At 37.0% G+C, this 72089-nt stretch overlaps 5 protein-coding genes and 1 pseudogene across 6 annotated transcripts; 4 read left to right on the plus strand and 2 right to left on the minus strand.

Annotated features, from left to right (window-relative positions):
* Positions 1-9565: 9565 nt before the first annotated feature.
* LOC142549954 (uncharacterized) lies at positions 9566-10295 on the minus strand. Its single transcript, XM_075659198.1, has 2 exons — positions 9957-10295; positions 9566-9637 (listed from the first exon to the last, which is right to left on the minus strand). Exons 1-2 carry the CDS (start codon positions 10293-10295, stop codon positions 9566-9568), a joined length of 411 nt encoding a protein of 136 aa, XP_075515313.1.
* Positions 10296-13801: 3506 nt separating this feature from the next.
* LOC142549955 (G-type lectin S-receptor-like serine/threonine-protein kinase At1g11300) lies at positions 13802-27764 on the plus strand (annotated as a pseudogene).
* On the minus strand, positions 27345-31539 carry LOC142548961 (protein CIA1-like). 2 transcript variants are annotated; one of them, XM_075657647.1, is made up of 10 exons: positions 31210-31539; positions 30826-30972; positions 30506-30724; positions 30310-30374; positions 29664-29720; positions 29466-29537; positions 29212-29274; positions 29003-29072; positions 28361-28444; positions 27345-28098 (listed from the first exon to the last, which is right to left on the minus strand). In XM_075657647.1, exons 1-10 carry the CDS (start codon positions 31402-31404, stop codon positions 28027-28029), a joined length of 1044 nt encoding a protein of 347 aa, XP_075513762.1. In that variant the 5' UTR covers positions 31405-31539; the 3' UTR covers positions 27345-28026. The 2 variants fall into 2 exon arrangements, with proteins under 2 accessions (XP_075513762.1, XP_075513760.1); XM_075657645.1 differs by having other exon boundaries at positions 29664-29729.
* Positions 31540-35707: 4168 nt separating this feature from the next.
* LOC142548963 (G-type lectin S-receptor-like serine/threonine-protein kinase B120) lies at positions 35708-39414 on the plus strand. Its single transcript, XM_075657649.1, has 7 exons — positions 35708-37217; positions 37316-37423; positions 37500-37714; positions 37949-38159; positions 38304-38541; positions 38628-38775; positions 39065-39414. The coding sequence occupies exons 1-7, from the start codon at positions 35903-35905 to the stop codon at positions 39377-39379; spliced, it is 2550 nt and encodes an 849-aa protein (XP_075513764.1). The 5' UTR covers positions 35708-35902; the 3' UTR covers positions 39380-39414.
* A 13755-nt stretch (positions 39415-53169) lies between these two features.
* LOC142548962 (NAD(P)H dehydrogenase (quinone) FQR1-like) lies at positions 53170-55349 on the plus strand. Its single transcript, XM_075657648.1, has 4 exons — positions 53170-53324; positions 53636-53729; positions 54123-54388; positions 54849-55349. Exons 1-4 carry the CDS (start codon positions 53302-53304, stop codon positions 55084-55086), a joined length of 621 nt encoding a protein of 206 aa, XP_075513763.1. The 5' UTR covers positions 53170-53301; the 3' UTR covers positions 55087-55349.
* A 3892-nt stretch (positions 55350-59241) lies between these two features.
* LOC142548033 (uncharacterized) lies at positions 59242-60666 on the plus strand. The gene is made up of 2 exons (XM_075656401.1): positions 59242-59347; positions 59658-60666. Exon 2 carries the CDS (start codon positions 59968-59970, stop codon positions 60664-60666), a length of 699 nt encoding a protein of 232 aa, XP_075512516.1. The 5' UTR covers positions 59242-59347; positions 59658-59967.
* Positions 60667-72089: the final 11423 nt, after the last annotated feature.

The following is a 72089-nucleotide window of genomic DNA, read 5'->3' on the forward strand; positions in this document are numbered from 1 at the left end:
AAAATAGTCATCCATTTTGATCTTGGAAGCACATACCAGATGAGACGAATCTGTTTAAGGAAATTGTACTTGTTACAGGTCTTGATTTGGTTTACTTATTCTTGTTGTTTTTACATACAAAATATTATACTTCCAATAGTATGCTTTTTTGTTTCGTGCTTAATCTCTACAAACATGAGACTGTTGTCATTCCTATGGTGTTTGTATTTTCACTTTTAGCAAATTTTCTTATAATTTTAAAACAAATCTAATGTACTCATTACATTATTTCTTTCAAATATAGCTTCTGAATCGAACGTGCAAAGGGAAACTTATCATGTTGTCCTTCATGTCACTATTCTTGTTACGCCTCAAGTCGTTTTTTTTTTTTGCCCCATGTGTTGTTGCAATTGATGTTCTAGCCAGTCACGGAGAATAATCAGAGAAGTTCACTGGTGTGGATTTTCAAAATGTGGTAGTAGAAAATGCTATTTTACTTGACGACACTGAACCGGGCCAGATTCCTATATGAGGATGCTCCTAAACTCAAATAGGGTATGAGAGATGTTGAATCTGTCAGTGCTCTAGAGGCATGGAATCATTCTGATTTCCTATGCCAAAATCATGTATTGAATGGATTGGCCGATTCGCTCTAAAATTTGTTTTGTGAAAGGAAAAAAGCTAAAGAGATATGGGAATCCCTTGACATAAAGTACAAAACTGAGGATGTCGGAGTAAAGAAGTTTCTTGTAGGCCGTTTTCTGGATTTTAAAATGGTGGATTCTAAGATGGTTAGTTCAAGAAATGCAAGTGATTTTTCACAAGATTCACGTTGAGGGGGTGATTTTGAGCGAATCTTTCCAAGTGGCTACTATTATTGAGAAGCTACCACCAACTTGGAAGGATTTCAAAAACTGTTTAAAACACAAGCATAAGGAGATGAATGTTGAAGAACTCATTGTTCGACTTCGCATTGAGAAAGAAAACAAAAGTTCTGAAAGACGATTGTTTTCTCCAGTTGTTGTCAAGGCAAATATTCTCGAGCATGGCCAAAGCTCAAAAAAGAGAAACTTTTCTCCATCTAACAAAAATACGAACATTTGATCCAAAGGAAGCATTTCAAAGAATAAGTTCTCTGAAAAATGCTATAACTGCGATGGCACATGTCACAAGGCCCCTAAGTGTAAAAAGTCGAATAAAAACATAGAGGTGAATGTGGTTGATAACATATCTCAGGAGTGGTTGATTGAAACCGGTTCCACTGTAATCTCTAAAGTTAATCTGGTGGGTTCAAGCCCAAGGGAGCGGCGGATCGACACTAGTGTCACTCTCTACGTTTGCTCTAACAAGAAGATGTTTGCAAATCTTGAGGAATTTGAGAATGAGGAAAATCTATTAGCGGAAAATTATTCTACTTCTGAAATCAAGGGTCAAAGAAAAGTTGTTCTAAAGATGACATATATATATAAGAGCTGACTCTGAACAATGTGTTGTATGTGCTAGACATATGTAAGAATTTGACGTCTGGGTCGCTTCTTAATAAGCATGGTTTCCGCATTGCCTTTGAGTCATATAAGATTGTTTTGTTTAAAAGTTAAATGTTTGTTAACAAAGGTATGCTAGTAATGGTATATTCAAACTCAATGTAATGGTTATTAAGCATGTGATTAATAAAAACAATTTTGCTTACTTGCTTGAGTCTTCTTGTTTGTAGCATGGGAAATTCATAGACTAATTAACATGAAAATCATTATGCATTCCCAATTGATAAACAACATAAATGCGAAACTTGTGTTGATGCAAAACTAACAACATCATCTTTTCGAACAATTGAAAGAAATAATGAACTACTTGATTTAATTCGCAGTAATACATTAAATTTAAAATGAGTGCAAACAATTTGTTAGAAATAAATACTTCATCACTTTTGTTGATGATATCACAAAATTTTATTATGTGTATCTTTTTTTAAAAGTAAAGATGAAGCAATTGAAAATTTTGTCCACTACAGGAGTGAATTTGAAAACTAACTTAGCAAGAAAATTAAGGTAAGTGATCGTGGAGATGGATATAAATCATCATTTGCCGAGTTTTGTGCTCAACATGGCATCAAACACAAAAGAACCGCACCTTATTCTCTTAAGAAAAATGGCATTGCGGAAAAAAAGAATCGCACATTAAAAGAAATGATGAATGCGTTGTTATTAAGTTTTGGTTTACCACATACCGTGTTTGGGGAAGTCGTTCTTACAGCAAATTACCTTATAAATAAGGTACCCTGAAAGAAGCTAGATAAAAGTCCATATGAGTTATGAAAAGGAAGAACTCCTTTCTACCAATACTTGCGAGTGGGGGTATCTTGCCAAGATTGCAGTACCCACTTCAAAGAAAGTAAAGATATGACTAAAAACTTGATAGTGTTGGGTGTCTCATACATGAATCTCAAATAATTGATATTCACAAGAATATGACGATGGAATAAAGAAATGCTTCGTTTTTTGAACACGTGTTTCTATGCAAATCTAAGGAAAAACCAAGTTCATCCAAAAGATTAAATAAGACAATTGAAAAAGAACAAGAGATTAACCATGATATTGAACTTAGATGTAGTAAGAGAGTTAGGACAGATAAATCCTTTGGTCCAGATTTCATCACTTTCATGATGAAAAGTGAACTTCAAAATTTCAAAGAAACAGTGAATTCATCCGAGGGGGCTCTTTGGAAATACGCTACCATTTCCGAAATAGAATCCATTTTACAAAAACATATAAGGGAATCAGTGGATCTTCTTTTAAGAAACAAACCACTAGGGTATAAATGAATTTTCAAACGAAAAATAAAATCAGATGGAATCATAGATAAGTATAAAGCGAGATTGGTAATAAAAGGTTATCATCAATGTGAAGTGCTTGATTACTTTGACACTTATTTTTCTGTAACGAGAATAACCTCTATTTGTGTGATACTAGCGATTGCCGCATTGCGGAATCTTGAAGTACACCAAATGGATGTAAATACAACTTTTCTAAATGGAGACTCAAAAGAGGAAATTTACATGGGACAACCCGATAGATTTTATACTACTGGACAAGAAAATAAGGTTTGTAAACTGTTGAAAAAATCTCTATATGGCCTAAAACAAATACCAAAGCAATGACGCGAAAAATTTGATAAAGCTGTGATTAGGGATGTAAATGAACCAAACCGTTCGTGAGCTATTCGAAGCTCGATTCGATAAAAGCTCGTTTGAGCTCGTTTAATGAGGTTCGTTAAGATAAACGAACCAAGTTCAAGCTCTACAATATTCGGCTCGTTAGCTCGTGAACATGTTCGTTAGTAAATTTATAAGTAATATCTTAGATGAAAAGTAATAATTTTGATATTTAATTTGTTGATTTAACACATCAATTATGAAGTATATAGAAAAATCTATTAAATTTATTTATTATAATAAATTGACAAATTTTAATAAGAATATTATATTTTTTTCTAAATGTATAATTTATCTTTTAATGAATTTAATGAATATTTAAATGTACAATTCATATTTATTGAGCTCGTTTGGGTTCGATAAAAGCTTGAATAAGCTCGTGAGCCATGAATATATTTGTTAAATAAAGCTCGAGCTCGGCTCGATTATAAACAAGCCAAGCTCAAACATTCAAGAGTTCGACTCGACTCAACTCGATTACATCCCTAGCTGTGATAGAAAGTTGATTTAAATTCAATGAATGCGACAAATGTGTATGCGTAAAGAACACTGAAAAATGGTTGTCATTTTATGTCTTTACGTAGATTACATACTTATCATTAGTATAAATGATAAGATGATTAAATCCACCAAGAAGTTGTTTAAATCAAGATTCGACACGAGTGCCAATACTTGGGCTCTCAAAATACCCTGTGTATTTATATGTTCTGGATACTTTTGATTCTTTCTATTGCCTTATTTCATATCCATGATAGGCTGGCAGGTTTATGGATTGGTCGGTATGTTCCTGACTTAGAGTTGACTGCTCCTTCTATAGAGATTTGGAGCTATGACTTGCTATCTGATATGGTTGGTTTATTTGGTAGCTAACTTTGAGTTCAGGGGTATGCCCCGCTTAGTTGTTTTGGTATTTCTAGGGTATGTCCCGTATAGTTGTATTGATTGCTCTGAGATATGCCCAGTGCCTATGTAATTGTTGCCCTGGGACTTAGCCCTGCTTTCGTCTGATATTGCTAGTTTTTTGGACATGATTAGAGTGCTTCTTATATGTATATTCATCTTATAGTCACTCTAACGGGTGTTGTCACTAGCTTGTAGTTTGTTGAGGGTTAGTTTACTATATATTGGGATATCCAGTGTATTTGTTCCAAACCTTATTTGCCATTTAATGGGAATTATTTCATTAAAATAAACTCTATTTTACTAAATTCAACGCATAATTAGTTTCCGAACTCAAATTTTCCTATTTTTTTTATTGTCTAGCTTTTAGATCAGCTGTAGAAGAACCCAAGAAAGTTCATGAGCACAAAGCTATTGCTGCAGCTATAGTAGTTCCAGTGTTGATCATGGTTCTCTTATGTGCATAATTTATGTTCAATGTTGTACGGGGTTTCAATCGTTAAGTCATTTACTCGATGACACTATAATCAATCAATAACTAGTTGCGAAGCAATAACATTTTCGATTAGCAATCATGCAGTATAAGATGATCAATAAGTCGGAAAATGTATATTATGATGCATATATAGATGAACAAAACGATAAATGATCAACTTTACTGTAAATTTCACGTCAAATACCCACTGTTATACTTATAAGAGTAACCTCACATTTCCGACTTATTATGGCTTTCTTTAAGTACTCCAAATATCTTGAAAATTTCCTATAATTATATTTTTTAAATGTAACATTCATAGTTTTTTATTTTAACTATCAATATTGAAAATAGTTGTCTACTTTATTAAACCTCTCATTAATCTGATCCATTAGTTTCAGAGATTAAACGCCTACGTGATTAGAACTTAAGCCCAGAAATTTAATTATACGAACCTTTAATTTTCGCAAAAGCAATTAGATAATGTATCGAAACCAAAAGAAAAATTAAATTACTTCCAAATATAAAAATTCTTCAATTTATTCTATTAATTGAAAAATAAGAAAAACACTAGCTTGCATTGCATGCGAGACTAATTAATGAGCCAGCGACCACGTATATGCCCACAGCCTACGTCGCAAGAAGCCAATAATCCTTGGGTTGACTCATATTGCCGCGCTGGCTTCAAACTTCAATCACAGAGAAGAAAAGTTTGCAAAGAATTAAACATTTGAAAAAGACAAGTTGTCCACCATCATGAGATGATTATGGTGATCACTTGAGTAATAGCAGAAAATGTTGAAGTTTCATGGGTTTCAGGCTTCAAGTACTGATCTTCTTGTTGATATTTTCTTGTTTTTTGTCGAAATTTACTTCTGTCACGCCCCGAACTGAGACGTGCCATCGGCGTTGTTTAACAATTTAAAATCGTGTAACAACAAGCCACGTAGTACATCAAATAGCCAAAAGCCAGTCTATTACATAAATCAATAATCGTCTTTACAATGCGATTAAAACGAAATGTGGAAGCGTAAAATACAATAATCTAACTAAAAGATATAATAACAAGACTGGTCTTGAATCGGATCATCATTCCCAAAAGTATTCTTGTTCTTTATCTTCGATTTGTTCCTCGTTCTTATCTGGGGTGGGAATGTAAGAGGTGAGTACTTGGAAATACTCAGTAAATGGGGGCCGATCGGGCATAACGAATATCAAGGTGATAATTATACGAATATATTATAATAATTTCAATGGAATCATAATTTCAATAGTAAGCATGTTGAGTCGAATATAAACAAAGTACAAATATAACACTGAAAATTATCTCATTTTCATGGTTTACTGATCGGTCCCCTATATGTTACTCCTCTAAGGGGCGAGGCCAAAAGAACGGTTATTATATCCCACCGCATCAGGGCCTAAAACAAAATATATCATGTGGAACCCGTAAATCAGACTACGTAGAAGCCATGCATAATTCTAGTATTTAAATTAAAATGATTTTTATTGCATGAGTATTTAAATTCTTTTCTTTAAATTTATTTATTTTACGCAGTAGTTTAATTGTTACCTGTTCAGTTAAATAAGTGAGGCCGGACTGAAGACGGAGTATGGAGATAAGTTAATAAAGACTTATTTAAGAAGTGGTAATTTAGCATGTTAGTAAATATAATTTAAAAAGTTGGCATGCATGCAAATTATTAAATTTTTTTGGTATTTTATTAAATTATTTTAAAGCATAAAATGCATGTTTATTCAATCAATTTATGTTTAATTATTTTTATGCATTTTATGCATAATTCATGCATGGTAGAATTTAATTCATGAAATTTTAAAAGTTCACGCATTAGGATTTCTAGGTGCATTTCACGTTTGAACGAGGATCGAAGACCGAGGAATTTTTAGGAAAATTATTTTTATTTCACGAATTATTTTTATAAATTAAGTTAAAGCATTTTAAGTGTATTATTGAAAAATGGGAATTTTTGGATGTTTCTACCCGCAGATTTTATTTTATTTTTTTCAGTGCGCAAATTTTATCGAATCAGGGGACTTTTTAATGGTTCGGCTATTATTTTCAAAACCTTTTCAACACGATATATTTTTCGGGAGTGGGTTTGGATTTATGGGCCCACTTTTGGACTTATTGGCTTAAATCTTTTTTTAAAACTTTTAATTAATAATTGAGAGCCCATTAACCATTTGTTTATTATTTATTAAGCTCCTAAATCACTAATTAACCTAAACCTAAGAGCACACTAGCCGACACCTCCCTCAGCTGCACTTTTCCTCTCGGTTTTTCAGAAAAAACTCCATCAAGCAAGCCTCGGCGTTCCACTTGTTCTTGCAAGAAAACTTCATACGGGTTCCTCTCATCATCCTTGTTCTCCAATCATCCCTAAGGCACGCTGTATCTCTTACTTTCTCATCATTCACGTCCTATATACATCGAAAATTCATGTTTATGCATGTTCATCACTCGATCTATTCCGTAACTACGTTTCGGTTAAGTTTTCATGGACTTGTCTATTAGCATGCATGATACTCACGTTTTTTTTCTGAATTTGGTGCAAGGGGCTGTGATTCTTTAGTGTCTAGAGGCCGCTGGTGGTGACAAGTTGCTGTCATGAGGTTTAGTAAATGTGCTGGACGTACACGAGTGAAGAACCGAGAGTTTGGGGCTTGGGTGGTTCGAGTGATCGGGAGGGGGTGTAATGGTTTCGATCGGTTCCTACATTTAATCTGTACAGCAGCCTTTTTGCTTGGTTTTAGCTTGGTTTAGAAGGGTCATTAGGGTCCTAATGGTGAGTCTTAAAGGTAGGACAAATGGTTGTAGAGGAGTGGACCGAGATGTTGGAGAGGAGTTGTAGTGGTGTAGGACATGTGTTTGGTTTTGAAATAATGGGGGAGGCCGAGAGTTGTTGTAGTGGGGTAGGTGTTGGACGATAATTTGAGGACTTAAATAAGGTAGCAAATGGCCTAGGATGAGTGGTTTATTATGGTGCAAAAGTTGGAGAAGAATCGAGTGTGTTTCGGGTCGATTCGGGTTAAAACCGGGACCCCGGTTCAAGTTTTAAAATAATTCGATTAAGTTATGAATTGGGCTCGAGTTTACGTCTAGAAATGTTTTTAATAATGTTTTGGAATATTTTAAGGAGTTTGGTAAGCTTCGGGTAAATTTTAGAGGTCCAGGGTTGAAACGATAATTTTTGGATTTCCAGGGGCAAAATGATCATTTTGCACCCGGGGTGAGATTTTAGTTCTAGCAGCGCCCTGAGCACAAATCATGATATTTTTAAATGTTCATGCATCACGTTTACGATTTTTACGCTATTATAATAATTATGGTGCATGCTTAATTTAAAGGAATTAAGTGAGAAAGTGAAGAGCACTCCATCTCCGTCGCGCCGCGTCGTTGTTTCTTTTGTTTTCTGTCAAAACAAACCAAGGCATGTTTATATCTTCTTTCACTCTTCAATCAGGCCATATAGGTATTTTTAAATATCGCAAGTACATGATTTTAATGCAAGAAGATCGAAATTTTTCATATTTAATTATGTTGGTTAATTATATTACGTGCAAAATATTCATTTTTGAGATTTATGTGATATTGCTTGTGGTCACTTTACTATCATGATTAAATCCGATCGCCAGTTACCGGTCCGGTCGTCAGTTACCGGTTATGGGAGCATTATTAAATCCGGTCGCCAGTTATCGGTCCGGTCGCAAGTTACCGGTCAGTTCAGTTGTTTCACCCAGTATACTTAGGCAGTAGTCTGATCAGACGTACGTTATTAAATCCGGTTGCCAGTTACCGGTCAGGTCGCCAGTTACCGGTCAGTTCAGTTCAGGGGCCACTTGCGTAGACCATAATCTCAACAGAAAATTTATGACATGCTATTTTATTACAGGGCTCCAAGGAGCAAACATTTTCGCTATGATTTTCAGTTCAGTTATGCACGTATTATAATTGCTCATGACAAGTTATTTTTACATTATGCCTCATGACATGATATTTTTATCCCATGCAAATTTTACTATATTATTTACTCGTTATTTACGATATATGCATGCTGAGTCTTTAGGCTCACTAGACTTGATTGTTGTAGGTACTGTTGATGTCGGGATCGAGGGCGGGGACCAGTGAGCCAGCTCGAGTTGGCAGTAGTGGGACCCGAGGACCTCATTTTTTTCAGCATTTACTATTTTATGATCAAACATTTTTCAAGTTGCTGGATTATTTTAAATTATTATTTTTACAAACAAACATTTACTTCCGCTGCCATTTCGAACATAAAACTTTATTTATCAATTTATTTTATGAACGAGGTATTTTAATTATTTTAAAAAGAAAAATTTTAATTTTTCCGCAAATTTTCAAGTACGGATTTTTAGGCCTCTACATATCAAATATCGGAATTTCCTTGCCATTTCTAATTCGAATCATTACAGTGCATTTCAAATATTTCAAACATGCTTACAAATATTATAACTAATATCTAACAACAAATTGTTCAAGAGTGTTCATAATAAATAGGAACGAATATATCATGCCGATCGAATTTCAAGAAATATACATAACATATTTTTAAGAAAATGTGGACATACTTACAAAGAACAAGCATGTCGATATATATATCAAGTAGTACACTTATGAAATACAAGTGTACATAAGAGTATAGCAAAAACCCACTTACTTGAAAGATTGTTCCAAAATCTTGGAATGAACAAATTGTAGTTTGACACCGACCAGTCACTTTGCAAAAATATTTGCGCCTAATTGAACCGTTGGATCAATCTGAATTTTGGATATGTTGCTCAAAACTCGTGTAGGTGTATTCTGAACGGTAGAGATCGGATTTGGACGTGCAAAACAATGAGCAAAACCTTCTGAAATTTTGCAGAATATTTAGTACTCGAAAATTGCAACTTTTAGAGAGAACTTTTGATGTTGTTTTAGTGTGGTTTCCTTTAGCTCTTGGGAGGTATTTATAGGTTCATGGAGGGGAGGTGAAGAGGCTAACATTCAATGCCATTACCACCATGTTCATGGAGAGGAGGTGAAGAAGCTACCATTCAATCCCATTAACACCATGTTTATGGCATCCTTATGGCTTTAAACACCATTAAAATGTTGTTATGTCCCTTCAAATTCCTCTTTGAATTCTTGAATGATTTTTAATTCATGCCTTTGTGTAGCTAATTATTGGGTCCTCACATCCTTCCCTCCTTATGAGGAGTTTCGTCCTCGAAACTTGGCTATACCCGATCCTCAAAGAGATAAGGATATTGTTCTCGCATCTTTTCTTCCAACTCCCAAGTAGCTTCTTTTTCGGTGTGATTGGACCATTGTACTTTGACATATGGAATAGTTCGTCGCCTCAGTACTTGATCTTTGTTATCCACAATTCGGATCGGAACTTCCTCGTATTTTAGTTCCTCGTTTAGGTTGCCCTCAACCAGAAGTGGACCAGCCTCAAGAATATGACTTGGATCGGAAATATATTTCCTTAGCTGCGAAACGTGGAAAACATTGTGGATTCTTGACATATCAGGTAAAAGTGTTATTCTATAAGCAAGTGTTCTCACTTTCTCTAGGATTTCAAAAGGTCCGACGTATCTAGGATTCAATTTTCCAGTTTTATTGAACCACATCACACCCTTCATGGGTGACACTTTCACATAGGCTTTTTCGCCCACTTCAAATTCCACTGGTCTTCTTTTCATGTCAGCCCAGCTTTACTGTCGATCCTGTGCAGTTTTCAGTCTCTCTTTGATCATAGCAACTTTATCCACTGTTTCTTGGATCAGTTCGGGTCTAACCATGGCTTTTTCCCTACTTCATCCCAATATAGTGGCGATCGACACTTTTATCTATACAGAGCTTTGTATGGTGTCATTCCAATACTGCTGTGATAACTATTATTGTAAGAGAACTCGATTAAGATAAATGTTCGCTCCAATTACCACTGAAGTCTAGAGCACATGCTCTCAGCATATCCTCAAGAGTTTGTATTGTTCTTTTGGTTTGGCCATCTGTTTGCGGGTGATAGGCCGTGCTGAGGGTGACTTTGGTTCCCATGGCTTCTTGGAAACTTTTTCGAATCGGGACACAAACCTTGGATCCCTATCAGATAGTAGACTTGCTGAAGCTCCGTGTAATCTTACTATGTTGTCCATGTACAAGGTGGCTAATTTATCTAGGTTGTAGTTCATTCGCACCAGTAAAAGTCTGCCGATTTAGCCAGACGATCAATGATAACCCAGATCTCATCATGGTTTTGTCTTGACTTTGGTAATCCTACCACAAAGTTCATGGAAATGTGCTCCCACTTCCATGTTGGGATCTCTAGCGGTTGTAGGAGTCCTCCAGGTCGTTGATGTTCGCCTTTGACCTGTTGACAAATTTGGCATTTAGCGACAAAGTCAGCTATGTCCTTCTTCATTCCATTCCACCAATAATTCTGTTTCAAGTCTCGATACATTTTGGTGCTCCCAGGGTGAATTGAGACTTTAACTTGTGTGCCTCAGACATTACTTCTCGTCTTATCTCATCGAGGTCTGATACACACAAAAGTCCTTTCATCCACAGGACGCCTTTCTCATCAGTTTGGAATTCTTGAGATTTTCATTCTTGAAGTTGCTCCTTAATTTTTGCTATGGAAGGATCTCGATTTTTCTTCAACTTGACGGTTTCTTGAAGGCATGGTTGAGCTGAAAGAGCCGATAAATTTACTTTTCCTACGTCTCTTCGGCTCAAGGCATCTGCTACCTTGTTGGCTTTACCCTGAACGGTAGTTGATTGTTAGGTCATAATCCTTCAAGAGTTCAATCAACCTTCTCTGCCTCCTGTTTAATTCCTTTTGAGTGAATAAGTATTTGAGGCTTTGATGAACGGTGAATATCTCGCATTTAGCACCATGTAGATAATGTCTCCATATTTTTAGTGCAAATACGATAGCTGCTAACTCAAGATCATGAGTTGGGTAATTTTGCTCATAAGGTTTTAATTGCCTTGATGCGTAGGCAATTACCTGACCTTTTTTCATAAGCACATACCCTAATCCTCCCTTTGATGCATCACTATATATTGTGAAGTTCTTGCCATCTTCGGGAAGTATTAGCACTGGTGTAGATGCGAGTTTTCTTTTAAGAATCTGAAAACTCTTCTCGTATTCTTCGCTCCAAATGAATATAGAGTTTTTCTGTGTGAGTTTGGTGAGGGGTATGGCTATTGAAGAAAATCATTCAACGAATTTCCTATAATATCCAGCTAAACCCAAAAAGCTTCGAATCTAAGTTACTGATTTTGGTCGAGGTCAGTCCACAATTGCCTCTACTTTCTTGAGGTCCACTGAGACACCTATTCCAGAGATTATGTGTCCCAAGAAGACGACACTAGTTAGTCAAAATTCATATTTTTTAAGTTCTTTTTCGAAGATGTTTATCATGATCCTCCTTACTTGGTGAGTACACCAGCATGTCGTCTATGAATACGACCACGAACCTATCGAGTTATGGTTTAAAAACTCTATTCATGAGGTCCATGAATGCTGCTGGAGCATTGGTCAGTCCAAACGGCATTACCGTAAACTCGTAATGGTCGTATCTTGTCCTGTAGGCTATTTTAGGAATATCTTCTGCTTTGACCTTCAGTTGATGGTATCCTGACCTTAGATCAAGTTTTGAAAAGACCTTGGCTCCTTTCAATTGGTCGAAAAGGTCATTTATTCTCGGGAGAATGTATTTATTCTTATTTTTAATCTTGTTCAACTTTCTATAGTCGATACATAATCTTATACTCTCGTCCTTCTTTTTCATAAATAGTACAGGGGCTCCCCACGGAGATGCACTGGGTCGGATCTGTTTTTATCCAACAACTCTTGGAGTTGATCCTTTAGTTCCTTTAACTATGCTGGGACCATTTTGTATGGTGCTTTTTATATTGGTGTAGCCCCATGGATCAAGTTGATCTCAAACTTCACTTCATGGTCAGGAATCGTGCCAAGCAATTCTTCAGGGAAGACGTCCGGAAATTCCTGAATAATTGGAATATCCTCTATCTTCAGAGTAACTTCGTCATTTACCTCGTTGATCATTGCTAGTTAGGCTTCTTCGCCATACTCCATGGCTTTCTAGGTCTGAGAAGTAGAAAAGAAGGATTTTTGTTCCTTATCCTTACCATGAAATACGATTTATTCTTGGATTGAGGTTTAGCATTCTTACCCCAACAATCTATCATTACATGATTCTTGTCCAACCAATCAATTCCCATAGTACATTGAATATATGCGTATCCATACTTATTTTATTCTATCTTAAAATTATCATGATTACTATCTCAAAACTTAAAACCAATATAGAATCTTAGAACATAACTCCTTATCAGCCTATTGACTTAAGTCCCAATAATTATAACCTAGTTAAAATTTCTTTCAACCTTGTACGAAAAAAACTAGTTCCTCAAATAATTCTTCTTTTACTAAATATTTCCTTAATCAAGACTATATGAGCCTAGCATGCTTTAACACAAACAAATTTCGTTGGATGTCTTTCTCCTCAAATCTAATCCCTATATATATATATATATATATATTGTACTATAAGGAGAGTCAAAACTTATTATGCATGTTACACTTTCCTCGATGTCCGTCAATATCTCATAACTCTCTTTATTTACCTAAGGTAATGACCTTGATTTCTTAACTTAAGTTATTGTTTCTTACCTTCATTAAATATTCCAAAATCCTGCATATTTAAATTTATCGCTTAGTATCCCAAATTTAATGTACATACCGTTAATTTTTTACACAAAAATTAACTTCTACATCTGAATATCAAAGCTTATATAATGCTTATCTCATATTTTCAAAATAATTTATTATCCCCGAGTCAAATATTTCATCTTAAGTCAGAAGCTTATCTTCGATAGGTAAATTCTCAAAAATGTAAGTCAACTTATATCAGATAGGTGTATTCTCCAAAATATGAGTCAACTTATATCTGATAGGTACATTCCCAGTATAATTCAACTTATCTTTGTACATTCCCAAAAAATGTTATTCTTTCTTTTCGTATCATATAAACATAATACCAGTCTAGCCTATCTTATCATCTCTCCATCATCACTGCTCTTTTTCCACTACATCCATAGGTACTTCTTTTTCTTCTTTCACGTTTTCCACGACAAGGTGCATATGGTTATTTTGTTCTTGCAGTCTATCCATAGCGCCATGAAGCTTGGCGATATAATGTTCTTGTTTACTAGCAAGGTTTTCTTGTTGATGACGAGAGCGGTTAGCAAGATCCTTCTCAGTTTCTATCCTTACTATCAACTTTCGGTTAGGGGAAACTAGTCATACCACGTGAGATATGTTACGTAAGGATAGGACGAGCTGGCTCTCTACTCAATTAAGATGATGGGTGAGACATTGTACATCAATTTGAAGTAGGTTCCTAATCTCCAAGAGTTTTTGTTTCTCTTGTTTTCCTCTAGCGAGTTAAGACTTTAGGGTTTCAATTTCTCATGCTTGGTTTTCAATGGTAAGTTGACGCATGCGAAGGGTGGCTTGAGCACGAGTACAAGGGGTGGCCATTTCCAATACATATCGAATGAAAAAGAGATCAAAATTTCATTATCAAATAAGCAAGGTATTTGGATCGAAGCTTTTCCAAAAGTGGAAAGAAAGGTAATTTCGCATAGATTGAAAGCAGTTGACGAGATTCGCCAAATTTTGTCTATCAAACTCCCAGCCGGATTATGAACCTGGTTGCTCTGATACCACTTAAATGTCACGCCCCGAACCGAGACGTGCCATCGGCGTTGTTTAACAATTTAAAATCGTGTAACAACAAGCCGCGTAGTACATCAAATAGCCAAAAGCCAGTCTATTACATAATTCAATAATCGTCTTTACAATGCGATTAAAACGAAATGCGGAAGCGTAAAATACAATAATCTAACTAAAAGATATAATAACAAGACTGGTCTTGAATCGGATCACCATCCCCAAAAGTATTCTTGTTTTTTATCTTCGATTTGTTCCTCGTTCTTATATGGGGTGGGAATGTAAGGGGTGAGTACTTGGGAAATACTCAGTAAATGAGGCCGATCGGGCATAACGAATATCAAGATGATAATTATACGAATATATTATAATAATTTCAATGGAATCATAACTTCAATAGTAAGCATGTTGAGTCGAATATAAACAAAGTACAAATATAGCACTGAAAATCATCTCATTTTCATGGTTTACTGATCAGTCCCCTATATGTTACTCCTCTAAGGGGCGAGGCCAAAAGAACGGTTATTATATCCCACCGCATCATGGCCTTAAACAAAACATATCAAATATCGAAATTTCCCTGCCATATCTAATTCGAATCATTACAGTGCATTTCAAATATTTCAAACATGCTTTCAAATATTATAACTAATATCTAACAACAAATTGTTCAAGAGTGATCATAATAAATAGGAACGAATATATCATGCCGATCGAATTTCAAGAAATATACATAACATATTTTTAAGAAAATGTGGACATACTTACAAAGAACAAGCATGTCGATATATATATCAAGTAGTACACTTATGAAATACAAGTGTACATAAGAGTATAGCAAAAACCCACTTACTTGAAAGATTGTTCCAAAATCTTGGAATGAACAAATTGTAGTTTGACACCGACCAGTCACTTTGCAAAAATGTTTGCGCCTAATTGAACCGTTGGATCAATCTGAATTTTGGATATTTTGCTCAAAACACGTGTAGGTGTATTCTGAACGGTAGAGATCGGATTTGGACGAGCAAAACAATGAGCAAAACCTTCTGAAATTGTGCAGAATATTTGGTACTCGAAAATTGCAACTTTTGGAGAGAACTTTTGATGTTTTTTTGGTGTGGTTTCCTTTAGCTCTTGGGAGGTATTTATAGGTTCATGGAGGGGAGGTGAAGAGGCTAACATTCAATGCCATTACCACCATGTTCATGGAGAGGAGGTGAAGAGGCTACCATTCAATCCCATTAACACCATGTTTATGGCATCCTTATGGCTTTAAACGTCAATAAAATGTTTTTATGTCCCTTCAAATTCCTCTTTGAATTCTTGAATGATTTTTAATTCATGCCTTTGTGTAGCTAATTATTGGGTCCTCGCAACTTCTGCAATTGATACCATAAGTGCCAACCAATCCATTCGAGACCCTGGAGCTTTGGTTTCAAATGGGCAGAAATTCAAATTGGGTTTCTTCACACCAGTTAATAGTACTTACAGATACGTGGGTATAATGTACAATATTCCAGTGATAATTGTGATATGGGTGGCTAATAGAGAGAATCCTCTTAATGATGCAAATGGAACATTGCTTATTACCAAGGATGGGAATCTAGTGATTTTGGATGGGCAAAAGCAGATTCTATGGTCATCAAATGTTTCGGATTCGACAAGGAATTCCACTGCCCAGCTCTTGGATACAGGGAATCTGGTGTTGCAAGATAACTCGAATGTTAAAATTATTTGGGAAAGTTTCATGGATGCTTTGGATTCTTTTGTTGAGCATATGATACTGTTTACTGATTTAACTACAAATAAGAAAAACGTTCTGACTTCATGGAGAAGCCCTTCTGATCCAGCGCCTGGAAGATTCACCTCTACAATTGAACCTCTGGAGATTCCGCAATCTTTCGTGTGGCAAGATGGCTTTCCTTATTGGCGAAGCGGTCCCTGGGACGGTCAAGTTTTCATCGGATCACCCATGATGAAATATTTTAATCCAGGTGGCTTCCAACTTGTAAATGATAACCCTGGAACTGCATATATGACATTCACATCTTTAAATTTATCGTTTTTGCATATGGAATTGAATGCATTCAGGTATTTATTGGGGAAGATGTGGGATGATAAAATAGGAGATTGGGCATTAACAGGGTCCTCAATTTCTTCCCAGTGTGATGTCTATGCAAAGTGTGGGCCTTTTGGAAGTTGTAATGCTCAGGAGAGACCGATTTGCTCATTACCAGGGTTCGAACCGAAAATTTACAGGGAATGGAGAGGGGTAAATTGGACTAGTGGCTGCTCGAGAAGGGCTCAACTCGAGTGTGGGAAGAACTATTCTGTGGGGGAAACGGGAAAAGAAGATGGTTTTTTTAGGCTGGCAACGGTGAAAGTGCCAGATCATTTGAGTTGGCTTCCTGGTTTAGAACCAGAATGCCGGAGCCAATGCTTGAAAAATTGTTCTTGTTTAGTTTATGCATATGATGCTGGCATTGGGCGTATGCTCTGGACCGAAAGTTTAATCGACATGCAGAGGCTTTCTAGTGGTGGCACAGACTTGTATATTCAACTAGCAAATTCAGAACTAGGTATGAATTCTCCTCTTGCAAGAAGAAGACTTTATTTTCATCTCCATTGATTCAGCTTCTTGCCCGGGAATATTAAGTTCTAAGCATATTTAGTTTGGAAAGTCAATTTTCTCTATACTTTTCACTGTCTAACTTTTAGACTAGCATAGATGAACTCAAGAAAGTTCGTTCCCTTTATCTCTCTTAAACTTTTGCAGGTAACATTAAGAAGAAATACCACAAAGCAATTATTGCAGCTGCAGTAATTCTAGTTTTGATAATTGTTCCTTTATGTACATACTTTCTGTGGAAGTATAGAGGTATTTACTTAAATAATTTAAAAATCAGATCAACTACAAACATCGAGTTATTGATTAGATATCATTTAATAAAAAGTCACTTGGATTTTTTTTTTGATGCACATACGTAGCAGGAAGGAAGCAAAGTGCAATCCGAGGTGCGGAGAAGGATCCACCCAGCCCCTGGTATACAGAAGAAACCTGCCTCAAACATAATGTTTTTGGAGCTAAGCTGGAGGAGTTGCCTCTATTTGAATACGAGGCACTCTCAAATGCGACATACGGCTTTGACATACGTAATAAGATAGGACAGGGAGGCTTTGGTCCAGTCTACAAAGTATATAAACTTTGAAGTTTTATAATGTTGATCAAGTAATTAAACAATTGGTTGGTATACAGGGGCTGCTAGCAAATGGACAAGAAATAGCAGTTAAAAGGCTTGCGAGATCCTCCAATCAAGGGGTGGAGGAGTTGATGAATGAGGTTGAGGTGAACTCTAAGCTTCAGCACCGGAATCTTGTTAGAGTGCTTGGTTGCTGTGTAATGCCCTGAAGTAAATATTATAAGTTGTTGATTTAGTAAGGTGATATTACTAAATAATTAGTGAGTTTTAAAGAGAGAAATATGATATATTTTGATCATATGACGTCCAGATGATTTGAAATTTGGATATAACGTAGAGAACTCAAAGATATAGAAGTTTCATGTTTTGAGTTTTGAAAAATTTGATCGTTTGACTGGTCCAAAGGGATATACTGGTGTTAAAATGTTAAATATATTATATTATTTTATTAATATAATATAATATAATATAAAAAAAATGGATAAAGATGCACTTACGTGAGAAGTTGCAATTATCAGAAAGTTTCAACGAGAACAGAGAAAGAGAGAAGAAAGAAATAATACAGTTTTGAATTTTCTTTTCAATCGTGCTACTTATCGGTTTATCCAATCGACGAACCGACTTCAATTTTGGGATCGTTGACATGAGGTCTTCGATTTGAGGTATAAATTTTATAGTTTTGGTGATATTTGAAATTCGTCGATTTCTGGAATAAATCCGATAAATTGTGAAATCATACAGAAATATAAGATTGTTGAGTAGTGTATGATTTTAACGAAGTAGAGAATATTATTGTGTTGTTGTTTTGAATTATTCCTAATTTATTATAATTAGGGATTTTAATCGTTGAATTGAGATTGGAGAGTTGTTTGTTAGTTGTTATTAAATCTGATTGTATATTCGGAGTCTACGAAGTATAGGCTACACGTTGATATAAAGTTTTCGCAATTTGACGGATGTTGTAAAATAGCCTATTATTTGATGTTAAATTAATTAGAGTGTATTTGATCGTAGTATTGTGAGTTAAATACACTAGAATATTAAATTGTTGAACAATAAGAATTTATAATCGAGTTTTATAATTTTATTGAATTCATTGTTGTTGAATTATTTAGATACATCACAAGCCTCGGGATCAAAGAAATAGCCAGATTATTTATATACTCGATTATCATGTACGTGTTGACGTACGAGCATATGTTGTTATTGTTTAGTATTGATGAATACTATTGTGTTGAACGATGGTAAATCACTGGATATGGGTGATTTGATATTATATTTGTTGTTGTTTATTATTGTTGATGTTGTTGGCTGTCGTTGTTGGGAGACGTCACGTTGATGTTGTTCGTTCAACGATATTGCTGTCGCCGGAGTTGGGGTGCGACGTATCGTTGATGTTATTCGTTCGAAGATATTGCTGTCGCCGGTATTGGGGTGCGACGTATCGTCGATGTTGTTGTTTGTTCGACGATATTGCTGTCGCCTGAGTTGGGGTGCGACGTATCGTCGATGTTATCGTTGCAGTGTGATATTGTTGAGGTTATTGATGGTTGATTGTCCAGAAACGGCAAAATGGGTATTTCTGTTATCATTTCAGTTATATCTTATGTTGTTAATATAATTGTTGTGTATTACGATGATGATTGTTGTGTATGCTCACCCTTTGGGGGCTGTTTCTGTTGGACAGGTTACAGGACTATGCTGTGAGACATGATAGAGGTGAAGGACTAGGTGTGTCTAGTTAAACAGTCCTGTAGTTAATAGTAAATAGAGACAGTATGGTTCATTGTCTTATTTGAGTTGTATGTGTGTATTTATTATACTGTTTCTGCTACACTGACGTAGATAGTGTGGTGATTGCACTATTTTGTCGTATATGCATTATATTATTACGTCGTCGAAAAGAAAATTTTTATGCATATGACGTCACATGTTGTATGATTACATGGCGAGGTTTGGGGCGCCACATGCTGTGTGGAGTGTGAAGAAAATATGCTTGTTTATGAATACATGCCAAATAGAAGTTTGGATGCGTATCTCTTTGGTGAGTATTTGATGCGTAGTTTTTATTTGGTGCTACATTACCACTTACTTGAATATTCCTCACTTGTGCTATCATCGATGGATTTTGTTAAGATTCTTGCTCTCTTGTTTAGTGTTTCATAAAATCTTGGACTGCATTCAAATTTACAGACTCACATAAACAAGGGTTTCTTGATTGGCGACAACGTGTGATCATAATCAAGGGAATCTGCCGAGGTCTTCTATATCTTCATAGAGACTCGAGGTTAAGAATCATTCACAGAGATCTAAAACCTAGTAACATCTTACTAGATGAAGAGTTGAACTCGAAAATATCTGACTTCGGAATGGCGAGAATTTTTTGTGGAAAAGAAGATCAAGCCAATACAAGGGTTGTTGGAACATAGTGAGCATTTACATTTATTGCTTCATTCCAACAATATTTCTTATGTGATTGATTTTATCACTTGTGGTGAATTCATATTATGCAGTGGCTATATGGCACCTGAATATGCATTACATGGAAGATTCTCAAAAAAATCAGATGTCTTTAGCTTTGGAGTTTTGTTGCTAGAGATTGTAAGTGGGAGAAGAAATGCTAGCTTCCAATTTGACGAGCAAACCCCCAGTCTTATAGGATAGGTAAGTTTTTTTTGAAAATTCCAGAATTTCACTGAGTAAAAAAAATTAAATGTGACATTAGTAAAACAAGTGTATGTTTTTTTCTAGAGAAATTACTGCATATTTTAGTTTTAACAAAACTAGAAAATTTTAGTTAAAACAACACAAAATAAACTTTTATACTCTTTAGTTAGAACATCCCAGTTAAAGTACTTTTCCAGCTAATGTATTTCGGTAGCTTTGGGAGTAAATAATTACCTTTTAATTTCAATATCTTGCTATGTAATCAAGCAAGCAATCTTTGAATTCAAAGCCACCTAAATTTGAATTCAAAGAACACCATTTTTGAATTATAAACATATGTGTTGATTAGTCAAAAATTATGAGGTAAGCCATGATGTTTTAATTTTGTTTTCTTCCCTAAACTTCACCTATAAATACCCATCCATTCTTCATTTCAAAAACACACCAAAATACAAAATCCTCTCATCTACAATCATAAGTGTAGAAGTGAGACAAAGGATTTAGTGTGAGATTTCTTAAGGAGTGTTTATCCTTGGAAGGAATAGGATTAGTGGAGAGAAAGTGAGTGTTAAAATCAGAGTGTTCTGAGTGAAATACTTTGTATTCTCAATTCTCTTGTCTTCTTTGTCATTAATAAAGAAGTGATCTCCTTGAGAGTTTTAGAGTGGACGTAGCCCAATCTTGGGGTGAACCACTATAAATATTGGTGTTCATCTTATTCATTGTTGATATCACTTATGATGTTCCGCTGCGATGTTACCTCGTTTATTTCCCTGATATCCCAACAACTGGTATCAGAGCTAGATTCTCAAATACTATAGGAAGTCCTCGTATGCTCTGTGGTTGCAGCTTAGTCTGAACTTCCACATCAGAAAAGGCTTTCTAGACAGTATTAGGGAAGTGGTTCTTTTGTGTTCAGGCTTTGACGATTAATTCGTTGGTAGCAGTCACAAAATATGGAGGTACGCACAAGCAAGATGATTAGTCTTAATGGCTCTAATTATCAACTTTGGAAAAGTAAGATGAAAGATCTTTTATTCGTTACCAAGATGCACCTACCGGTGTTCAACGAGTCTAAACCAGATGATAAATCAGATGCCGAATGGAACTTCGAGCACGAGCAAGTCTGTGGGTACATCTGACAATTTGTCGATGACAACGTGTACAATCATATTTGTAACGAGACACATGCTCGTACACTTTGGACGAAGTTGGAGACACTATATGCCTCCAAAAGTGTCAACAACAAATTATTCTATTTGAGCAAGCTTGTCCAGGTTCGATACAAAGAAGGAACTCTGGTCGCAGATCATCTGAACGAGATTCAAGGATTCGTGGAGCAGTTATCAAGTATGAGCATAAAACTTGATGACGAGGTCATATCTCTGATTGTGTTAGCTTCATTGCCAGAGTCTTGGGAGACTCTAAAAGTATCACTCACGAACACAGCACCAGGAGGAGTCGTGAGTATGGACTCCATCAAGAGTGGCATCTTGAATGAAGAGATGAGGCGGAGATCTCAAGGTTCCTCTACCTCACAGTCAGATGTTTTGGCTGCTGAGTCAAGGGGTAGAAGCAAGATCAAGAAAAACACAAATCAGAAGCCAAGAAGAAGCAAGTCCTCGGGGAGATGTGCCAACGTAAAGTGTTATCGCTGTGGAGAAAACGGACATATTAAAAAATACTGCCGAAAACCGAAAGACAAACATGAAACCGATAATGAGCAAACAAACTTCATTGATGAATTTAATGTTGTTCACGAGCTAGAGCAGGAGTCCATAAATTTGGCAACTCAAGTAACTAGTTGGGTGATCGATAGTGGAGCAACAGTCCACGTGACATCTCGAAGAGAATGCTTTACATCCTACACAAAAGGGGACTTTGGTGTGGTGAGGATGGGGAATAACGACTTATCCAGAGTCGTGGGAAAAGGAGATGTGAGCTTGACTACCGTGGATGGCTCTACACTGATCCTGAAAGACGTCAGGCATGTGCCAGAGATGCGCCTGAGTCTGATATCGGTCGAAAGACTCGATGAAGAAGGTTTCTGTACAACCTTCCGAAATGGGGTATGTAAGATTTCAAGATGATCACTTGTGGTGGCAACGGGATTAAAGATGTCAAAGCTATATGTAGTTCAGGAAAATCATTCTGAAGGAGTGAACTACGCAGGGGAAGAAAACTCAACAGAGTTGTGGCACCGACGTCTTGGTCACATAAGTGAAAAGAATCTTACATGCCTTGTGAGCAAGCAAGTTCTGCCCGGTATAAAGCAGGTTCATATGAAACAATGCACAAACTGCTTAGCCTAGAAAACAAAACAGAATATCATTCAAAAGTTCACCTCCTAGCAGAGCCGATAAAATTCTAGATCTGGTGCACTCAAATCTATGTGGTCTGATGCCATTGTCGCTCGGAGGAGCGAGGTACTGGGTAACTTTTATCGATGATCATTCTCGGAAAATTTGGGTGTGGACACTCAAAACCAAGGACCAAGTTGCGGAAACGTTCAACAATTTTCTAAACTTGGTTGAACGGCAAACATGCATTAAACTCAAATGTATTCGAACAGATAATGGAGGAGAATACATTGGAACCTTTGATAATATATGCAAAAAGAACGGAATCAGACATCAAACAACACCACCAAAGACACCACAACTCAATGGATTAGCTGAGATGATGAATAGAACTTTGGCAGAAAGAGTCAGAAGCATGCTCTCACATGCAAAGTTGACTAAAGAATTTTGGGGTGAGGCCGTGGTTGCTGCTGCATATATATTGAATCGCTCACCTTGTGTTCCTCTCAATTATGATGTCCCGGAGCAGGTGTGGCAAGGCAAAGAAGTTTCCTATAATCATTTTCGGGTATTTGGCTGTGTTGCTTATGTTCATATACCAAAGGATGAAAGACAGAAGTTGGATGTCAAAACAAGAAAGTGCATATTTATAGGCTATGGCGAGGATCAACTTGGTTACAAGTTTTATAATACAGATCTCAAAAAGCCTATAAGAAGTCGTGATGTCATATTTCAGGAGAATGAATTCTTGGAGACTGCGGAAAAGGAGAATTCTGAATCTGAACATGATCTGGAGTGGTGGCCTTCGACGGTAAATCCACAACCGGTTGAAGATGAAGAATTGCAGAACGATCATGAGGATGATGATATCCGTGTTCACAGTGAACCACCAGCAGAAAGTTCTCGTGGTACAATGACCACACGTTCTGGAAGAGAAGTGCGACCCTCAACCAGATATTCTACCAATGAATATATCATGCTAACTGACGGGGGAGAACCAGAGAGCTTCGAGGAAGCTATTACCGGTGAACACAAGGATAAGTGGATGGAGGCTATGCAAGAAGAAATGCAATCATTGCATGATAATGAGACGTTTGAGCTGGTGAAGTTGTCGAAAGGCAAGAAAGCTTTGAAGAATAAGTGGGTGTTCAGATTGAAGCACGAAGAACACAGTAGTCAACCAAGATTCAAAGCTAGGATTGTCGTCAAAGGTTTCGGACAGAAACATGGGGTCGACTTTGATGAAATATTTTCACCTGTGGTGAAGATGACATCCATCCGGATTGTGCTAGGGTTAGCAGCAGAGCTCGATCTGGAGGTGGAACAAATGGATGTCAAGACCGCATTCCTTCATGGGGATTTGGAGGAAGAAATCTACATGGAGCAACCAGAGGGGTTTGCAGAGAAGGGGAAAGAGGATCTCATGTGCAGATTAAAGAAGAGTTTGTACGGTCTCAAACAAGCACCAAGACAGTGGTACAAAAGTTTGAATCAGTGATAACTCAACAGGGATTCAAGAAAACCACTGCAGACCATTGTGTGTTTGTCAAAGATACCTTTGATGATGATTTGATGGTGCTTCTGCTCTATGTAGATGACATGTTGATTGTTGGCAAAGATGCTTCTAAAATCAAAGGCCTAAAGAAGCAACTAAGCAAGACTTTTTCTATTAAAGACTTGGGGCCAGCAAAAAGAATTATTGGCATGGAAATTCATCGAGACAGGTATGCCAAGAAGACCTGGTTGTCGCAGGAAAAGTATATTGAAAAGGTACTTCGGAGATTCAACATGGACCAGGCCAAAGCAGTTGGATGTCTTCTTGCCAACCACTTCAAGTTGAACTCAAAACAGAGTCCTATTACAGAGGATGAGGAAGAAGAAATGAAAGGTGTTCCATATGCTTCAGCTGTTGGAAGTCTGATATATGCCATGGTATGTACTCGGCCGGATTTAGCCCATTCAGTAGGTGTAGTGAGTAGATTCCTTTCAAAACCGGGAAAGAAACATTGAGCTGCAGTAAAATGGATATTCAGATATCTACGGGGAACCTCTAAACATAGATTGAGTTTTGGAGGATCTAGACTTGAGCTTGTAGGCTACACAGATGCAGATATGGCATGTCACGCCCCGAGATCGGGGTTAGTTGACACCGGCAACCACACAATTTAAAACAACAAGCCTCGTAGTACAGTATAAACCAAAAACCAGTTTATTACTCATCATCAATCAAAAGATTGTCTTTACAACATAGATTCTTAAAATGATAAAAATAATATGCGGAAACTTTTACTACTTACTAAGCCAAAACTAAAATAAACTTCTTGAATCATCTTATTATCATCCCCAAAACTGGTCTTGTTCATCTTCCTCGATTTTCTTTTCTGATTTATCTGGGGAGAGTAGAGTAAGGGGTGAGTGATATGGTCGTCACTCAGCAAGTGGGGGCCGTTCGAGCACAATATAACAACATGCATAATTTCAAAAATCACATGACTTGCACTTACATAGCATCATTCATATCACATGCATAACATTTACCAGCACTGAGATTCATCCACTTTCTATGGTTTACTGATATCAGTCCCTAATTTTTACTCCTCTAAGGGGGCGAGGCCGTATAGCGGTTATGTCCCCCACCGCGTAAGGGTACGTCATGGTTGGGATTCCCACCCATATACAGTCGAATCCTCACAGTGCCCAAAACTGTATGACAACCAACACAAGAACGGAGTAGAAGAAGAACGTACTCGACCGTATTTTCAAAAAACGAAATAAATATGCATAAACGAAAGTTTAATCTTTAAAACAAGCCCACTTACCTTAGACTAAAAGAAAACGTGAAGAACTCTGAAACTATAGAAGAATCATGCAACCAACCCCTCGAAAACGCAGCAGCACATCTACCGAAAAATTAGCCGTCTTGAAAAATTCACTGCGCCTTATTTCACCGTTGGATCGGACTCAAAATTTTACAGTACGTTCACAAGTACGTTAAATATATTATGAACGGTGAAGATCGGGTTTGGAAGTCGTTTAGACCTGTTCATACAGAAAAACCGTAGGTATGCTGAATTCCCGCCTAAAATCTGAGCAGTTTTATTTCAAAGGCTATAAACGAAAACCTAACCGTTGGATTTTGCTGGAACTTGGATATGTTATGCGAAACATACCAAAGCATATTCTGAATGGTGGAGATCAGATTCCAAGCACCCGAGTGAGAGAAACGAATTTCTGAACTTGAACAGAATTTTGATGACTCGTGCAGAATTTTAGGAGCAAAATTTCGAAAATTTGGGGAGGAACTCGAAAAATTCATGTAAATTCTGAATGAAAGGGTCCTCTTATTTATAAGGGTGATGTAAAAATCCTACCATAATTCGATTGATATTTCTTCCATATTTCGAGATAATTATTCCATAATTATCGAGATACTCATTCCTTAAATATTAGGATGTTACCTTGTTGAGAAAATCTACCTTGTGTGTAATATTTCCTTCCAAATTGATTGATATCCAGCCTTATTTCGAAATTAATACACGATTTGTACTGAATATTGAATTTCATGTATTTATTTACTTGGATATTCCATGTATTATTTTTATTTTCGAATTTATTATAACTCGAAAATAAAGCCTTATACATGTCTATATTTAATTAATTGCATGTCCAAAAATTTGGGTTCTCACATGGCAGGAGATGTTGACTCCCGAAAATCTACATCAGGGGGAGCTGTGTCATGGCAGTCAAAGTTGCAAAAGTGTGTAGCATTATCAACCACTGAAGCGGAGTTCATTGCAGCAACTGAAGCATGCAAGGAAATGTTATGGATGAAAGGGTTTTTGGATGAATTAAGTTTTGTGCAAGATCAATACAAATTGTTCTGTGACAGTCAGAGTGCAATTCATCTTGGAAAGAATCCTTCAATGCATTCAAGATCAAAGCATATTGATGTTCGCTATCATTGGATACGGGATGTATTGGATAAGAAATTGTTAAAGCTTGAAAAGATTCACACTGATGAAAATGGATCTGATATGATGACCAAGACATTGCCGAAATGGAAGTTGGAATACTATAGAGCTGTTGCAGGTTTGATCGAATTCACAAAATGGGCTTGAGGGGGAAAATTGCTATGTAATCAAGCAAGCAATCTTTGAATTCAAAGCCACCTAAATTTGAACTCAAAGAACACCATTTTTGAATTATACACATGTGTTGATTAGTCAAAAATTATGAGGTAAGCCATGATGTTTTAATTTTGTTTTCTTCCCTAAACTTCACCTATAAATACCCATCCATTCTTCATTTCAAAAACACACCAAAACACAAAATCCTCTCATCTACAATCATAAGTGTAGAAGTGAGACAAAGGATTTAGTGTGAGATTTCTTAAGGAGTGTTTATCCTTGGAAGGAATGGGATTAGTGGAGAGAAAATGAGTATTAAAATCAGAGTGTTCGGAGTGAAATACTTTGTATTCTCAATTCTCTTGTGTTCTTTGTCATTAATAAAGAAGTGATCTCCTTGAGAGTTTTAGAGTGGACGTAGCCCAATCTTGGGGTGAACCACTTTAAATATTGGTGTTCATCTTATTCATTGTTGATATCACTTATGATGTTCCGATGCGATGTTACCTCGTTTATTTCCCTGATATCCCAACATATCTCTATTTTATATGATAAAGGTTACCCATTAATTATCATATGGAGGAGTATTTCAGGATAGACGTATATATGTAAACGCAATTTAAATTGAGTTTTTACCTTGAATATTTGCAGGCATGGAAATTGTGGAACGAAGGAAAGATTTTTAAGTTGATGGATCTTCTTTTAGTGCATGATTCGCCAATGGAAAAAAAGATTGTGAGATATGCAAATGTATGTCTGTTGTGTGTTGAAGAGATTGATAAAGATAGGCCAAATATTTCTACAGTACTATCTATGCTTAGTAATGAGATTGCAGAGCTTCCTCCTCCAAGGCAACCTGCATTTACTTTGAATCAAAGCACTCCAGAAAATGAAAAGAGTTCACCCAAGTGTTCTTCAAACGATATCACCTTGACTATAATTGGAGGCCGGTAAGAATTGGAACTCCTCAAGCACTATACATCGTAAAGTCCGATTAATTATTGTGGATAATCTTTGTTTCCTATATTGATGCACATCATTATCATGGTGTCTCTAGCATTTCGTGTCTGCCTCTACGAGACCTTGCTTTTAATACTTTTGAGCAAAAAGTTTGCATGCCAAAGAAAAACAAAAAGCAAATGACAAACTATTTGCTCAAAAACCATGTTAAAAAGCTTTGTATCAAATTCAGAAAGCCAGGTATGTGTACTCTCCGTCAGACTTGGAAAAACTTGACTAGGAAGAGTAATACTTCTCAGAAGCTACCATTGATACAACTAATGAGAATCATCAACAATATTTCTACAATAGGTGAACAGAATTCACGGTAGCTTAGTGGGATCATCAAGCCATAGAGCAACGATGCCAGTTAAAACTCAAATTAGGGGGGCCAATTCCCATATCTTGATTGTTCCATCGTCACTCGCAGAGGCAAGACGCATGTTATCCTATATTTGTGGCAGCAAAGTGAGGTTTAAGATAGTTGAGATTGAGAAATATCAAAATGCATGATAATTAAGGTTCATTACATCATATTCAGCATGGAAGATCTATATTTCGTATCCAATGATTCAGAGACATCTTATCAACACATACAATTAGGTAGGCATCGATTTTCATGTTTTTGAAACAACTGATTTATCTCGGCCTAATAACTCCAGTATGAAAATCTTCATTTAAGGAATATAGTTAATAGTATGACTCGTTAACCTTGGAACTCCAGTGAACTGAGTTTATATCCTTATCATGAGCATGGTCCTTCTTCAGTAGCAATTTATACGCAGGTTCATCAAACTGTATAATATCCAGAAAAAAATAAGGATTGTAAAAAAATGAAAGAGGTATAAACATTACCATGTCCGACTAATGTAACCATCTAGAGACAAATATAAATGTTTGATGTTAATGCCAATGACAAATCATATCTAGGACGTACAGCATTTCAATTAGATAGCTGTGAGTTAACCTAAGAGTAGCGGACATGATGATTTTTTAAACCTATCACACTCCAACAAGGCAAGCCTACATGAAAGTTTCATCAAGTGGATATGGTTACATAATATAAGAGAGTAAAGATATAGTAATTCACAGAGGATCTGCCCTTCTAGTTACAACTTTGCTGGAGCCAGACGGTTTAGACAGGCTTTGTGCCATTTTGAGGTTTTGTATGATACAAGTTTTCGTTTAACAGATCTTCTTGCTTGATGCATAACATGTTTCGAGGCCTTTCATCGCATAGAAACTCAGTTACTAGAAATGAGGACACAATTTCCATTCATGGTAGCAAGGAAGTTAAAATGGAAATACAGAGGATTAATCAAACGCATAATTGCTGTATTTATCCAAATATACCGATCTATCTTCATTCTCAATAAAGAAACATATAGCACCGTCAGCTGCCCCAGTGCAAATTATTTCCTCCCTGGAACATTCACCTCTCAAAATGAGATCAGGCCATTCTAATACATTGGAATAAATGAAATGACAAAATTGGCTAAAAAATATAGGAAAGTTATAAGGCCTAAAAAGAAGAAAGATAAATTTAAACAAAATATTGCTACCTTGACCAATGGGCAGAAAAAATTGTTTGGTCATGATAACCGGTTAGAGTACATAAATGTTTCCTGACAAAATGTGAAAAAAAATATGAAACCAAGATGTATATAAACTGACTAAAATTTTAATAAACAGAACAACAGACTACACAATTTGGATGCCAAAAAGGAAACAGATGATCCGTGAGAGCAAAATGAAAGGCCATCTGAAGCAGTTGTGCAGGTGAAGGATCAAATGCATATGGAGAAGCATTGCTAACCCAGGGACATTTCTTTCTCCGTGCCGCATCATCTCGATGTCAACACTCCATATATTAATGGTTAAATCGTCGCTGCAAAATCAATATTACTGCATTACTTCTAGTATAACAACTATGTTCGTACAGGAATTACTTACAAGACGCAACCAACATGCTGGACATGTAAGCATAGAAACGAAGAAAAAAATCCATGCATACCTGCAGGCGGCGATTTTGTTTCCCCTGCGATTAAAAGCCAAGGCCCGGATTGTATGTCTGCTCCCACTTAAAGATAAAAACAGTTGTACAAGATTTTAAATATTTCACAAATTTAATCGGTAATAATTAATGTTCAAGTAAATAATTAAGACTACTTACAAACTTTATAACCCAGCAAAGTGCAGTAGATAGATGAAAGCATTAAGAGAAGAAGCAAATAAATTACAAATCAAAATCTCTGGATATTGCAATCAGTTAACCTGAAAAATTGTGTACGTAATCAAGCATTATAGGATTTAAAATCAATGCCTTAATACAAGTGATTAACAATCATCAAGCATTTAAAAATCTTCAGAATAAAGTATACCAATTAGCATGGATTTCTGAGATCCAATTTATGTCTTTCCAGCGATGGTTTCGGTTGCTAACAGCAATAGCACCACCGGACCTTTTGTGTCAAGTAATACCGCACAGATTAAGATTTTTCTAAGTTAAAGCTAGTTTTTGATAGATTGTGCATTATGCCCATTAATATCCCACAAGAAGTTCTTTTGTGCAAGCCAGGATAATGAATCACAGTTACTTTGCTGTGAATATTAATCTGTAATGAGTTTGTTTAAACATAGAGAGCAGATTCTGAAACTACCTGTTACTTTCACCTAGAGTTTGCACACAATCCCAATTAACCATATCCACATCCGGAACCCAAATCTACAGCAGTTAGATATGTCTCATCAGCATTAATGTTTATAATGTGGACTGAACAGAAAGATCAAGCAAACAAAGATTTTCAGATATTCGAATATTTTACAATTTGATAGCTCTATTTTTACCACATACACCTTGATAGTATTGTCAAAGCCGCATGAAAACAGAATATCCTTCAATGGATGCCACTGGATCATTTTAACGCATCCTGCACTATCTGCCACCATTGATGCATTTTCCTTCCTAAATACTGATTCTACCTTCCATATCCATATCAGTTTCCAGGGGACACAGGTAGCAAGCAACACGCCAGATGCATTCAGGGAGACACTAACTGGTACTTTGTCGGAACGCTGGATGTAAGTACACAAATAGCATAGATTAAAGATCCTAGAGAACAAAGAAATCATTGTCAACACACAGCCCCACGATAGGATGTTTCATTTGATCAGACCTTAAAACCATTTATGGTTCTGAATCTTCCTTTGAAACTCTTCCAAATGTATGTCGTGCCATCAATACTTGATGTTGCCAGTAGACTGCCAGATGCCACCCAGGCACAATATATCACAGTTGAATTATGCAGCTGCAGCAATACTTCCTGAATAAACAGAATCATTAACACCAGAAACTCTACTTCATTCACCTTATATTTTTCATCCATATAAAAAATAGACAATTTTCCAGCTCCTAACCAAAGTTACCAATTAACTGCATCTACCACTAAAATAAAGTACTTTGTTTTTCAAACCCGAAAACACGTCTGTGTCACTGAAGTTCATCATATGATAGAAGAGATAAATGAGAACTTATTGCGTTCAAACTCCTTAAAATGAACCTTGCACTGAAAAAAGCCAGTAGTGGTGTTCTGTTCCCAAATGAGTACTTTTTTGTCGGCTCCACATGAAGCTATCATGGCGGGGACACCGTCGACTCCTGTGGCTGGATTCCATGCAACACACCAAATCCTATCAGTATGGCCTCGAAGCGTTTCAATTTCTTTCAGCTCGAAAGTCCTATCCGCGAAATTCATCTTAAGAGGAGTGGAACTTGGAAATGAATTCGGCGAGATTTGATCAAGAAGAATTCAACACCATAAAATGGAGATTCAGAGGGCGAATCGGAGAAGAAGCTGAAAATTGAGTAACCGCCTCAAGCTGTACTGTGCTTCTAACTGAGTAACTACTAACTGCTTCCAACTGTATTTCGTTTATTTGACAATTTAAAGGGCTTTTTTAAATTAAAAACTTGTGTGAGACGGTCTCACGGATCGTATTTTACGAATCTCTTATTTGGGTCATTCATGAAAAAGTATTACTTTTTATGCTAAGAGTATTATTTTTTATTGTGAATATCGGTAAGGTTGACCAGTCTCATGATAAAGATTCGTGAAGCCGTCTCACAAGAGACCTACTTTTTTTTAATTGATTATTGTTATTAATTTGAAGGGGAAATTATAAATTGTTTGATTTTAATTCATAACTTGGATTTTTTAAAAAAAAATTGGTCGTTTATATCATAGTTATGACGTGGTAACAAGCAAATTAACAATTTCCGACGTCATATCAACGGTGTCTGGCACCACATCATCAGTGGATTCACGAAACATGCATTTTCCATTATATTTACAAAGATATTATTTTTAGTTTTTATTTCTTTCGATCACTCTTAATAAATATTAACGACTTTTTGCACAAGTTGGTGTTGGTACATATATGTGATTCTTTTGTGTGTTATTTTTAATTTAATATTTTCTTATAATAATTTTTTACATTAGATATTATATAATCATTTAAAAATTCAAAAGTTTTTGATAAAGATTAAAGAAATATTTTAGTAGTTTTGAAATTTTTGGAAAGTAAATATGATAGTGTGATAAGATAATACATAAATTCACAAAAATAAATTTTTATATAATATTTTTATAAATGAAAATAGAGTACTTTATAATTTTAAAAGAGTATTGTTGTTAGTTTAAAAAATTCATCATGATCCAAAAGTTTGTTATCTTAAGTGCATCAAAATTAATGATATAATATAATATAATATACAATTTTATATAGATTAAAAAATTAATGTAATACGGTCTTATGGGCTTATAACCGTAATACGGGCTGATCTGATCTATAATTATCATGAATAATAAATTTTTTGACATAAAAAATACTTTTTTTATGAATTGAGTTGGATCAGCTATCGGTCTCACAAAATTGTATCGTATAACTATCTAATATGAGATTTTGTGTTAATTTTAGTGAGAATTGTATTTTTAGACCAACTATTGAATTAATAGTATTTCCAACAAATATTTTAAAATTATAACATCAAAACAAAACAAAAATTATTATCATTAGTAATTATAAATTAGGTTTATCGTTGTTATTTACAACTAAAATGATGTGAATGTTGAAAGAAGTGGATTTAATTGAATAAACTAATTATAAAAATGAATAGGATAAAGAAATTAATTAAATTCGATATACAACATGACATTAATCAAAATTAAAATTGAATGAAGAATGAGTTGAAGTAAAGTCTGTAGCGTGAGAATAAATCGTGAAATGAATTAAGAAGTAATATTTTTATAGAAGTAATTCAAATAAAATATTCGTCTAACAAAATTGACTCATGAGATCGTCTTACATGAATTTTCGTGTAATATTTAATGTGTTTTTAGATGCGAGGTGTGTATTGTTTCCTGGTGTATTAAAAGTTTTGAAAATTAATTAAATCATGTTTTTAAAGATAAAAAAAACTTCTTTATTCGTAAAGTTATTATTAGCGTATGTTTATTGTGAGAAAATTTCATGAATTTTTTAATTAGACGAGTCAATCAATTCATATTTAAATTGAAAAATAATATTTTTAGTATAAAAAAGTAATATTTTTTTATGAATCATATGGAGTCTCAAAAAATTCATCCGTGAGACTGTCTCATATAAATTTTTTTTATATTATTAATTAGCTAATTTAAATCCTTTTAGTGACGTGAGCAATAATTTGGTTGGCGTATTTGGAAAATTTCATGCCTCAAGTCCTAGTCAAAAACTTGAAATATATACCATAAATGATGTATCATACATAAATCTTTTATGAGTAAGTTTTTTGTGAGACGTTCTCACGAATCTTTATTTGTGAGACGGGTCAACCCTACCGAGATTCACAATAAAAAGTAATATATTTTAATGGATGGCCAAATAAGATATATGTCTCACAAAATACGACCTGTGAGACCGTCTCACACAAGTTTTTGTCATCTTTTATTTATGTACTCCCATGCTAAATGGGTTTGTCTATTTTTTTGACATCGGTGAGAAACTTACAACGAACTAAATTATAATGAGTCATATGCTAGTTACAAAAAAAGATCTATGGTATTTATATACGATTTAAAATTGTTGGTTCAAAAAAGTTTAATTTAATTTAAATATAATTTTTATATGTACAATTCGTAAATATAACAATTTAAGCTCGGGATAATTTAAAATATAACAATAATTTATTTAAAACCCCAATTTAAGGTGTAACAATTTTGCACTAGTATTTGAGCGCACACACAACATGAAATTTACTTTTATAATATGATAAATCATTTCAAATATAATTTCAAAAATAACGACTTTTATAATATGATAAATCATTTAAATCATTTATATATATACATAAATTTAGCTTTGTGCCACATCAAATTCGGTAAGCAAAAAGATATCTAGCTTAATATGATACTAGTTACTCTGTACATGGATGCGTGTGTGTACAGTCTTTTTTATCATTATCGATTGACTATAGTGAAATTTGACAAATTATGGAGGGACTAAATTAATATTTGAATTATTGAAATAAAAAAATAAAAATAAAAGTGTGTTGAAATTTAAAAAAAAAATAAAAAAAAAAAAAACAAAAGTGAATATTATTATCATATAAGGATAAAGTTGAAAAAAAAAACTGATGTCCTTCTTAGGTGGTTAACATCATGTCTTCAACTTTAATAAAATAGATACTATAGATAATCTATTGCGAATCTCGCATGTAACTAACCCGAATAATCCAAAAGTTGAGTTCGACTTCAAATTAAAGTTGCAAACCATGGTTTAAAATTTGTAATGTACGATTCAAACCCAAGTTGAAATATATTATTGCTCTTCTACCAGTATCACTGGCCTTTTTCAGCATTAAAACCAATTTTTTCCAAGTGGCTTCTTCATATCAAGTTCTTGAACTTAAATTGTTGCACTGCAATACTAACTCATATTTGGTTGCCGATGTAATTATATCGGGAAATTTGGTTTAACCCGAACCCATTTCCAAAAGATCATGTTTACAAATCCGACCGGTTGCACCATCCGAGCCTGGAGTCGTCGACAATGTCATGCTCGAATGCATATATACAGCACTGTCAAAATGTGTCGATGGAGCGAATTGGCCGCAACTCGTCACTCGCACTATAAACACAAAACCGCCGGGTCGGGTTCGACGGTCCAAATAAAGTTTATATGATGAATATTAATCACAAACATTGACGAAAGCATAGGGTACAAGTGTATACATGCCAATCATATTTGCCAAATCTGACCAAACACAATGCTCCACTAGTCCAATACAATCAGCGGGAAACCAACAAATATTAACACGTGAGCACAAGAGAAAACGGTCGGTCAAGGAGCCAAGTTTTACTGTTTTTTTTTTTCGAAAGTAAAACAAATAAATTACTGTTGAATCTATGGTACATCCCAATATCTATTCTCGATTTTTGTTTTGTATAAGATAGTATCGACTGCTTCACTTGAAAATAAAAAATGCGAGGTCTATCAATATTTTTCATCTTACAGTGAGATGATCGAATGATATACATCAAGAATAAATCTTTTTAGCATGGACTCGCCTAAGTTTTACAGTGTCTAAATTGATAATTTCCTTGTCAACGTTTATATTTTACGTAGAACTTGAGCAAATACCTCATCATCTTTAAAATATATGAAATATTTTAAAAGATTAAAAATAAAAATTATTTTAGATAATTCATAATTGATACTCTTATTTTTTTTAATGTTTTTTAGTAATATTTTTTCAATTTAATTTAGATTTAAAACATTAAATTAAAATATATGAATTTTTATATTATATTCGATACACAACATCAAAATTAATAGTTTAATCGAAAATAACGTGTTTAATATTATATCTTTTCCATTGTGAAACCACCAAAATCCTTTTGTTCTAAAGAAATAAAAAAAACAACAATCATGCCAAACTCTGTCTTAATTCGAGTCTGCGCCAATAAAATAAAATAATATAATATGCTGTCTCTTTTTGGTGTGGAGTGTTTGACAGTCGATCAAGAATCTTCAACAGAAGAGCACTGGTAACATATAAGATTCAACTTTCAATATTCTCCTTGTTTGGCATTGAATACATATAAAAAAATTCAACTGGGGCGGCCAAAAAGAACCTTCTTCTTGTACCAGCAGTCGGTTTGAACTGATTACATAATCTTTTGCATTCTTGAATGTGTTTGAAAACCGGATTCTGAGATGGGCTCTGAGTTCAGAAACAAAGCAGATTTGCTTCTCTTGTGTTTCTTGATTACCTTGTTTTTCTTGTCTGAGTTATGTTCTGCCGCTGACAGAATTGCGAGAGGTGATTCTATAAAAGATGGAGATACCATGGTTTCTGCTGGGGAAAAATTTGCTTTGGGATTTTTTAGTCCTGACCAAGATTCGGGGATGCGATATGTTGGAATATGGTACTACAAAGTTACAAAAGAAACAGTAATTTGGGTGGCAAACAGAGAGAGACCAATTTCCGGGAAAGATGGAGTTTTGACCATCGGGGATGATGGAAATTTGATAATTTCAAATGGAAATGGTGACATGATTTGGTCGAGCAATATTGAAACAGTCGCTTCAAGTAATTCAACCGCGGTTATAATGGATACAGGAAATCTTGTTTTAGAACAAAATAATGCTTCGAATCAGGTGGTTCTGTGGCAGAGTTTTGATCATCCAACAGACACATATTTACCCCAAATGCGACTTTACATGAACGTAAATGGCGGAGAGAAACGTCTGTTCAGTTCTTGGAAAAGTTCTTCTGATCCAGCTCCTGGAAACTATTCCATGGGTGTTGATCCTCGTGGGTCGCCTCAGATCGTGATATGGGAAGGGGCGGAGCGAAAATGGAGAAGTGGGCATTGGAATAGAATTATCTTCACAGGGATTCCAGAAATGAGGGCTGCTGTATTCTTTGGTTTTCAGCTCTCTATTGAAGGTGGAGGCAACATGTACTTCACATACACGCAGTCGAATAGCGCGGATTTGATCAAGTTTGCGTTGAACTGGGAAGGAATCGAGATCACAGAAAAATGGGATCAAGGGCTTCAAGAATGGAGTCTCTTACAGTCACATCCGGGGACTGACTGCGATAGTTACAATCGTTGTGGAGCTTATGGAATTTGTGATGCACCTAATGGTGTTCAAAGATGCACTTGTGTGGAAGCATTTGAGCCTTCGGATAAAGATCAGTGGAATCGAGGAAATTGGTCCGGCGGTTGCATCCGTAGTACAAAGTTACAGTGTGAGGAGAATATCAATACAACATCTAGTGAAGGAGCGAAAAGTGACAGTTTTGTTCTGGCCAAGAATGCAAAATTGCCGGATTTCGTGGACTACGTGGGATCAGAAGACTCGACAGGCTGCAAAAACAAGTGCTTGGAGAATTGTTCGTGTACGGCTTATGCTTTCGTTAGCGGGATCAACTGCATGATATGGTATCGAGATTTGGTTGATGTTGAACTATTTGCTGCGGATGGAAACGATTTATTCGTCCGTGTTGCTCATTTGGAATCAGGTACAGTTAAACATTTGTTTCACGTCACATGTGCTCGAATTCTTTCGAATTTTTCATGCTTCTCATCCTAGACTGTTATCTTTTATTAATATTTGTAGGTGGCGAGAATCAGATAACGAAGATTGTGGTGATACCCATTGCTGTGGGAATTGTCATTCTAAGTGTCTTGATTTGGCTGCTCTGGAGATACAAAAACCGATCCCGAGGTAGTTTTGGTACTAAATCCAATAATTTTGTGTGTACGGTATAGGAGAACAAATCTGACCTGAAATTTCATAGCAGATACTTTCCCTAGTTCGAACGATGGAAGGCCGAAAATCAGCCGGAGTGGCGAATTTTCCACCGATTTGTCAGGACCATGTGACCTCGGCGTTGAAGGGCCGCAAGGAAATGGAGCTGAACTAGCAATATACAGCTTCAACGATGTGGCAACAGCAACAGACAACTTTTCTGATGAGAACAAGCTTGGAGAAGGAGGGTTCGGACATGTTTACTATGTAAGAGATTCTTACTATGGTTTGGTGTCACAAGGAGAGAACCACATACTCTGAAATTTTGTCCGAGTCAGTGTAATTTGATAAGACAAAAGTATATGTTTCAGGAATAATGACTCATTGAGTTTACATAAATTTTCATTTGAAGGGATCAACTCGAGCATGTCTCTCGACGAGAGACTAGTTAATTCGTGACATATATGCAATCATGTTTTGATCATTTAACTTTGTTTGTAGGGTACACTACCAGAGGGCCAAAAAATTGCTGTAAAAAGGCTTTCAAGAAAATCTGGCCAAGGGATAGAGGAGTTTAAAAATGAAATAACGGTGATTGCAAAATTGCAACACAGAAATCTTGTCAGACTTTTGGGCTGCTGCATTGAAAGAGAAGAAAAGATGCTAATTTACGAGTACATGCCGAACAAAAGCCTCGATCTATACATTTTTGGTTAGTTTCCGAGATTGTTCGTTTGCTGTTCTTTCGCACTTTGACTTGTTCTATTGAAGATTTGAAACATTCTTGAGATTGCAATAGAAGAAGAATTGTTTCCATGCCAGATACTGGGTTTCTATGTAATCAAACTTTTTGCAGATGCTGCGAGGAGAGCCCGACTCGACTGGAATCAACGGTTCACCATAATTGAAGGGATAGCAAGAGGGCTTCTCTATCTGCATAGAGATTCGAGGCTCAGAATTATACATAGGGACCTGAAAGCTAGCAACATTTTGTTGGATGAAGAGATGAACCCAAAAATTTCGGATTTTGGCATGGCCAGGATATTTGGGGGGAATCAAAACGAAGAAAACACAAACAGAGTTGTAGGCACATAGTAAGTAACAGACATAATTCTTGCACACTTGACAAAAAAAATCATTTCGAATTTGAGATATATGACTTGAAAAATTTTCCTGACAGTGGTTACATGGCGCCCGAATATGCAATGGAAGGATTGTTTTCACTGAAGTCAGATGTCTATAGCTTCGGGATTTTGCTGTTAGAGATTGTCACCGGCAGAAGAAATAACAGCTTCCGCCCGTCTGAGTACCCAAGCATCATCGGAAATGTATGTTCTATGCGCTATAATTCATGTCCATGAACAACCTTTTGAAATCTACACTTGATGCATTATATGTATTTAGAAATCACTTTCAAAAAACTTGAAATAATGGGAGGTGGGCTAATATTTATATCTAAATCAAAAACTGGAAAAAATATATCCAAGTTTAATATCCCAACTCCAGTACCATGTTAGAAACCACTCGTACTAAGAAGTTCGACTTCATGGGAAGCACTAACAACAACAACAACAACAACGTGTATTTAACCACGTATGTTTGAAATGTTTTCTACAGGCATGGCAGCTTTGGGATAGAGGTGTCACAATCGAGTTACTCGATCCATCCATAGCTTCGAATTCGTATCCACAAGAACAAGTGCTAAGGTGCATACATGTAGGCATGTTGTGTGTGCAAGACAATGCAGCACAGAGACCAAACATGTCTGCTGTGGTGCTGACGCTCGAAAGCGAGAACCCAGTCTTGCCTATGCCGAAACAACCCACTTTTACATCTATGAGTCGGCATACTGTACATTCTGATGATTTGGATGAAGATGCAGAGGTTGAGTCGTCAAATAATGTCACAATTAGTGTAATTGTTGGTAGATGATCATTCTTGATGGTCCGTCTCTCCCTCTTTGCCAACTTTTCGTGCGCATATGAAATGCAAGTGTACATAAATACTTTTTATGTTTCATTTTTATTTTTACTTGAGCAGTAGTAATTAATTAATATAAGACGTGTGTGTTGGTATTAGATCATGAATTAACGAGCATTACCACAAATTAATTAATCTCAATTAATGCTAAAGTACTCACTGTCAACCAAGTTCATTGCACGTATCCAACGTCACTTTTAACTCCTACCATGCAATTTTGATTGAAAGCTACTGCCTCTCATTTAACATGTGAGCGCCAATGCCGTAAATCAAATTTTTAAGCACTGAGTCGAACTTAAAAAGTTGAGTTCTAAAACGATAAAAAGTGTTTTTTTTTTCTTTTTTTATTAAAGGAGATTTTTTCAAAACTAAAGTTATAGCATATATTTTTAGAATGATTTTTCGTTCAAATGTATCTTATACAGATATGGCTAAAATCGTTATATCAAGAAACCTAACACTACTATAATTCTAAATCTCATTAACTTTATAGAGTAGGTCTATTGTGAGACGGTCTCACGGATCTTTATTTGTGAAACGGGTCAACCCAACCGATATTCACAATAAAAAGTAATAATTTTTATGGTTAACCCAAATAAGATATATGTCTCACAAAATACGACTCGTGATACCGTCTCACACAAATTTTTGTCAATTTATATTGTTATTGCTATGATCTCAAGTATTACGTAGAAATGAGAAAACTCAATTAAATCATTCAAAAAAAAAATCACTCAAAAAAAAACTCAATTAAATCACTCAAAAAAATCACTCTAAAATCAATTAAATCACTCAAAAAAATCACTCTAAAATCAATTAAATCACTCAAAAAATACTCAATTAAATCAATCAAAAAAAAAACTCAATTGTCAATTTTATATTGTTATTCCTAAAATTTATAAAAAAAAATTCCTTTCCTACTTGGCTTCATTATATACATGATTCCATTGAGTTCTAGGGATATTCAATTTTCCCTCGTGGTATTTTCTCCCCGTGTTGATGTGTTATGAAATATAATTTTTGTGGTTTATTAAATTTTTATATTTTGATTTGGTACACTAACTTATATTTTTTTGTTAGTGTGGTAGGTATAATTTTTGAAGTAGTATTGCCACATCAGCATTTTTCACTTCTATGTCATATTTTTCCGTGTCACATCAACATTCTGATAAAATATGATTGAAAAAACAAACAAACAAAATTAGTACACCAAAACAAAATTTTGAGAACTTAGCGGATCAAAACTCAAAATAGTAAAACTTTTGGATAAAAAAAATTTATCCTCACTGATAATTTGATACATACTTTTGAAATAAATAAAGGCTTATTTTAAAACTCACATTCAAATTAATTTAGCGTGCACACATTTTGAATTTAGTGCAATAATTACGTTGTTTTGAAGTCAGTGCTACTCTGATGTAGAATTATGTATTGAAAGCGACCGTGAAACTATGAAATAGCGGTAGTCTTTCCTTGTCTGATTTCATACTTCTTCTATTTTAACAATTGACGTGCCCAAAACATCAAGCCAAACAAAATTGAGTTTTCTAGATTTTGGAATCCTTCATTTGTTGAATTTTCACACGAGAAGCATCTAGAGCAACACATTCCACGAAATTTGACAATTCCTTCTCACGAACGAATAATATTTGACTAAGTTTATCTATGAGACGAGTTCTGAGTAATCCAAATAAAATATCTGTATCACAAAATTTACTCGTAAGAACATATCAAAATTTTTTGTGTATTGATTTCTTTCGAACCAAAACTTGGCAAAAATTTGTGTGAGACGGTCTCACGAATCGTATTTTGTGAGACATATATCTTATTTGGCTCATCCATGAAAAAAATATTAATTTTTATGCTAAAAATATTACTTTTTATTATGAATATCGGTAGGATTGACACGTCTCACAGATAAAGATTTGTGAAACCATCTCACAAGATATCTACTCCCCAAACTTCAGGGACCACACGTTATTACATATTATTTTAAAAAAAAATATTTCCAATTATTATTTATTACGTCATCGTTTCGACAGCCAGACTACCTTAAACCTACTACATTTATAAATTATATAATATAATATACAATTGACCCCCTCAAATATGGATGTCGCCGCTCGTCGTCTCTATTTTTTCTATGCATTAGTTATTGTTATACCATTTATTCAATATGTTTTTTTTAAAAAATTATTCTAATTAGTATTTTTTTTTTGGCCATATACGAGATTATGTATGATTATCGTAAGATAACTTGAATAAATTATATTACAAAGACACAATTAAATTAAGTGAAATTATCCATAAACTTGGGTATTATTTTAATCTTTTTAAATATTTTATATTTATAAATTAATAATGTATGGTTTAATAACTGAGTTACAAGTTTCATGCCGATAATATATTGTATTTATAATTAAAATTATGTTTGTTTGCTTATGTTAATTTTATTTTGTGAATGTTGAAACAGTTGTATAATTAAAATTTTAAGGTACCGAAATGATATAATTATGATTGTAAGAGCTTAATACATGCTTTAAAAAGGGATAAAATAATATAACTTGTAGCAAACGTGTTGGATCTCAGATTTTTCGTGTCCAAACGCAGCGGAAGTTTTAAAAAATTTTATTTTGACAATCAAAATATATTTGTTTTGGGCACTCGTATGGTTTATTGAATCAAACATTGATAGGGAGTTTAATAATATACCTTTAGTGAATTGATTCACATGGCTCCAACTAATCCGGTATAGGCGGATCTAGCTCTTGATGAATCACTACGAACGATCTTCAGAAACTTCTTTGTTTAATCTTCTAATCAGGTCCACGACTGGAAGATTTGTTCCTCTTCTAATTTGCACTAGAAAAATTAGAAGAAATTTTGATGTTGGAGATCAAAATATTGAGAGGCGGCTCAACCCTAAAATCTAATCAAGGTTGCCAAAATATTGAGGGAGAAAAGGGAGTGATTTTCGAAAATCACAATGGTGGTGGCTAGGGTTATGGCTTGATCACTCCTATTTATAATTAAGCCAAGACCTAATACAAATAATTAACATTAATGAGTTTGATTAATTAGTTGGGCCATTCCAACTAATTTAATTAATTAATCAAAGTTCATTAAGAACTTTAATTATTTAGTATGTTGGACTTGTACTCCTACAAGCCCATTAAACATACTTCCCACTATATTTAATTTAATATTTAATAAACTCAACTTTTGATCTTAATAAATTAAATACATTATAAATTCAACATTTGAATTTAATATTTAAATTATAAATTCAACTCCTTGAATTTTATCATCTCCAAAATTTAATATTTAATAAACCCAATTTTTGAGTTTAATAAATTAAATCCTCAAATTTTATAAATTCAACTCCTTGAATTTATTCTCTCCAAATTTCATAAATTCAACTTCTTGAATTTACTATCTCATAAATTCAACTCCTTGAATTTATTTTCTCAAAATTTAATTATCATAAATTCAACTCCTTTAATTTACTATATCATAATATAAATTCAACTACTTGAATTTATTCTCTCAACGGGAACAAATGATTCAGTACTTGTGTGACCCTCAATGGTTCAGAAATATAGCTAGCCGTGGGTTCACAACTCGTTGTGATTCAAAATAACATTTATTCTTATTCGAGCTTACCCTAGTTAGCTCCATTCTTTTCATCAACACCTTGATCAAGAATGTCAGAACTCATTTCTGATTGCACCCATCAGATCATGGTAAGAGCGTCTAGTAGCATCGCCCCATGATCCCCTAGGTATCACTGATAGTGCCTGCAAGAACTAGTCGATTATGATTAACATACAGTACGGTTCGTTCATCTCATATATTCCGATCGAATCTGCAACCATTGCTTCATCGAGTGTTGCAAAATAATTCGAAAACTATGTGATAAATATAAATAGTGACATCGCATGTACTATTGGAGAACTCTTTCTCTAACGTACATCTCATACTCTGGCCAGAGATTCCACGCACTATTATTTCATCAGATCACATAGGATATCCACACCCATAGGTGAGCGGTGAATCCCCGACTACAATGCACTGGCTCATATATGTGTCGCAACTGTACCCAACCTCGCCACCTGATGATTCTCTTGGAGCCGGTAAACGAGTCAAAGGACAGCCCTAGCATATAGAGTCTCAGTGTTGTCCCGGGTCGTAAGGACTCATGGTGTACAATCATAACCACAGACTTATCCTCTCGATGAATGATAACCACTTGGAAAGTCCGAGGGAGGGTTGTTCAGTATAATCATCATATGACTACCCATCTGCATGTTTGGACATATCTATGCCCTTACCAAGAAACGCGGTACACAACATCACAGATGTTAGTCTGGAGCTCAAGCAGCCTTTATCCTTATTCTACGCGGTTGAATCGACTAGGAAAGAATTTAGAATATGCAGAGTTTACAAATGAGTTTCAACATCGAATTACGATTCATTTGTATTAAAGCATAATCAAGGACTTTATCTATGCTGATTGCATGGGTATACAGATAAAGTAAAATGAAACCATTAAAAAGTAAATTATATTAAAATAAAGATTGTTTATTACACTTGAGTCAATAAATTTCCCAGCCAACAGTTGGCTTACAGGGCATCTACTCTAACAAAAAGGTGATCAATATTCAGTAACAAGCACACTCAATAGATGCTGTTAAAAGAAAAGTCGGCCTTGGATGGTTCATTGTTAAGTTGTGTTAACTTATTATATAACTAATTAGTTTGTTAGTTATGTTAGTCAAGTTAGGAATAAGTCAATGAAGGGATAAGGCTTGTATATATATAAACAAGCGTGTATATGTAGAGGCTCTCTTCTGATTTTCTTCTGGTATTGTATTGTTCTTCATCTTGTGAAAGATCTCAATAAAGGACTTGCTCTGAGTTTCAAGTGGATGTAGGCGAAGAAAGCCGAACCACTATAATTCTTGTGTTTCGCATTCTTGCTTTAAATATATATATATATATTTCTAGTGATAGGGTGGCGGAAATCTTGGAGTTGTGTGTGTGTGTTTAGTCTTACTGTGAGGTGAATTCTTGATCATCTTCGGGAGAAGGAATAGCTGGGAGTATTCACAACAAACTGGTATCAGAGCCAGATCTTCAGGGAGTCCGAAAATGTCAAGGATGGGAGTCTCCAGAGTCGAGATTGAACGATTCGAATGAAAGACCGACTTCTCAATTTGGAGGAAAAGGATGAGGGCAATTCTGGTTCAAATGAAGGTTGCCAAAGCCCTTGAAGGAGAGAAGATTCTACCATCGATGATGAGCTCCGATGAGAAAGCGGATATTCTCAAGCAAGCATATAGCACTATTATTCTGCATCTTAGTGACAGAGTATTACGAGAGATTGATCAAGAAACTACAGAAGCTGGAGTTTGGTTAAAATTGGAGCAGATGTATATGACAAACACCCTTTACAATCGAATTCACCTTAAGGGAAAATTGTTTGCATTCAAGATGCTCGAAGATAAATCCATAGATGACAATCTTGATGAGTTCAATAAAATCATCATTGCTTTGGAGAATATTGAAATAAAGATCGATAACGAAGACAAGGCAATTCTGATCTTGAACTCCCTGCCTAAGTCATATTCAATCTTCGTTGATACAATCAAGTTTGCCCGTGAAGCATTGACACTAGGTGAAGTTCAAACAGCCTTGAAGGCCAAAGAAATTCAAGATAGGCTAGTGAAAGATGAAGGAGATGGGGAAGGCTTATACATGAGGGACAGATCAGAAAGAAAGGAGCAACATAACATTAAACGCAAAGGAAGAATGTCGATCTAAATCAAAGACAAGATTCAAGTGCTTATGTTGCCATAAAGAAGGACACTACAAAAGGGACTGTCCGGATTTGAAAAAAAAAGATAACAAATAGAGAGCATGAGTCTACTGAATCAAGCCATGATTTCTGACGGATATGAAAGCTTTGAAGTATTCGCTTGTGTCCACTAAAGAGAAAGAGATTGAGTGGATACTAGATTCGGGGTGTTCATATCACATTACACCAAATCGAGAATGGTTTGAAACCTTCGAAGAAGGTGATGGAGGTCGAGTAATCATAGGAAACAACACCGAATGCAAAGTGATGGGCATAGGGTCCATAAAACTTATCATGAGTGGTGGAATTAGTAGGAGCTTGACAGAAGTCCAGTATGTACCAGGCCTCAAAAGAAATCTGATCTCACTTGGATGTCTGGATAATAAAGGATATACATACAAAGCTGAAGGAGGAGTCCTAAAAGTTAGTTTGGGTGCTCTGGTCATAATGAAGGGAATCAAGAAAGGAGGCCTCTATGTTTTGCAAGGAAACACAATCATTCCTACTGTTAGCCTAATTACAGAACAGTCAAAAGATATGACAAAGTTGTGGCACCTTAGGCTTGGTCACATTAGTCAAAGAGGAATCGATGAGCTAAAGAAACAAGGGGTCTTCGGCTCGGATCTTGTGCACAAAATAGACTTTTGTGAACATTGTGTTTTCGATAAACAAACTAGAGTCAAGTTCAGTCTGTCACAGCATACCACCAAGGGAACTTTGGATTATGTTCATTTTGATATATGGGGTCCAGCTAAGGTCAACACTCTAGGAGGGGCTAGGTATTTCATAATCTTCATTGATGATTTTTCAAGAAAGGTTTGGGTCTGCATATTAAAGCATAAGAATGAGGCATTTAAGAGCTTCAAACAATGGAAAGCCTTGGTAGAAAACCAAAACGGGAAGAGGATCAAGAGACTAAGAACTGATAATGGACTTGAATATCTTGCACATGAATTAAAGAATTTTGTAAAGATCAAGGGATAGCAAGACACAAAACGGTGAGATACACTCCCCAACAAAATGGAGTTGTTGAACGGATGAATTGAACTATACTGGAAAGGGTCCGATGTATGCTTAACCATGCTAACTTGGGTAAGCAATTCTGGGGGGAAGCAGTATCTACTGCATTTCACATAATCAATAGAAGCCCCTATACAGCTTTGGATTTTAAGGTACCTGAAGAAATATGGTCTGGAAAACCAGTGAACTACTCAAACTTAAGAGTTTTTGGATGCCCAGCATATGTGCATGTTAATGAGGGAAAGCTTGAGCATAGATCGAAAAGATGCATATTCTTGGGATATTCTGATAGAGTGAAAGGATTTAGATGTTGGTCTAATGAAAGAAACGGCTCTAAAGTAATCACTAGCAAGGATGTGATCTTCAACGAACAGGAGACACTAAAACAAGATGTGCATAACCAAGAAGACAGTGGCACTCAAACTGTGCAAATAGATCATGAAGGAAGCCATCAGACTGAGGTGGAGTGTGAACCTGAAACCATTAAGGAAGAAATTAAAGAAGAAGAAGAAAGTGTCCCTACTAAGCAAACTGACTTAAGTCAGTACCAATTAGCCAGAGACAGAAAAAGAAGAAACATTAGACCACCAACCAGACTTGGTTTTGTTGAACTCACCGCCTGCGCTCTTGCTGCAGCCCAAAACATAATGGATGAAGAACCAAAAACATATAAAGAAGCTGATAGTTGCAATTGGGCCCATTTGTGGAGACAAGCAATGGACGAAGAAATGATGTTTTTAAAGAAAAATAATACCTGGACACTAGTAGATAATCCTGGAAAACAAAAGGTTATAGGCTGCAAATGGATTTATAAGTTCAAAGAAGAAGTACCAGGTGTTATGGAAGCAAAGTACAAGGCGAGGTTAGTGACAAAGGGGTATTCTCAGAGGGAAGGAATAGACTACAACGAGATCTTTTCACCAGTAGTCAAATACACCTCCATCAGAATACTATTGTCCTTGGTGACCTATTATAATATGTAATTAGAGCAAATGGATGTTAAGACGGCGTTCTTACATGGGGAGTTGGAAGAAACCATTTATATGGCACAACCGGAAGGCTATGTATCTGCCGATGAGGAACACAAAGTTTGTCTCTTGAAGAAGTCACTATATGGCGTGAAACAATCACCCCGCCAGTGGTACCTGAGGTTCGATGCATTCATGATCAGGAATGGATATCAAAGAAGCAACTATGATAGTTGTTTTTATTTTAAGAATCTGGAAAGAGGTAGCAGATTATACTTGATATTATATGTGGATGATATGCTCATTGCAAGCCAAGAAATCAAGGAAGTTAAGAAATTAAAACAGCTGCTGGGAACAGAGTTCGAAATGAAACAAATGGGGCAAGCATCAAGAATCTTAGGTATGGATATAATAAGAGACAGGTCTCTGGGCCACGTACATATCACACAACAAGCGTACTTAAGTAAAGTTCTCACAAGGTTCAATATGAAAAATGCAAAGACTGTGACAACACCAATAGGAGCACATCTTAAACTCTCATCTGAACAAAGCCCGAAAAGTGAAGAGAAAGGTGGAGAAATGCTCAAAGTTCCATACTCCAGTGCTACAGGGAGTATTATGTATGGAATGGTCTGTACGAGACATGATATTGCCTTCGCGTCTAGCTTAGTAAGCAGGTTTATGTCAAATCTTGGACATAAATATTGGCAAGGTGTGAAATGGGTGCTAAGGTATCTTAAAGGATCTAAGGAGGCTGGGTTGAATTATGATAACAATTGGAAAGATAATGAGAAAATTGAAGGCTATGTAGATTCAGACTTTGCTGGTGACGTTGATAAGAGGAAGTCACAAACAGGATATGTGTTTACATTGTATGGAAATACGGTCAACTGGAAGTCTACTCTTCAACACATTGTAACTCAGTCCACCACAGAAGCTGAGTATGTTGCGGCTACAGAGGCTTTTAAGGAAGCCTTATGGATAAAAGGCTTGGTTGAAGAACTAGAAAGATGTCAAGCTGAAACCGTGGTGCACTGTGATAGTCAAGGGACGGTGCAGCATGATGAAAAATCCAGTGCATCATGAGAAGACAAAACACATAGATGTTAGGCTTCATTTTATAAGGGATTATGGTATCTCAAGGTAGAGTGAAGATAAAGAAGATTGGAATTGATGACAACCCTTCTGATATGCTGACCAAAGTAGTGTCAGGAACGAAACTTTAACACTGTATGTCACTCATCAAACTGGGAAAACCTCCTTAGGAAGGAGGAAAAGAGGAACAATGAAGAGCGAGGGATACTGATGTACTGATCAAGTGGAGATTTGTAGCAAAAGGTGATCAACATTCAGTCACAAGAAAACTCAGTAGATGCTGTCAAAAGAGAAGTCGGTCTTGGATGGTTCATTGATGAGTTGTGTTAACTGATTAGATAACTAATTAATTAGTTAGTTATGTTAGTCAAGTTAGGAATAAGTCAATGAAGGGATAAGGCTTGCATATATATAAACAAGCGTGTATCTGTAGAGGCTCTCTTCTGATTTTCTTCTGATATTATATTGTTCTTCATCTTGTGAAAGATCTCAATAAAGAACTTGCTCTGAGTTTCAAGTGGACGTGGGCGAAAAAAGCCGAACCACTATAATTCTTGTGTTTCTCATTCTTGCTTTAAATATATATATATATATATATATATATATATATATTTCGAGTGATAGGGTGGCGGAAATCTTGGAGTTGCGTGTGTGTGTTTAGTCTTACTGTGAGGTGAATTCTTGATCATCTTCGGGAGAAAGAATAGGTGGGAGTATTCACAACATAACTAATATATGATGTGCGTCGTGAGTAAATGGACATTGATTATATATATATTTATGTGTGTGTGTGTGTAGGTAGGTAGCGAACTATGCACACGTTATGTTTATGTAAATTAATAAGAGTAGGTCTCTTGTGAGACGGTCTCACGAATCTTTATCCGTGTGTGTAGGTAGCGAACTATGCACATATAATGCCCGAGATTTTATTATTGTAACCTGAAATAATTAATTGATAATTGATGTGATTATAGACGGAAAGAAACAGACGGAAAAGACAAAAGAAGACATGAGATATGTGCGAGGACAGAACCCCTCGCGCATATGCGCGACCACGAGGCGTGCATATGCGCGAGCATGGCAGAGAACCTCGCGCATATGCGCGAGAGAGGACGCGCGTGCATATGCGCGAGCATGGCAGAGAACCTCGCGCATATGCGAGAGAGAGGACGCGCATATGCGCGAGCTGGTGAACTGGACAAGTGCCGAGACAGTAGGTCTCGCGCATATGCGCGGGGCTAGGGCGCGCATATGCGCGAGCAGAAGAATTCAGGAATGCCGAGACCAGTAGGTCTCGCGCATATGAGCCGAGGAAGGTCACGCATATGTGCGAGACATGCAGTACAAAGATGAAGCCACATGTACTTGTCATGCAATATAATATGAAATTAACTTCATTCTTCAGTCTTCCAGCCAAGAAAAACGTAAGAGCCTCTGGAGAAATTCTCAAGCTTTCATCTTGTAAGAATTTGACTTGCGCAAGATCCAACCGTTTGATTTTTATTCCGAGTTTGATATCATGCTCCTCGTGTCAACGGCTTCAAAAGAATGTAAGTTTTCTTCCTTTTCTTACATGATTCGAAATTGGGATAGGGGAGAAATCAGATATGATTGATATTTGGTATTCTTGAGATATTAGACATCGTATAATCGAAACCGGATTGAAGAACGGATACCATATGAAATTGTTATCATTTTCAGATTTGATTTGATTAAGATTATACAAATTTATTATCAGATTATGGTTGTTGATTGATTATGAGTTATGATTTGTATCTGCTGATATTGTATTGCTGGGTATATCGAGATTGTGCTGTTATGCCATCGAAAAATTAGATTGAGTTCTGATTATATCCAGTATTGGTTGGGTTGTATATTGATATTGTACTTTTCAATAATATATCATTCCAGAGTTGGTATTGAAGACTTCGAAGAACGATCAGAGCCAGACTGATATTTGATTTCATTGATCAGATTGATCTATGAAAAGAAAGGTATAAATCAATGTTAAACCGGGAAAATGCGACTCGAGTTAGATTCGACTTGAGTTTCCCAAAACCACATACTTTATTTTATTACATTGATATTTTCAATTCATGAGATTGATATACTTAGTCTATTGATTTATAGGAGAGTATGTATTGAGTCATGGGCAGATGTGCCTAGTCATTGGCAGAGTTGCCAAGTCTTTGGCAGAGCCGCCAAGACACTGGATGTTTGGTTTATATCGATGTGCTTAGAAGTAGATCGACTTCTATTGCAGAGATTCGATATAATGTGCCAACGTCCGGAAACCGGGATCCCTAGATTAAATAAGAGTCGAGTCAGAGATTTTGAGTTAAAGAGTTTGATTTACAGTTTTATATCGATTCATGTCTTTAAGATTATGATACATGTTATTGATAACTGTTCCATGCTTTTATATCTGTTTATATGATTGCATGTATACGTTGTTTATACTGGGAATATATTTCTTACCGGAGTTATCCGGCTGTTGTTGTGTTTATATGTGTGCATAACAACAAGTGGGACATGATCAGGGTCGAGAAGAGGATGAGAGATTGAGATTAGCGTGGAGATTCGGACCCAGAAGTAGAGTTGTTTTCATTACCTGATATGTAGTGAATAAACAATAGTTTGTTATGAATTGCTTTTGTACAATACTTGTACTTTGGATCTTGATGTTGATCTTGTAAATGAAATAAGATTTATTTCATATGTTGCGCACTCATGTATAAAAAAAAATTAATGACCCAATTTAATTACATTTGATCCTAATAATGATTAAGAAGATGAATTAGCGTCCGGGTCCCCACAGCACACGTTATGTTTATGTTAATTAATAAGAGTAGGTCTATTGTGAGACGATCTCACGAATCTTTATATGTGGGACGGGTAACCCTACCGATATTCACAATAAAAAGTAATACTCTTAGCATAAAAAGTAATACTTTTTCATGGATGACTCAAATAAGAGATCCGTCTCACAAAATACGACATTTGAGACCGTCACACAAATTTTTACTAATTAATAATTATTACATCTACTAATCATAATCACTAATAGATCAAGTTGGTTCATAAATTTTTGTTATAATTTTTAATTATTATTTGGATAAAAATAATTTAATTATATTAAATATATTATTTGTAGAGATAATTTGTTCATTTTAAAATTTTAACTTGAATTAAATATTATAGTTATAAGTAAATTAAATGAAAAACTACTTATCTAATTAATTAAGTTATTTTAGTAAAAATTAATAGGTGTCATAAGTTTGATCATAAAGAAATCAACCTTTATGTATATGTAAAAAAAAAAAAACCTTTATATATATGTAGTCTCAGAGATTTTTATTCGACAGGTCAATCATATTCATATTTATAATAATAAGTAATATTTTTTATATAAAAATTAATATTTTTTTTATGGATAACCTAAATAAAAGATCTGTCTCATCAAATTGACTCCTGAAACCGTCTCTCAAAAGTTTATATATATATATATATATATATATATATATATATAATAAATTAAATAAAAGGGAAAAACTAGTCATAATTGGAAGCATTTATCTGGTAAGTCAATAAAAGCCAACGAATCAGGACATATTTTTTTTTTTTTTTTTTTTTTTAAAAAGTTTATTTATTAACAAATAAAACCTAACGGAGGGGGACTAGACCAAGACCTCCGGAAAGGCTATATCACAATCATAACATAAAAACAGAAATAAAGACATACTACAACAGGGCAACCTGAAATAAACCACAACAAAAAACAAACAAACCAGCGAGTGCCCCGGAATACATCAGACAAATAGAACAAAATGGTGAGCAAGGAGAACTCTGCAGTGAACGCCCACCACATACCGCCAAAAATGCGGAAAACGAAATCAGCCTGGATCAAGAGGTCGCCCATAGGGCAAACTCGCCTGAGCCGCCTTCTGCCTATAATAACGCCGCTGCTGAGACCGCGTACGGCCCGGAAGTGGTAGAGATAAACATCCTTCACTCACTGAACCCATCTCAAACTCTGGCAGAGCAGTAGAAACAGGAGTATCACCCACAGGATCCGGAACAGCAGGGGCAATCTCAACAACCGGAACAGTAACAACCACAGGTACAGTAACAACTGCTCCAGAAGTAGATGCCACCTCAACCATATCCGTGGCCTGATAGGACACCAACTTTTTCTTCCAATTTTACCCTTATATGATATTAATATTACACTTTTGTTTTTTGTTATTTTGTTTTTTTTTTAATTTCAACACACACTTTTATTTTTATTTTTGTTATTTCAACCATTCAAATATCAATTTAGTCACTCCATAAATTGTCAAATTACACTTTAGTCCATCGATAATGATAAAAAAATTTGTACACACACGCATTGCGTGTGCTTAGTAACTAGTTTTTATAAAATTTCTCATCCTCAGACATTTAATAATATAATCATATGTTTGAAATAATGTTATTTAGGATATCATTTATGCCTCAGTAAATCAATCAATAAAATCAATAAATATAAGAGTATTTTTATCATTTTCGGCGTTTTAAGAAATTTGAATAATTTTTTTTTAGGTAAAGAGTTAAAAGATAAATTTAATTTTCAAAAATTAATTTATTAATCCTTTTAAAAATTATTATTTTCGAAAGAAATAAGGAATTTTGAGCCAATCAACGAGAAGATTAGTCAATATTCACGGCACGTCTAAAATTTGGCCGAGTAAGCGGACAGAACCCAAAATTTGGAAACAATTGGTCAGAGCTGCCTGCCGTTCCGGAAGGTAAATTAATTAACGTGTGATTTGTGAACAGATGTGAACTCTAGTCTTTAGTCATCTATAAAAACAAGGCCTTTCACTCCATCGTTTACTACCTATTCTACCGAACCCTCCTAATCAATTTGTTCGTAAGAAAGAAGAACACCTCCAATGGCAACTAAACTTTACATAGTGTACGTGTTTCTGTTTCTTTTCTTCTTCTTTTTCCAATTTTTTTGTGAAGTGGAGGTGGGCTTGTTTGTTTTGTGTTTGTGAGCTTGAATATGTTGATTCTTGATTTTTATTGTGGCTAAGTCTGAAATCTGATTCACCCTTTTGGATCAAGATTGTGGGATTTTATTTTCAGATATACTTTGATTATTCTGATAAGAATTCGTTCTGTTTCTGCTGTATAAAAATATAAACTTTGAGGGGCTTTTTTGGTTCTGTGTTTACTGGAGATCCGGAGATTCTTTAGTTCTGTTATCTGATCTATTTTTCACAGTTACTATTCTATGTATGGGCATGTCGAGAAACTTGCCCGCGAGATCAAGAAAGGGGCCGACACTGTCGAAGGAGTTGAGGCCAAATTGTATCAGGTTTGTGTTTGGAATTGAATTATTTTGTATATTAGATCAGATATATATATGTTGGAGAAAACTCATAATTTCAAAGAAATGTTGATTTTTCACAACATGTGATATATCTGCTTAAATAGCTCGAAAATAAGTGAAAATGTACAAGTTTGAGGCGGAAATTCAGCCCCTAATAGTTGGAATCGAATTGAATAATTGAAGTCATCCCTTCAGCTTCCTTTGTCATTCCTCTACGGGGCTTCACTCCTCAAACACGCACAAAACCTTGATTATTGTTCATTCTTGAGGTTTCTCAAATTCAGTTTGCGTAGGTGGAGCGAGACGAAAACTAGAGAAATTTAGGGGGTGAAATCATGTTTTATCATCATATATCTAATGCATAATAATAATATGCAGGTTGCAGAAACGCTTCCTGATGAGGTTCTCGGGAAGATGTATGCACCCCCAAAGAGTGCTGATGTGCCAGTGATCACAGCCAATGAACTGGTTGAGGCTGATGGACTCATATTCGGTATGCCCACTAGATTCGGGATGATGCCAGCTCAACTGAAAGCATTGCTAGATGCGACCGGAAGGTTGTGGCAGACCGGAGCGCTAGTAGGCAAGCCTGTTGGTATGTTTACCAGCACTTCATCTCAAGGAAGCGGACACGAGACCACAGCGTATGTTCAAACCCTTTTAAATCTAAGACACACAGCTTTGGCTTTTGCTTGCAAGTATAATGTGAGGTCTGAGGTATAGATCAACAGAACTACTTTCATTGGTTCTGCTTAGTCCTGCAAAAACCAACCAAATCGTGCCGGTATAATTTATTTTGTTAGTATTTGTGCTCGATCTCAAATTCTTTTTTAGCTTGCTCAAAGCCTCAGATTAAAAATAAACTATTTTTGGCTCAACTCAAATATCTAACTAGAGCTCGCTTGTTTGGTTTGGCAATAACTCATGAATCATTTAGTTCGAAGTTCAACTCGAAATGTATTCAAACATATTGGAGTTCAGTCCATGTTCGATAGTTTGCAGCATATTATATTTTTCGTCTCCACCACTGCCACTTGGAAACCCAAACCACTGATACTTTTTTCACTCCACAAAAGACTTATTTGGAGATTTGGTGTCATGCAGTTTGACCGCGATTACTCAATTCGCGCACCACGGGATGATCATCGTTCCCACTGGATACACCTTTGGGGAAGGCATGTACGTGTTGGATGAGATTAAGGGTGGCAGTGCCTATGGTGCTGGAACTTTCACCGGCAGAGATGGGTCGAGGCAGCCTTCAGAACTGGAATTGGCCCATGCTTTCCACCAAGGGAAGTACATTGCTGGTGTTGTCAAGAAGTTTAAAGGAGGATCAGCTTAAAAAATCATTTGAGATTTCATCTAATTTTTTATTCAGCAATATAATTATATCGTGTTCCACCGGTGTTATAGTCGATTATCTTCTGATTTATCCTTCTGTTTCTTCGGTTGGATTCGGACAAAAATAAATGTAATGCTTTTGTTGTGATTTCTTGTTTCTTATGTTACTTGTAATGATAGTTTGGACAACTTCCTCCGTTTCTTTCAGATGTTTTAAGATTCTACATTATATATATGAATTCAACTCCCGATTTCTGTTTACAATTGTGTTCCATGTTATCAGAAGTTAGAACAGAGGAATTCTATATGAGACTGGAAAATGAAATCCCAATATAAAAGCGTGATCTGATTACAATCTCATATGTTTTAAAAAATAGGATCGCGTGTTTAGACCGGGAAATAAACTAGATTGATGTATAAAAATGCGAATAATATCATCGTCCAAAGAAAATTAATCTACTTACGTATAAATATATCACTTCTAATTATGAATTTTTCCGATATGTCCTTTCTTTATCTAGCTTAGCAAGTATTCTTATATGTGTTAACTTTAATTTCTTAGCTTATCTTAAATAACTATAACTAGTTAGTGATTAATTAATATATAAGCATTAATATTCATTGAAAACATTGAATTCATTCCTATTTTTTCCGCCTTACGGTTCTACATGACTTCTTCTTGTTTTTTTTTCCAGTTAATTTTTGTCAAGGTTCTAAAAAGCGAGAAGCGTCCCGAAGCGCGGATGTCGAGCTCCAAGCTTTTCAAGCTTAAGTGAGATTAGCACGGGCTTAAGCGTGAAAAAGCGTTTTTTATCTTTAGTGTAATTGTAATTATCTCAAACCAATAAATAGACAAAATAATACATAAATATGATAAATTTAAGTATGATGCATTAATTCTCATATTTATAAAACTATAAAAATCTCAAATTACAATCTTTATTTGTTTTTGCAACTAGAACACATTAAAAAATGTTAAATATTTGTCAAATCATTGTCATACACGCTTAATCATAATTAAAATTAAAAAATAAACATCTAAATTATAAACCTAATTTATTATTTTAAAATAAAAACATACCTTCAGAATAAAAAAAATAAAAATAAACAGATGCGATTACTTGTGTTTAATCGCGCTTAATTAAAGCCTTAATTATACTTAATTCGGTCAAACTGTAGTTTGACAAACTGCTAGTTTGACCGTTTTTTTCCGCTTTTCTCCGAAGCGGAGCGTTTTTGTCGAGCTCCAAGCTTAAGCGGACTTTTTAGAACACTGATTTTTGTCACTCTTCAAGAAATTGGAATATTATATCTTGGTCTCTAAAGATTTATTTTGATGATTATTTTGAGCTCCTCTATCCAAACTATATAGTCTATATTTATTTTAATTTTATTACATTAATTTGTTTAATGCATTGGATCTTTTAGTGTTTCATTTTATTTTAGTGATTATCTATTTTCCTTCTTTTATAAGTTATTTTACATTATTATTTGATGTTACGTTAGTTTTCTTAATTTAATTATTTTAAAAAATCTTGTCACTTTTCACAAAATTTGAAGATTATATCTTGATCTCTAAGGATATATTTTGATGGTTATTTTGAGCTTCCTTATCCAAACTATATAGTCTATATTTATTTTATTTTATTACATTAATTTTTTAATACATTAGATCTTTTAGTATTTCACTTTATTTTAGTGATTATCTATTTTTTCTCCTTCTATTAGTTTTTTTACTTAATTATTTGATATTACGATAGTTTTCTTGATTTAATTACTTTAATTTATCGATAGTTCGTGTTTTGTTACCGTTTCTTTTCCTCCATCTTTTTTTCATTTCAATTAATATATATAATATATTTATCATCTTTCACAAATTATGAGATTATATTAGTTTCCAAATATTTATTTTGATAGTCATTTTAAGTTCTCATCTTCCAAATTATATATTAGTTTATATTTATTTTAGTTTTATTACATTAAGAACTTTTAACCCCATTTTTTAATTACAAAATTGTTAATGTTGTTTAAATATTACTCATGTACCACATCACATTAACTAAGTCATGATTACTAATAAATAGTATATGATTATTATTATTATTGTAACTCAACGGAGCATATGTGTGGGTAAATGATTGTCACTATCACCTCCACTCAAAATTTGTCGTGATGAAATATTTGGGGTAAAGTGTTGTTAGAATAGTATATCGGTTTGCTTTTGGATGAGATAATTTGATTTGTGATCGGGTATAACTAGATTAATAACTTTATTTCATTATTTGGTTGAATTAAGGACAAATATTACAAAATACCTTAATATGATATTTTATTTTATTTTTAATTTCTTAAATTATGATATTTAATTAATACTTCAATATATATCTCAAGTTTTAGGGGTGTCAAAATGCGACACGATCCGTCAACCCGACACGACCCAACACGAAAAAAATCAAGTTCGAGTTGGTGTTCGGATCGGGTTGATTCGGGTTAGTGCCATGTTAGGCAGGTTTCGGGTTGGGTCGGGTTAGGTCGCGGGTTGACCCGCGAACTTTTTTTTTGAAAATATTACCTATATTATTATATATTGTATACTTGAACAAATTTATTGTATATTTATATGATAAATTTTCATTATTTAATAATTATTTTGCATATTTTTATTTTTTAACAATTTTTTATTTGATTTAGTAAATATACTTTTAATTTTCTACGATTAAACTTTCAAATTTAAATCGAAAATTTTGTAATTATGTGTTTAAATTAAAATATTATTATTATTTTTTATTTTTTTGAATTTTTTTCATTAATTTTTTAAAAAATTTAAAAAAAATAAATAAAATTCGGGTTAGGCGGGTTAGACGGGTTGAGTCGGGTTATATGGGGTTGGGGGTTTTCAGGTTGCTTCGGGTTCAGATTGAAAAAAAATAAAAAAAATTTCGCGAGTTGACCCAAAACCCGACCCAACCCACCCGATTGACACCCCTATCAAGTTTGCACTTTTCTACAAGTTTCATTAAAATCATGTCAGTAAATGTCATTTTTCTTATGATACTTTTCCAATTAAAATAAACATTGAGTGCATGTAGATTCTATATGCTTTTTTATATATATATATAAATTATACTTTATTTACAATATAATTTGATTAGTTTGATTTTTTTTAATTTATTCATATAAAGAAAAAGTCATGATAAATTAAAAATTACTTTCTATTTTTGAACTAGATTTATGATATAATCCTTATAAATTTTCGATCAATATATTTTTATAATAAATATGAATTATATTGATAATTTATTATCATTTGTTATATATTATAATTTTACATATGATATTTTTTTAACTGAGTATTACATATTATTTTACAACACATATTTATTTGAGATATATTATGTTAAAATTTTATTTCATTGAAATTATTAATCACCAAATTAATTTATAAATGAATGATTCTGATTTAAAATTAATTATCTATAATATGTATTCTAAAATAAACATAGAAAGTTAAATAAAATTCACAAGAGGTTAAAAGTTAACAAAATCACAAATGATATTTAACTTAATAACAAGTTTAATGGTTTTATTTTAAGATTATTATGATAATTTAGTAAATTAAGATACTTTTATTTGAGGTTTGTATATATGTACTCCATTTCAGTACATTTGTTTTTTATTTTGGTAAAATTCACTATTCTGTTAATTTTATTTTTGTTGTTTTTCATATTGAATGATATTTGGATGAAAAATATTTTTGCTGATTTATCATTTAAGAGAGATGTCATTATATCGCGAATTGAAAAATGTCATATAAACAAGTGAATATATATGATTTATTGTCATGATGTATTTTTATGTATTGTGTTTTGATATATTCAGGTTGATAAATACTTATAAACATGATGTTATTCAAACGATTTTAAACATTATCTAATTCTCGTGATTATATTTTTCATTATTAGTCACATACATGCATCACACGTGAACATTCATAATACTATAAAATATGTATCCTTGGCAAACACGATTATAATGTTTATCTTTGATTATTTTACGTAAGTGAGACATAAATTTTAGAGTAGAAGAGACCAATGGCAGGTGGAAACTAGATTAAGATAAGCTCATATCGCATAGAATCGCAAGGTAAACTAACAGAAGCACAATCAAAAGGGGTCTCTTCTCTTTTCTTTTCTTTTTTTCTTTTTATTACTGTAAGCCTCCACACATTGACTGATCTCTGCGTCGCCTCCACCCAAGTCCAGGTAATGGAAAAAGTTTCATACTATTCTCAGATTGTCACTATATTGGATGTTGTATTTTTTAAACAAAATTCATATAACATGTTTGGATGTTTTAGCTAATAATAGTTGGCTGGTTCTAGTTGTAAAGATCCTTTTTTTATTTTGTTGTGTTATTGAATTAGGAATTATGATAAATTTGATAAGTAGCAATGTAAACTCTTTGATCCCATTTGGGTTGATAAAATAATGGTAGATGTATGAGTAAAATATGTGAGATCAAATTAATGTAGCCACAAAGATCACAGAATGTAGCTCTCTGTATGTCGAGCAGGATGGAAAGCAATGTTTCAGCCAGAGAAGGTGGCGAGGCTTCAAGCAAAATCGAGGCTCAAATGGCGAACGGAGAAGAAACATCCGAAGATTTGACGAAGTGTGAAAGAAAGAAGGACTATACCTCGACATCAATCGTCCCCTCCGAAGCCATCATTGAGTGTAAAAGTGCTTAAACCGAAACAGGGGCACCACCAATCTTCTCTTCCGATGTTGTCATCGAGATCTTGTGCTGGTTGCCTCTCAGGTCCCTAGCAAAGCTCCAGCTCGTGTGCAAGGAGTGGCGAGGTTTCATTCGTGGCCGTTACTTAATGGAAAGGAATATCGATCGCAACAAGGTTGTTGGCCATTGGCACAATGTCGCGGTGCCCCGCGATCCGGCCACGCCGGACCCCAATGATGAAAGGTTTATGTTACTTGATGGTTGTGATGGCTTGCTTCTCATAATGAGTTTCCCCACAACGAAGTTGACCATCTGGAACCCAGCCACTTGCGGTGTTCTCGGTTTGCCTGATCCGCACAAGAATGCCTTTGGGGTTACCTTCAGTTACGTCGAATCCAAGGGAAAGTATCTAGTGGTTTCTTTATATGACGACGAATCGGGAAGAGAAAGTTGCGAAGTTCTTACTCCTGGCCAGTCCGAATCTTGGCGGCCCTTGGAGTTTCCTGACGTTGCGGAAGTTGAGGGACGGAGAGAAAAACATCGTGTTCAGGTAGTTGCAGCCGGAGAAGCTGTCCACACTGTCCTGATTCCCAAAGTTGGATCTACGGTCACTAAAAAGGTCGTGTCGCTGGACTTGGAGACGGAGTGTTTCACCGTGACCTGTTTCACGAAAACTAAGGTCAAGAACTGGAGAACCCTCTGGGCTATAGATTGGAATGGGAAACTGGCGTTAACAACCATAGTCGGAAACGATCTCCACGTGACCGAGTTGGAGAACTACAAGAAACAAAGATGGAGTCAAAAAAAAAGTCATACCACTGTCCTTCCTGAAAGAAAGAAGCAATGATAAGGATGACTGTGATCTCACTGAAATGGATGAGCCGGGTAAAGAGCTCCAACGGATCAAATCAACAATTTATAGTGATTGGGAAGTTTGAGTGAGAATAATGGCTTCAACAACACCTGCAAATAAGAAAGTAACCTCGTGAATGGGCGCCGGAAGGGTGTTCTGATGTAGCCACTCCGATGCTTAAGTCAGCAGGTTCTTCAGGTGAACACAAGCAATATTTGAGAGAAAATATGTGTAATGCTTGAGAATTAAAAAATTTCCCCCTCCTCCGTAAATGACATTAATACCTGCTATTTATAGAAGAAAAGCTAGAGGGTACCTCGATTCCAGTGCCACCTACTAAATATGGCAAGTCGGTTGCCCATACTCTATCTTCTGATGGCTTTTAGGACACTCCAAGCCCAAGTTGTTCTGACAGATTATACGGCATGTATCAATCATACTCGAGTGTGGTTCAATTCTCGATGTAACCCAGGTAGTAGAGTTCCCGGCTCATTGGTAGAGAGCTCGGGCTATGATGACTGCCCGGGGAGAGGAGAAGTGCCTAAGATGAGGCTATTTGCCCGGGTCCTCGGGAAAATGACTAGCATATTGGTTCTGTTTTGGGCTATCCAAATAACAAATCGGGTTGATGAGGACCCGGATCCTTATGGGGGTATCACTACCCATCCCTAAAATAGTCGGGCTAGAGCTTGACTCGCTGTCTCGATTAGTCAGTACTTGTTCTTCTGTGTAAACACAACTCGGAATGTGTAAGAGCATCGGGGGCTTTAAATATCCCATATAAGAAATGAGATACCGGGGTCTGATACAACCCGGGCTTTAGATTATTAGTGTCGTTTAGTGTTCTCGAGAAGTCCAAGAGGTGTCATTATGACGCATGCGTTAGTATTGATACCGTCGAAAATCGTATGTATTCTGAGGTAATAATGAGCATGTTTCCTCGATATCCGTACATGTCTTTTCAACTGCATGCACAATTTCCTAGACTCCTTGTGATCGTCCGATTAGATTCGGATCCACGGTGGTGATTAATTCTTTTCCCTATATATAGTAACTCACCTACCTATTTTCCTTCACTCTAGCAATTTATTATCCGAGAAGTGCAATGGCAGGTTCAAGTAATTCGAAGGCTCCCGATATGGCAGAAGAGTTCATGAACGCAGCTGAACTGGAAGATGAAATCTACCAAAAGATCCTTAATTACTGGGAGGAGCTGCAAGGACTGCAGTTCCTTTACGAATGTGGAGAAGCTACCACTCCTCGGCTGGTGGCGAAGCTTGAGAAATATCGGGAACGTTTGCACATTTCCGATACGGTAAATCTTTTTGAGGACGACTATGTCCTCCAGCTAATGCTTTATAAGGAAAGGAAGACGCTGCAGAACATTGCCGATTTTGCCAGCTTTATCAAGGCGTTCACTTGCAGCTCTGTGAAGAGCTTGATGATCAAGTGGATGGCCTCTGTAGAGGAAGAGTATTTTAATGTAATCCGAAAAAATTCCTTCAAATGAATAAAAAGTTATTTTGGTTTATTTATGTCTTTTTATTTCTTGATAAATGACCCGATGAAATCATTTGAAGATGAATAACCGATGACTAATCAACTGAAATGCCATGATTTAATGTTCCCCGAGCTCAAAATAAAGTACTGGGGACTTAAATCTCCCGGGATTTCGATAAGATGTCAGGGCCTCAAATCTCCCGGGCTATAAAATACGATGCCGGGGCCTCAAATCTCCCGGGCTATAAAATAAGATGTCGGGGCCCCAAATCTCCCGGGCTATGATGTGGTATCATAATTATGCACGAATCAGCATTAAATTCCCGCCGAAAAACGTTTCATATTCCGAGGTAGTAATGATATTGTCTCATCGATATTTGTGCACGTCCTTTCGATTGCCCAGTACAATTCATCCTAAACGTTAGCGTATTTATAGATTAACGGCTACGATTGGCTTCCTTCTCTTAAACAAATGAGAAGGCGTTTCACATGATTTGTGACCTTCCAACTTCCTCCACATTAAATGCCACTTGTCTATAAATAAGAGGATATACATGAAATGTGAGTATCAGTTTAATATGTCTTCAAGTGATTCCACTGCTTGCAGCAGTACACACGTCCTAGTAACCAACGAAATGCGTCCTCATCTGGACGAAATAAAGAAGACGATTGAAGAGTACATATGGGTGAAGGTCATGTCTACCTGGTACAAGATTCAGGATCTCAACAACGCGCACCAAAATGGTTTGGCTCTTAATCGTGCTCAAAGAGCAAGGGCGAGGAAATATAAGCGAGAGTTTGAAGTAGATCGAGTTGCAGATCTTGCTACTGATCAAGTTCTGCTGCATGCGATGCTGTGGAAGGAATGATACCAGCTAGACAAGATCTTGACTACCGAGTCCTTTACCAATCTTCGGATTCATGAATTGACCGATTGGATAGCTAGGTGGCAAGACTCTGTATCTTCGATAATGGATCCCCTAACATGGCATCGAATATTTTCTTAATAAAACTTCAATTATCGTACTTTGTTTCTTTAATTTTCTGCAAAAGAATCAATGCAAATTGGGTAATATATAATCGGCAAGTAAAATTAACATGCCCAGACTTAATGCTTCCTGAGCTTAAAATAAAGTGCCGGGGACTTGTATCTCCCGTGCTCAAAATAAGATATCGGGTTCTCACACCACCCGAGCTCATAGATAAGATGCCGGGCTCTCGTGTAACCCGGACGTATAGATAAGATGCCGGGCTCTCGGACCTCCCTGGCTTATAGATAAGATGCCGGACTCTCCCACCACCCAGGCTTATAGTACTTTGTCGTTTAGTTTCTCTGGGCAATTAATGCGATGTCAGAATGATGCGCCCCGTAATGACAAGTTGTCAGAATCTGTACGTATTCCGAGTAGATGAATGATCATGACGCCTTGACTTATGCACCTGTCTTTTCAAATATCCCGCCTAATCACGCCGCTCAATTTTCGAGGCTAATTTGGTCCGTCCGATTCGTTTTAGATCAACGGTGAGGATCACTCTTTTCCTCCTATATACAATAGATAACCGATTTCTGAAAAATCATTTGCAAATTCACAATCTCGGTGAAGCCTTTGCAGATTTTTTTTTTCTCGAAGCTCTTCCGCGCAAGCTCTTCCATCTTCGGTGAATCTCTGCTGCTGCCACCGCCCATCTTTTATCTGAAAATCGTACGTTCTCTCTCTTAACTATGTCTAATTCTACTTCTTCTACCTCTGGAGCTAATGCACGAGGATCTCCTAGCGATGAGTCTGCCGCACTACGCTCTGATTCCCCCCCGTCTCCCCCCCGTCGTTCTATTACCCAAACCTTAAAATCCTCCCAACCAAACCCTCTTCTTCAAAACCCTCATCTTCGGGCACTTCCCGAGCTCCTGGAAAGGACAAAGGTAAGGGAAAAGCTCGGGCCTCTGACCATCCTTCCACTGAGGTCCCGGGTTCTCCTTGGTTCTCCTCAATGAGCAGCATTTGCGCTCGGGGGCAGACGAGGAACTCTGATATTTGGGGTCTATTCCTTCTTCTTTCTCCATTTTAATACCCGGTCCTTCTGATAGGGCTAATAACCCTCCTACCGGGTATACTACCTTTTTTCGAGACCAAGTCCGGAATGGTCTCTGATTTCCCGTCCACCCTTTTTATATTGAGGTCGCCATTTTCTTCGGCGTCCCAGTTAATCAATTCCATCCTAATTCCTTCAGGATTATGGCCTCGGCCTATGTCCTTTTCAAGATGAATAATTATCTCATCACTCTCCTTATTCTCCACTATTTCTTTTCTTGCCGGCTTGGGACAATGTATTTTCCCTGACTGCCCGGCTAAATACCCGATTCCTTGATGACATCCCTTCCTCTCAAAAAGGATGAAAAGGAAAATTTTTCTATATTCAACTCCCGGTCCTCTTCCCTGCCCGACCGGGTTTCTCCCTTCCCTTCCCCAACAACCTACCCTTCCCCAGTCCTACAAACTCGAGGAGCCTTTCCTTGTCAGTAAAAACTTGGTGGAGGGGCAGAAGTACTCCTCTTTCTGTTCTTATTTCAGATGAGAACCTAATTACCTACGGGTTGAGTGCCCGTGCTGAGGACCCTTTAGACAGGGTGATTGACGAGGTTGCAGTCTCGGGCGCTCAACCCGGTAATTCGCCATATCCTAGTCTTGTTTAGAAAGTTTTATATTTACTATTTGTGCTGAAATTTCTTCTTACTCTTGTGCAGATAACTCAAAAATGCAAGAAGCCTTCGCCAAAAAATGGGCGGCTGAAAAGGCGGGCAAAGAGAAGAAAATGGCAGCCCAGAAAGCTGCCCTTGAGAAGAAACTAGCCGAGGAGGCGGTAGCCCGGTGTGCTGAGTTAGACCGGGTTGAGACCCAACAAGAGGAGGTGGCCCAGGAAGCACCCCAAGAGGACCTTGAAGACCACGTCCCTCTGACCCAGAGGAAGCGAAAGGCTATCACAAGCCCGGAGCAAACTTTGGCCGAGGACAGCTGGGAGGTGGGTCAAAACTCCTCTCCTGTGACCCGGTCAACCACCCCTCCCCTCCAACGATCTTTCCAACAGCCTCCTCTCCTCGGGTTTGAGCAACAAACCACTCAACAACCTCCTCTCCTCGAGCAACCTTCCCGAATAAATATTCTTGAGGAGGGGCCTTCGCCACGGGGGATGAAGATTTTCAAACAGCTTCTCACGCCTGACGAGGATGCTCGTTTGAAGAATGTTAGTGCTTCTGCCAAAATTTTTGAGGGCTCGAACAAGCTCTTGTCGGTAAGTTTTTGTTAGTCCCCATATCCTTTTCTTGCTCCGATCACTGTTGATTCTTATCGACCTTGCTTTTGGATAGGCCGCTCACCGGCTGATTTCGGCTTTTGAGGAGGTTGGAAAGGCTGCTACTATCTCTGGCAAGCGAGCCCAGTCTTTCCAAGATGCTCAGGAGAGGCTGCAAGAGGAGCTAGCCCGGGCTCGAGCCACCCATGAGGAAGAATTGGCTAGGCTGCGCTCAGCTCTGGACAAGGCTCAAGAGGACATTACTGAAGGCCTTGTCCGAGAGGAGCAGTCTGCAGGGCTGTCTATCTGTCTCGGAGTCGAGTCTCCGTGCCGTTTCCGAACAGGCAGAGTTGCAGTTGCATCGGGCTGAGAGAGCTGAGAGTGCCCTGGCCCGGGCTGAATACAATAAAGACAAGTGGCATGCTTCCTTCCTCCTATCTCCTGAGTTCAAGAAAGCCGTGGTGGACAAGGCCTACCCTCTTTTTCAGACCTGTTTTGAAAAATGCCGGGAACAATTTGAGGAAGCCGGACTCTTGCCCCAAGATAAGGAAAATTTTCCTGATTTTGGTCTGGCCATTGCATCCCTTCCCAAGGATGGTGAGGAGGAAAAGAAGGCAGCCCAAGAAGAGCAGCCCGGGCCTGAACACGTAGACATAGAATAGTATTTGTATTTTTTTATCTTTTCCTGTCTTGTAACTTTTCGGCCCTCGGGCTCTTATTAATGCAAATTTCATTTTTCCTTTATCTTCTCTGCAGTTATATCTTGATAAGTCTTTCAATAACTAGGGTGATATAACTGTTTGCATGAAAATAACCAGAAATTTTTCTAAGTGTTGCGAATTAACCGGAAACTTCAAATAAGTACCCAGGTTCTTGATCCTCGTAATGCATAAAATGCCTCATACTCCGCAAGTGACTCAGATATAAGCAACCTAAAACCTGGATATAAAACTTGGCGCGTATACCAACTAGAAAAGTTGGTCAAGAGAGCATACTTCGGGGTTTAGACTGGTCGAGGTGCGGTGCCCCGAGTCAGGGTGTAGTGCCCTGGGCTTTTAAAAACCAAGGTACGGAGCCTTGGGCCGGGGAACATATCCCGAGACTTGGGAATGGTCGAGGTGTGGTGCCCCAAGCCAGGGTGTAGTGCCCTGGGCTTTTTTAGAACCAAGGTACGGAGCCTTGGGCCAGGGAACATGTCCCGGGACTTGGGAATGGTCGAAGTGTGGTGCCCCGAGCCAGGCTGTAGTGCCCTGGGCTTTTTTAGATCCAAGATACGAAGCCTTGGGCCGGGAAACATGTCCCAGGACTTGGGAATGGTCGAGGTGTGGTGCCCCGAGCCAGGGTGTAGTGCCCTGGGCTATTTTAGAACCAAGGTACGGAGCCTTGGGCCAGGGAACATGTCACGGGACTTGGGAATGGTCGAGGTGTGGTGCTCCGAGCCAGGGTGTAGTGCCCTGGGCTTTTTTAGAACCAAGGTACGGAGCCTTGGTCGGGGAACATGTCCCAGGACTTGGGAATGGTCGAGGTGTGGTGCCCCAAGCTAGGGTGTAGTGCCCTGGGCTTTTTTAGAACCAAGATACGGAGCCTTGGGCCGGGGAACATGTCCCGGGACTTGGGAATGGTCGAGGTGTGGTGCCCCGAGCCAGGGTGTAGTGCCCTGGGCTTTTTTAGAACCAAGGTACGGAGCCTTGGACCGGGGAACATGTCCCGGGACTTGGGAATGGTCGAGGTGTGGTGCCCCGAGCCAGGGTGTAGTGCCCTGGGATTTTTTTAGAACCAAGGTACGGAGCCTTGGGCCGGGGAACATGTCCCGGGACGTTGGGAATGGTCGAGGTGTGGTTCCCCGAGCCAGGGTGTAGTGCCTTGGGCTTTTTTAGAACCAAGGTACGGAGCCTTGGGCCGGGGAACATGTCCCGGGACTTGATAACAGAAGTATTTAGAACACGTTTTGAGAAAATATTCCTTTCATTTATTTCATCCATCAAAACATCCGTCATGCATAATACTGCTTTAAATTAAATACATTCCAAGGTCTTTTGAGAGAGCGCCCCTGCGCATCTTCTAGATAAAAAGATCCCGAGCTGACTCTCCGAGTGATTTTATAAGGTCCTTCCCACCGAGCTTCCAGCTTCCCAACTTCCCCAGCACGGGTTGACTTTTTTCATGACTAGATCCCGACTTGGAAGTCTCGGATGCGGACCTTTTTGTTATATGATTTCATAACCCGGCTCTTGTATGCCTCCATTCGAATGAATGCCCGGTCTCTTTTTTCTTCTATTAAATCCAATTCCATGGCCCGGCTCTGGTCATTGCCAACCAGGGTAAGATTCTACCCGAGAAGAAGTCTGCCCGATTTCTACTGGAAGGACCGCTTCGGAACCATATACCAAGTTGAAAGGAGTTTCTTGAGTAGGTGCCCGAGGAGTAGTTCTGTAAGCCCAGAGAACACTGGGTAATTCTTCCACCCAATCCTTTCCTTTGCCCTAAAGCCGGGTTTTCAATGCTTGTACAATGATTCTGTTGACTACCCTCTGTTTGGCCATTTGCTTGAGGATAGGCAACAGAGGTGAAAGACTGAGTGATCTTCATCTCTCGGCACCATGATGTGATTTCTCTGCCCTGAAATTGTCTCCCATTATCTGAGATTAGTCTCCTGGGCACTCCAAATCGGCACACGATGCTTCTCCACAAAAACTTCAGTACTTCCTGCTCAGTAATTTTTGCCAAAGGCTCAGCTTCTACCCATTTGGAGAAGTAGTCAACAGCTACTAACAAGAATTTTTTCTGAGCCCGGGCAATGGGGAAAGGGCCCACAATATCCATGCGCCGTTGATCAAAGGGGCAAGATGCCCAGATAGGCTTCATGAGGGTAGCCGGGCTGTGCTTAAAATTTGAATGATGTTGACAGCCTTCACAAGCTCGGACCATCCTAGCAGCATCTTGACTTAAAGTTGGCCACCAGAAACCAGCAAGCATTGTTTTTCGGGCCAAAGACATTCCCCCAAGGTGCTCGGCACAACAACCTTCATGAATTTCTCGGAGTACATAATCCACCTCTTTCTCAGATAAGCATTTCAAAATAGGTCCCTGGAATGTTCTCCTGTACAAAATATTATTTAAGAGAACAAACCTGGGAGCTTGTCTCTTAGTTTTCTGAGCCCGGGCTCTGTCTTCGGGTAACTCATTATTTACCATAAACTTGATCAGAGGTGTCATCCAGGAGTCCTCTGGCTCTGGTAACATTCCTTCCTCAGTAGAAAGGATCAAACGGGAAACACGCAAGACCTCCCGGGTATTTACCTCTGACAAAGAATCAGTCATTTTTGCCAGAGTATATGCCTCACTATTCTCTTCCCGGGGTATTTGTTCAATACCCCAATCCGAAAAAACTTTTGCTCCGGCTTTAATGAGCTGTAAATATTTTAGCATCCTGTCATCCTTAGTCCTCATACACGCCCTTTATTTGTGGAGTGATGAGTTGCGAATCGGAATATAGAATAATCCGGGAAGCCCCGACTTCTCGGGCAGCTTGAATACCAGCCAGGACAGCCTCATACTCAGCCTCATTGTTGGTTATCCGGGAGTCAATTCTAAGTGCCAGTTTAATCTTTTCTCCCGGGGGAGATATTATCACAACCCCTACTCCACATCCGATAAGGCTAGACGCCCCATCCACGTATACTCTCCATACTTCCTCTTCATTGGGTTGGACCATCTCGGATAAAAAATCTGACAGAACTTGTGCTTTGATGGCTACCCGAGGTTTGTATTCAATGTCATACTCCCCCAACTCTACTGTCCACTTGACCATACGCCCGGACACCTCAGAGTGAGTCATGATCCTGCCAAGAGGACTATTGGTAAGAACAACTATTTGATGTGACAGGAAGTAAGGCCTTAGCTTCCGGGCAGTTATGACCAAGGCAAGAGCAATCTTCTCTACTTCACTATACCAGGAGCTCGGGTCCTCTTAGAGCATGACTGACATAATAAACAGGCTTTTGATCGGAGCTCTCTTATTTTATTAAAACCGAGCTGACAGCATACTCCTGTGGTAGATAAATAGACATATAATTTATCCCCGGGCTCCGGCTTCACCAATACAGGGAGTTCTGCCAGATGAATTTTCAAGTCCTGGAAGGCCTGTTCATATTTATCATCCCATCCAAATTGCTGGGCCTTCCTCAAGACTTGAAAGAAATGATAACTTCTATGCGCTGACCGGGAAATAAATCGGGACATGGAAGCAATCCTCCCGGTCAACTTCTGTACTTCCTTGACGGATTGGGGAGATGGCATGCACAACACAGACTTGACTTTCTCCTGATTCACCTCAATCCCTCGATCGATCACTATGAATCCCAAGAATTTTCCACTCTTTACGCCAAAAATACACTTGGCAGGGTTAAGCTTGATCCCGTATTGCATAAGAGTGGTAAAAGTTTCTTCAAGATCACCAATAAAGCTTGCAACCTCCCGGGTTTTGCCCAGAATATCATCCACATAGACTTCCACATTTCGCCCCAACTGCTTCTCGAAGACTCTGTTCATCAGACGCTGGTAAGTAGCCTCTGCATTCTTCAACCCGAAAGGCATTACAATATAACAAAATGTACCTCCCGAGGTGATGAAGCTGGATTTATCTTGATCACTCCTGGCCAGGGGGATTTGATGATACCCCTGGTACGCGTCCATGAAGCTTAGCAATTCGAAGCCCGATGTGGAATCCACCAACTGATCAATGCGGGGCAGAGGATAATGATCCTTGGGACAAGCTTTATTAAGATCGCGGAAATCTACACACATGCGCCATTTCCCGGTAGACTTGGGCACCAAGACCACATTCGAGAGCCATGAAGGGAATTGAATCTCTCGAATATGGCCAGCCTTCAGGAGCTCTTTTACTTGCTCATCAATAACTTTGTCCTTTTCAGGACCAAAATGTCTCTTTTTTTGCTTCACCGGGTGAGATCCCGGGAGGATGTTCAATTGGTGCTCCGCTACCAGGGGAGAAATCCCTGTCAACTCCTGTTGGGACCAAGCAAACACATGAATATTTGCTTTTAAACAGTTAACCAGACTAACCCGGGTGGATATGCTGAGATCCCGAGCAACCCGGATTTGTTGGCCTGGTCCGATTTCTACCACTTCCTGCTCTTCTTCTGCTACAAAATGCACCTCTTCTCTTTCCATCACTCCCCCTTCTACTCCATCCACCTTTGCCTTTTTCCCTTCCCTCCTGGTCTTGCTCTGATCAGCCCGAACTGCCTCCACATAGCATTTTCGGGAGGATGGCTGATCTCCTCGGACTTCTCCCACCCGGGCTCCCACTGGAAACTTTATCTTTTGGTGGTATGTGGATGCTACGGCTCTCAGCTCGTTCATAGCCGGCCTCCCCAGAATGATATTATATGATGATGGGGAGTCCACCACGGTAAATGAAGTCATCACCGTCTTTTTAAGATCCTGAGAACCCAGGGTTAATGGCAAAACAATCTCCCCTTCCGGGTAAACCACATGGCCAGCAAAACCAAAGAGGGCAGTTTCCACAGCCTCCAAGTGATAGCCCTGCAAATCCATCTGCATAAAGGCATCTTTAAAAATTACATTAACAGAGCTGCCCGAGTCAACGAAGACTCGTAGAATATCATAATTTGCCACTCGGGCTTGGATCACCAGGGCATCGTTGTGGGGCAGATTCACCCCCTCCAAATCTTCCGGGCCAAAACTGATGACCGCCTCACTCCTTCTTGCTCCCTCCACCTCCAAACACTCCATCCTACTTCTCGACTTCCTTGCTCGGTTGGAGTCTCCATCAGTAGAGCCTCCTAATATCATTTTAATCAATCTCGTAGCAGGGGGCGAATTCCTTTTCCTCTCGGGTTCAGGCTCCCTTCTTCTACTGGGCTCAATCCACGGGATTTTCCTCATACTTCCTCCTCGGGCGCTGAATCGTGGTTGCCGAGACGTCCAGGGTGGCACTCTCGGCCTCTGGCTATTGTTGCTGGGTCCCGGGATGGAAGGTGAGACATAATTCCCCTTCAGTGTTTTGCAATCTTCAGTGTTATGGTGGTACACTTTGTGAAGAGAGCAAAATCCTTTCGGCTCTGGCTGGGATAACTGATGATCCGGAGCCAAATCTCTGCTGCATTCCTGCACTTCCCTTTCCCGGGCAATTTTCAGAGGCGCAGTGATGAGAAAAGTGCCCTGTATTGCCCCTCTTCTGTCCCCTCTCCTCAGGCTTAGACACCCGGTCTCCTCTCTCCTTTCTCACAACTTCCCTCTTCTGTTTTTGGGCCTCCTCCATATTTATGTACTTTTCTGCTCGTGACAACAGATCCTCGAAATCCCTAGGCACCTTCTTGGTCAGTGACTTGAAGAATTCACCCTCTCTCAAACCCTGAGTGAATGCAGTAGTCTTTGTTTCAGTGGCACAAGTGGGGCCGTCCAAGGCCACTCTGTTGAACCTTCTGATATAGGCCCTTAAACTCTCTTCTGGGCTCTGCTTAACTTCAAAAAGACTAAAAGCAGTCTTTTTGTACTTTTTATTGCTGCTGAAATGGTGTAAAAACACCTTCTGGAAGTCTTCAAAAGAGCTGATGCTTTGGGAAGTCAAGCCATCGAACCAC

The sequence above is a fragment of the Primulina tabacum genome, chromosome 6 (genome assembly GCF_025594145.1).
Source record: "Primulina tabacum isolate GXHZ01 chromosome 6, ASM2559414v2, whole genome shotgun sequence".
In the NCBI taxonomy this organism is placed as follows: Eukaryota; Viridiplantae; Streptophyta; class Magnoliopsida; order Lamiales; family Gesneriaceae; genus Primulina; species Primulina tabacum.

Excerpts from the sequence above, each read along its gene's own strand:
- LOC142549954 (XM_075659198.1), bottom strand. The coding sequence starts at position 10,295 with ATGAAAAGAAGACCAGTGGAATTTGAAGTGGGCGAAAAAGCCTATGTG. Across the intron at positions 9,638-9,956 it reads TTGTGGATAACAAAGATCAA|CTTCTTCACCTCCTCTCCAT; the intron begins GTACTGAGGCGA and ends ATTGAATGGTAG.
- LOC142548961 (XM_075657645.1), bottom strand. The coding sequence starts at position 31,404 with ATGAATTTCGCGGATAGGACTTTCGAGCTGAAAGAAATTGAAACGCTT. Across the intron at positions 29,730-30,309 it reads ACTCTAGGTGAAAGTAACAG|TGGGAGCAGACATACAATCC; the intron begins GTAGTTTCAGAA and ends TTTATCTTTAAG. Across the intron at positions 29,275-29,465 it reads GGAGAAAGAAATGTCCCTGG|GAAACATTTATGTACTCTAA; the intron begins GTTAGCAATGCT and ends ACATTTTGTCAG.
- LOC142548963 (XM_075657649.1), top strand. The coding sequence starts at position 35,903 with ATGGGCTCTGAGTTCAGAAACAAAGCAGATTTGCTTCTCTTGTGTTTC. Across the intron at positions 37,218-37,315 it reads TGTTGCTCATTTGGAATCAG|GTGGCGAGAATCAGATAACG; the intron begins GTACAGTTAAAC and ends TAATATTTGTAG. Across the intron at positions 38,542-38,627 it reads AACAGAGTTGTAGGCACATA|TGGTTACATGGCGCCCGAAT; the intron begins GTAAGTAACAGA and ends TTTTCCTGACAG.
- LOC142548962 (XM_075657648.1), top strand. The coding sequence starts at position 53,302 with ATGGCAACTAAACTTTACATAGT. Across the intron at positions 53,325-53,635 it reads GCAACTAAACTTTACATAGT|TTACTATTCTATGTATGGGC; the intron begins GTACGTGTTTCT and ends TATTTTTCACAG. Across the intron at positions 54,389-54,848 it reads AGCGGACACGAGACCACAGC|TTTGACCGCGATTACTCAAT; the intron begins GTATGTTCAAAC and ends GGTGTCATGCAG.
- LOC142548033 (XM_075656401.1), top strand. The coding sequence starts at position 59,968 with ATGGAAAGGAATATCGATCGCAACAAGGTTGTTGGCCATTGGCACAAT.